The sequence below is a fragment of the Amaranthus tricolor genome, chromosome 8 (genome assembly GCF_026212465.1).
Source record: "Amaranthus tricolor cultivar Red isolate AtriRed21 chromosome 8, ASM2621246v1, whole genome shotgun sequence".
In the NCBI taxonomy this organism is placed as follows: Eukaryota; Viridiplantae; Streptophyta; class Magnoliopsida; order Caryophyllales; family Amaranthaceae; genus Amaranthus; species Amaranthus tricolor.
In genome coordinates, this window is record NC_080054.1 from 24,745,943 (window position 1) to 24,818,031 (window position 72,089).

The following is a 72,089-nucleotide window of genomic DNA, read 5'->3' on the forward strand; positions in this document are numbered from 1 at the left end:
TGATTTATTTGAGTTTAGTGGTTGATTTATATTGAGTTCAATGGTAATTTTTTATTTATGTTGAGTGGTTGATTTATGTTGAGTTCAATGGTAATTTTTGATTTATGTTGAGTGGTTGATTCATTGTGAAATTATATATATTATTAACATTAGTCTATAAATATCGCTTTATTACAATTTCAACACATTTAAAAATACAAAAAAAAAAGCAAAAATAAGTCAGACCCGTTTTGGACTCGGATTCGGTACTGGATCTGCAGTATCCACGGATTCGGATCTGAGTCTTGCAAAACTGGACTTGCAGATGCGGGTCTGAATTTGGATCCTATTCTTGAAAACGGATTTGGATCTGGGTCCACATGAACCCGATCCAGATCCGACCCGTTGCCATCCCTAGTGGTTATATTAATATTGACAAAATTATAAGAAACTACCTAATTTATACACTTTTAAAAAAAACTACCGTATCTAAAAGTTTTTGCAAAAAATTACCTTATATAATACAATTCTTTGCAAAACACTACTTTTAACGGTTTTTAGCCTTTGACCGTTAAGTTTAGCCTTTGATTATTGTTCTGTATATAATTGTGTCATTAATACATATTTAGTTTATTAGAGGGCATCGTTATTTTTTGTTATTTTTTTTATTATTTCACAAATCATTTTGCATTTTTTGCCCATGAATTTTATCTCTCTTTGAACATAAATTTTCTCAACTCATTTAATTAATTTTTTGATCTTATTATGCTTAAAATTTTAAATCTACAAAAACCAGTACAATAACAATAAATAAAAATCTTTGTTTTAGTAAAAGTTACTCTAGTTAAAATAAATTATAGGAGTTTACAGTAAAATTCTATTCAATTACTAAATTTAATTTTGATTAGTAGAATTCAATTTAATCACTAAAATTAAACTGATGTTGGCATTAACCTCTCTTCTCAAGAGATGAAAATCCTATTATTTTGTCTCATCTCAAAAATACCAAGAATGTTAAGGATGAAAATCCTATAAGTGCTTCTAAAATCATTCTTACTTCCAATTCCGTAACCTATTTACAACAATCAATCGAATAATAGAAAAAACAAATGACAAGTTAGTGTAAATATCGACTTTCATTGTTTGCAATGAACTTCTTACGAATCGATTCTCGTGAATTAAGAGAAAGGTTTGAAAATCATTCCTTCCGTTCCTGTAAGCAACGCTAAGGTTTCCACATAAGGACCCCCGGAAAGAAAACGAGTATTATTATTCATCCACATTTTTAACTTCCGGCTTGTAACTTCATAAAATTGTATGCTACCCCCACAATCCAATTATTAGAAATACATTAGTCTGCTCAACAAAGAAAACCTTAGCACCATATGGATTGTGCTGTCCCATTACATCAAAAACATTTTGAATCCAAGATTCTGAGCACCACACCCTCCATGTGTACTCTTCATCATGCTTTTCCATTACCCATATGCAGGACGATGATATAACAGCTAACAACTCACCAATGGTAAAAAGATTTAAACTCTTACATTCTTTTAGTGGCTCGGGTACTGCTACATTATTAAATTCTTCTGTATTAAAATCAAAAGAGTGGAATAATTCTTGGATAACCTTGAGGAAACCAGTAAACAATCCATCCGCAATAAACATATTTGTTACGAGAAAAAGGGGCCTTTAATGAAGCCCAAGCATCGACATTCATGGGATTGATTTTAATAGTCCAAATGTGATTTCTAAGTGAATAAACTGCCATTGCCGGCTCATACTCATCACATTTAAGCCGATAGACAAGCACCTTATAATCATTACAAGTGGGGGAAAACCCTAAAACATACTTAGTAGATTGAAAGGGAGTAGCAAATGGAGAATGTGGAAGAATCAGAGATTTTCTGAGAAAGGCGTTAAACAAATACATACCCTTTTGATCACCATATAATCACCATATAATCTGAGTGGAAATAACCCATTACATGTTCCATAAATCCATGGTATTAAAGAAAAATCAGCAGAATATGGAGGACGAACAGCAAGAGTGGTTAATTTCTGACCGTTAATAATAAGCTGTAGGCGGAATCGTCTTGAAGTTTCTCCAATGAGTAAATGGGAAGTTTTGGAATGTTCTTTATTGTAAAGATTTCGATGCTTGGAGATGAAAGAAGGGGAATCGATGTAAGCGCGCCAAGATGGGCACACACACCGACATTTTAGTAGGGTTTTGACAGGAAGCCTGGCCAAAATGTGGGTTTTCGTATGAAATGGAAGATCAGAGAAAGGGAAATAAACGGGAGTGCTGGTATTCATGATTTAATTTCTTGTTTGGCAAACCAGAAAACAAAGTGTCAGAGAGAGGAAGAAGACAAATGGGAAATAATAAAACTGAATTAAAGAATGGATTATCATTTGTCGTTAATTGTGTTCGGGGGCTTTCCGTTAGTTTGTTTCAAGTTCATCTTTCTAGTGTGATTGAACAAAGAAATAAAAGTAGTTTTTTTTTAACTTGTTAAAGTTTTCAATTGATTTGGGCCATTATTTAGTTTTTATTTTGTTGCTTCATGATTGCCGGAAATTTAAGTTAAATTAATGGGTAAATAAAATTTTAAATTTTGTATATTAAATTAAGTTAAAATAATGCGAAAGAATAATAAAGATTTGAACATGAGACCAATTGTCACTACAAAAAAAACTATTGAATTAGCGATGGTAAAATAGCGAGGGGAGGAGTTAGTCGCCCCTGGCGACGACAAAGCGAGAGAAGGATTAGTCACCAACGTAGAAAGTACATGGCGACGGGAAGGGTGGTTGCCAAAAGCATTTTTTTTATTGTAATATTCGACGACGGTTTTTGTGGTCGTTATTTCGTCGCCACTAAAGATAGTATTTTTTAATTTTTATTTTAATGCTTGGCGACGGGTATTGTTTGTCGCCATGTTGACGCTAGTTAGACCGGAATTTTTCTTTTTTAATTTTAACTGTTGGCGAGGACTACCTTAATCACCAATTCGTTGCTATTTTTTGTTTTATAATTTTTTTTAAATAAAGGCGACGGTACGGTTCAAAGCCCTTTGGTCGCCGTGTTTTTTGAATTTGAATTCAAAAGTGGCAATGGGTTTGTAATCGCCATGTTGTCGCCATGTTTTCTATAAATAAGACGCAGAATTGTTGTGCATCGTATATTTCGGAAACTAAAGAATTAGAAGAGGTTAGTGATTTTCTTATTCTATTATGTAGCTTGTTTTTTATCTTTATATGAGTTGTTTTATTTATTTTTATTATTTATATTTAATTTTTATTGTCATTAATTTTGTTTAATTTTATTATTTAATTAGTACATATTTTATTTCCTTTGTCATTTATTTGAGTTTTTTTTATATTTTTTATTATTTTATATTTTATTTTTATTGACATTAATTTGCTTTAATAATTTTTATTAGAATAATTATATTATTATCATATATTTTTATTTTCATTAACTTACTTTACTAATCAGTTGAATAATTATGTTATTATATTATATATAGGTGTTAAAAATGAATTTTTGGTAAGAAAAAAGTTGGCGACGAACAAATGGAAAATTTAGTTTAAGATTTATAAGAGGGTTAAAAGAGGTTTTAGATATTGCTCGTACAAAAAGAATGAGTTCTGAGATTAGATGTCCTTGTAAAAATTGTTGTTATAAGGAACCAGATGAAATAAGAGAATATCTAATGAGAAGGGGGTTTGTTGAAAATTACTATGGGTGGGAATCAAAATACAGAGATAGGAACAACATCTGATGTTGTAGCGATAGTGGGAGAGCAATCGTCAAACATTTCAAATCCATACTCACAGATGGTGCATAATGCGGTAGGTAGTGTATTTCCAGACACTTACCATCAATTTCTTCCCTCCCAGTATGAAGTAGTGTCAGTAGATAATGAACCACCAGTACACGTTGACGAATATCCAAATCTTCGGTGTCGAAAGTTCTATACTTGTTCAATTTTAATATATATATATATATATATATATATATATATATATATATATATATATGTATATATATATATATATATATGTATATATATATATATATATGTATATATATATATATATATGTATATATATATATATATATGTATATATATATATATATATGTATATATATATATATATATGTATATATATATATATATATGTATATATATATATATATATATATATATATATATATATATATATATATTAAATGGTCTCACTGGCGGCCATGAGATAGGGTTATTTAATTACTCTATTTGTTCAATTTTATCACTTTAAAATTGTAAGTGATCACATTAACATATTAAATATACTTGGGTATTTTATGAGAAATGGTCTCACCACGAGACCATTACATTTAAAAATGTGTGTAAATTAATAAATTGAAAACTGAACTTGAATCTGAACCATTTGTGGTCGCACAAATTCTTATACGAGTTCTGATTTTCTAATGGCTTAGTCCAAAATAAATTCTATATCAACGGGTTATCTGAATCTCATATCAAATTAGCCGGTGGAATTTGGCAACTTGATTATAATGTTAAGCTTTTATTCTTCCTCTAATTTTTTTAAGGTGTCTCATTTAGTTTTTGACACTATTCATCAATTAATTTTAATTTTTTATTTTTAATTTAGACGTTAAAATATAGTAAAATAAAATCTTGTTTGATTCGTTTTAATGTAAATTTTATCTATATCAAATATTTATAAATTTTAATTATGCACAATTAGAGATACTAGAATTGAATTAGTACATTGACAGTGTGTCAAAACTAAATTGGACAATTTAAAAGAATTGGAGAAAATATTTTACATGACTATAATTTGAAAAAATGTTAAGATTTTAATTTTAAAAAGCCAAACTTAGCAGCTGTTTTTTTAAAATATATAAGCATTATATGTAGGTTTCTTCTGTTGAAATTTAGAGCATGTTAAGAAAAATCACTCAAACTATACATATGGTGATATACATTTAGTAGTTGGTGCAGAAGCATATCAACTTACTATGCAGGATCTTAATTCTTTTGACACCAGAAATCAATTGGTGTTCAACAAAATGCAGGGTGTTCTTTTGACATCGAAATTCGATCTTAATAATTGTGCAATTTCAACCCGTTTCGTGATCGGTACTAAATAGTGGAAATGGTTATGCAAAGTCGGTGTAATTTTGAAAGGAGTATCTTTTGACAAATTTAATAATCATATTTATTCTCCTTCAGCAAATCTTATTTCTTCACAAAATTCATTCTAACGCTACAAACATTATTTTACTAAAACAATATTGATTTATTAGTCATACATCAAATGCTTAAAAAATCATTCTTACTTCCAATTCCATAAATTATATGCAACAACCAATCTATAAACAAAACAAAAAAGCCTAAGCAATCTAATGCAAACAAAACAAATGACAGATTAGTAAAACTGTGGACTTTCATTGTTCGCCATGAGTTCTTATGAATCAATTCTCGTTAATTAAGGCAAAGGTATGAATATCATCTCTTCTGTTCTCGTAAGTAACGCTAAGGTCTCCGCATAAGCACCCACGAAACAAAACTAGGATCTCCATTTCTCGATACTTCTAACTTGTGGCTTGTAACTTCATAAAATTGTATGCTACCAAAAAACCCAATTATTAGAAATGTATTGCTCTGCTCAACAAAGAAAACCTTAGCACCAAATGGATTAGGCTTTCCGATTACATTAGACAATTTTTGAATCCAAGATTCTGAACACCACACCCTCCATGTGTACTTTCCATCATGCTTTCCCATAACCCATATGCAGGACGATGATACAACAGCTAACAACTCGCCGATAGTTAAAAGAATTAAACTCACACATTCTTTTAGTGGCTCGGGTACTACCACATTATTGAATTCTTCTGTATTAAAATCAAAAGAGTAGATAATTCCGGGATCACCTTCAGTAAACCAGTAAACTACCTATCCACAATAAACATAATTGTCACAAGAAAAAGGGTCCCTTAATGAAGCCCAAGCATCGACATTCATGGGATTGATTTTAATAGTCCAAATGTGATTTCTAAGTGAATAAACTGCCATTGCCGCTTCATACTCATCACCATTAAAAATTGTACGAAGCCGATAGGCAAGCACCTTATAATCATCAGAAGAGGGGGAAAATCCTATAACATAATTAACATATTGAATGGGAGAAACAATTGGACAAGGTGGAAGAATCAAAGACTTTCTGAGAAAGGGATTCCACAAACATATATAATCTTGATGACCATGGAAGATCAGTAGAAATAACCCATTACAGCCTCCATAAATACATGGTATGATAAGATCAGCAGGAAAAGGATGAAGAAAAGCACGTGTGGTTAATTTCTGAGCGTTGGTAACACCCTGTAAGCAGAATCGTCCAGAAGTTACTGCAATGAGCAAATGGGAAGTTTTGGAATGTTCTTTATTGTAAAGATCGCGATGCTTAGAGATGAAATAAGGGGAATAGATGTAAGTGCACCACAATCTGCACACAGAACAGAATTTCAGTAGGTTTATGACAGGAAGTCTAGCGAAAATGTTGGACAATATATCAAATGGAAGATCATGGTATGGGAAATTATTGAAAGTGCTTCCTGTAGACATGATTTTCTTCTCAGGCCAACTAGAAAACAAATGACAGACAAAGAAAGAAAGAAAGAAAGGACGTATGGGAGTATTGTTATAACTGATGCAAGAAAGAAAGCGTAAAAATTGACAAAATCAAAACACAGAATTTACGTGGTTCACCGATAATGTGTCGACTACGTCCACAGGCAGGGGAGAGAAAAATTTTATTACTAGAGGAAACCCAGAATACAAATATTGGCTAGGCTACAGAAAATAGGAGTTTATAAATTACTCAAAAACAGAAAACCTTAGCCAAACAGATTTTTGGGATGATGCAAAACTAATGCCCAAGACTCCTTTTATAAGGAGAAGAATAACAAGCCTTTGTCATTCTTCTGATGTAGGATAATAAAAACATCAATCTTCCGATGTGAGATTTAAGGTATAATCTTACAAATCTCCACCTTGACTTGAATCCTCTCAGCAATAACAGATTACAGATGTACTATCCACAAGTACCATACACAAGTCCTCTGCCTCAGATTTTTTTTTTCTTCTTGCCCCAAGAGGACAATTAACAACTTCCTACATTTAACAAGTCCAAGCAATGTTAGAACTTGCTGTGCGGAACAGACTTGGTGAACTTATCAGCAGGATTATCAGCAGTACCCACTTTGTTCACCTTAATTCTCTTCTCATTCCTTAGGAAATGATATCTAACATCAATGTGTTTGGTTCTCTCATGATGGACTTGATCCTTAGTCAAACATATGGCACTAAGACTGTCGCAATACACGATAGCTTGATCATGATATAGACCCAGATCACTAACCAGTCCTTTCAACCAGATTCCCTCTTTTGCAGCTTCTGTCAAAGCCATGTACTCTGCTTCTGTAGTTGACAAAGTCACTGTTGGTTGCAAAGTAGCCTTCCAACTAACAACAGAACCACCAAGAGTGAACACATAACCAGTCATAGATCTCCCACTATCAACATCTCCAGTATAATCAGAGTCGGAGTAACCAGTAACCAAACAATGTATACCACCTCCATAAATGAGACCAACATCAGAAGTACCCTTGAGGTACCGAAATATCCTCTTCACAGCTTGTCAGTGCTCTTTTCCAGGTTGTGACATAAACCTACTGACAACACTAACAGAATGTGCAAGATCAGGTCTAGTGCAGAACATAGCATACATCAAGCTCCCCACTACACTAGCATAGGGAACTCGAGATATGTACTCCTTCTCTGCAGCAGATTTTGGTGTAAAAGAAACAGACAAATGAATATTTGTAGCAGATGGAGTATCTAAGGCTTTAGCATTAGACATATCAAACCTAGACAATATCTTCTGAATATACCCTTTTTGAGACACAAAAAGTTTATTCTGGCTTCTGGCTTCTTGGCCTAATAAGAAGGAAAAACCACGACCCCCCGGGATTTCAAAATTCTCACTATGTTTTAGGCAATCAATTACAATTACATAAAACAATTTGCTTCACTTGAAGCTTCTCTACTCTAGGCCTAATTCTCTTTCTCTTCTCTTTCTCCTTCTCTTTCTCTTCTCACGCTTCTATTGAAGCTTCTCTATTCCCCTAGACTTCCTTTAAGTCTAGTTACAACAAAACACACAAATATCCTTAGAAGGCCAAATTCTCAAGAGGATAAAAATTAAATAATTGCTTTAAGAAAAATATAATAAATTAATTGACATTTAAAAACTGAAAATATTTTTCTTAATTGATCTCCCTTAATGAACACTCTTGGATTATAGTGGGAACAGCCATCAGTTACTTTAGACACACCTACCACTATCCTCCACGTTCTCAAAAGAAAAAGATAGTAGTCTTGCCAAGAAATAAACGTCCGGTTGTTATTTTCTCAAAGAGGAAAACGGTTCCTCAAGCTAAAAATAGCATAGGAATTAAAACACAAGATCCTAAATAATAGGAGATCTCAATCTTAAAAAGAATAAGTCTTAGGCTATTTTTAGATAACCTAAAAATAGTTTTGCCAACCAATTTATTAATTAATTAAGCAATTAATTTAATTTTTAACCGTTACATCAACTTAAAAACAGAAAATAATTAATTCGCAATTTTCCAGCCGATGTTTTTCTCCAGACCTGCGACGTGGGAACAGTGTACTGTCTCCATCTACAACTTCAGTCAGATTGTCAACTTTGGGAACAGTAGACTGTCTGTCTACCTTTATCGTCCTAAGCACTTATCTAACTTCTTGGATATTCTAAGACACGTACAACTTCCACGAACCAAGTCATAGGCTTCATCAACGATTTCAACAAAATCGGATATTCACCTACAAAACAATCTCTAAAACATGTTTGTTTATTTAAAAGTGAAGTCATCATCAAAACCTAAGAGGCCAACAGAACCATTCTTCAACTTGCTGTGATATACACAACAATCATACGGACTCCTGTTGTAGCCAATCTCTATCATAAAACTATCAAATCTCTTGTACCACTGCCTAGGAGACTGCTTTAGTCCATACAATGACTTCTTCAACTTACATACATAGTCTTCTTTTCCAGGAACTTGGAACCCATCTGGCTGAGTCATGTGGATTTCTTCCTCCAACTCCCCATGTAGGAAAGCTGTCTTCACGTCTAGTTGTTCAAGCTCAAGATTCTGGTGTGCAACCATTGCTAGTAGCACTCTGATGGAAGTGTGTCTGACCACAGGTGAGAAAATCTCATTGTAGTCTACTCCCTCTCTCTGATGAAATCCCTTTGCAACAACTCGTGCTTTATACTTAATACCCTCAGTAGGTGACATTCCTTCCTTTTTCTTGAAGACCCATTTGCAAGTAATAATCTTCCTCCCTGTAGGTTGTTGTACAAGATCCCAAGTCTTATTCTTTTGAAGTGACTCCATCTCGTCTCCCATTGCTGCAAGCCATTGGGCAGACTCTGTACATGTAACTGCGTCTCTGTAGGTGGATGGCTCATAAGGATCCACTTCCTCAGCAACCTGGAGAGCATAGGCTACCATATCCTCGTACCCATACCTCTTTGGAGGCTTCCCAAAATTCGACCTTTTAGGTCGATCATAAGCCAAAGTTTTCTGAACTGGTGATGCTATCAAAGGATCTGGCTGAACAGTTTCTGAATGTAGTTGCTCAATTTTTTCTTCCTGTTGTGATTCATCACTCTCATCTTGAGTGACTTGCAGCTCCATCTGATTCTTAGCACTACCATTTTCTGATACAACTACAGACTTTACAATAGGGTTAAACATAGAATTTTCGTCAAAAACTACATTTCTACTTAGTATAACTTTGTTCTCAGGGGAAGACCAGATTCTATACCCTTTAACCCCTTCCCCATAGCCCATAAATACACCCCTCTTCGCTCTTGGTTCTAATTTATCCTCATTTACATGATAATAAACAGTACAGCCAAAAGCTCTTAAATTAGAGTAATCTGCGGGCTTACCAGACCACATCTCATAAGGAGTTTTCAGATGAATACCCGAGTGAGGTCCGCGGTTTATCAAAAAACATGACGTGCTAACTGCTTCCGCCCAAAACCTTCGAGGTAACCCAGCATTAGAGAGCATGCAACGAGCTCTCTCAAGAAGTGTCTGATTCATGCGTTCTGCTACACCATTCTGCTGCGGTGTATCTCTGACTGTACGATGCCGAGCAATGCCCTCATCCTTGCAAAACTCATTAAAATCAGCCCAACAAAACTCCAGACCATTATCAGTTCGCAACCTTTTGATCTTCTTCCCTGTTTGATTCTCCACTAATGCCTTCCACTGCTTGAAACATTTAAAGGCCTCACTAAGTTTCATCATAACCACCCAAGTCATTCTTGAGAAATCATCGATGAATGATACAAAGTATCTGTAGCCTCCAATAGCTTCAAATTGAGAAGGACCCCAGCAATCAGAATGGATGTAATCAAGAGTTCCTTTTGTTCTATAAACTGCTTTAAGAAACTTGGTGCGATGAAGTTTCCCAAACACACAATGCTCGCAGAATCCAAGATCCTTGACCTTGTGGCCACATAGAAGATCTCCTTTCGACAGGACTTGCATCCCTCTTTCACTCATATGACCAAGCCTCATATGCCACAGTTTAGTCATATTATCCTCGTGAACCTCTGACGATGCAACAACAGCTAGACCAGACAACTTAGAGCCTTGCAATAATTACAAAGTACCAGTTTTAACACTTTTCAGAACCACATTGGAACCTTTGCAGACAAGTAACGTTCCACCTTCACCCTTGAAATTGAAACCTTTGCTGTCTAAAAGACTAAGTGATATCAGATTCTTAGTCATTGATGGAACATGCCTAACATCGTTCAATGTACAGAATTTACCATTATGTGTCCGTTTTTTAATCAAGCCAATTCCAACCGCCTTGCAGATAGCATTGTTGGCCATAGAAACATTACCTCCATCTATCTGCTCATAGGTTGTAAACCATTCTCTGCGTGGACACATATGATAAGACGCCCTGAATCCAGAACCCACACATCAGGTTGACGTGTTTGTTCATCAGCGACCAGAACAAAATCATCTTCAGACTCGGTGTTTTCTTCTGCCAGGGCAACAGACCCAGATTTGTCTTGCTGCTTCTTTTTCTTAGGGCAGTCATTCTTCCAATGCCCCTTCTCCTTACAGTAATTACAGATGTCTGTAGGTTTAGGACCCTTGGGACCAGATTTATTAAATTTCTTTTTCTTTGAATTTCCCTGACCCTTACCCCCAGTTGCTACTAACCCAGCAGCCTGATTATCTGTAACACTACCAGTCGCCTTATGGCGCAACTCTCTAGTATGAAGAGATGATCTAACTTCTTCTAGAGTTATAATATCTTTACCAACAATAAAAGACTGAACAAAATTCTCATATGACAGTGGTAAAGAAACTAACAGAATTAAGGCTGCATCTTCATCCTCAATTTTAACATCAATATTACGCAATTCTAATAAAATTGTGTTTAATTGATCTAAATGTTCTCGAAGAGACATACCTTCTTGCATTTGCAGACCAAACAGACGTTGTTTCAAGAGCAACTTATTGGTCAAAGACTTCGTCATATATAGACTTTCAAGTTTCAACCACAGACCTGATGCTGTTTTCTCCTCGGCAACCTCGGTGATGATGTCGTCGGCGAGACACAGCATAATTGTCGAATGCGCCTTTTCCTCCATAATGGCCATCTCAGCGGATTCAGCATTAATTGTCTTCTTTGGCAATGGTGCCCACAAGCCTTGTTGCTTTAACAAAGCCCGCATCTTGGTCTGGCATAAACTTAACTATTCCTCCCCGTGAATTTGTCAATCTTCACATTCATCGCAGACATCTTTCTTACCAGAAAATATATCCGACTTTGATACCAGTTTGTTATAACTGATGCAAGAAAGAAAGCGTAAAAATTGACAAAATCAAAACACACAGAATTTACGTGGTTCACCGACAATGTGTCGACTACGTCCACAGGCAGGGGAGAGAAAAATTTTATTACTAGAGGAAACCCAGAATACAAATATTAGCTAGGTTACAGAAAATAGGAGTTTATAAATTACTCCAAAACAGAAAACCTTAGCCAAACAGATTTTTGGGATGATGCAAAACTAATGCCCAAGACTCCTTTTATAAGGAGAAGAATAACAAGCCTTTGTCATTCTTCCGATGTGAGATAACAAAAACATCAATCTTCCGATGTGGGATTCAAGGCATAACCTTACAAGTATTAGTAAAGCAAACAAACTTTTAGCCTTTTATATAAAGGGAGATGGAGGAGTATAATTAGAGAAACCCAAAATTAAACTATAATTCGATAAATTCTAAGTCAAATGTAAATTCTATATAAATTATAGACTATTTGAATGACATTATTTTATGAATTAAAATTAAGAAAAATTACCCTGAATAATATGAACTTTCACTGATTTTCCAACAATAATACAAACTTTCAATTAACCATGAATAATACGAACTTTAATACATATTTCCCGCTGGCATACCTGACCGGTTCTTTACCTGGAGAAACGGTAAATTCTCCATTTCTTCCTCATTTGCAACGTCATGTTAAGGGATATTTAGACAGCTTTTTTTTCATTTGCTCATCTTCCTCATTTGCTCACTCTCCTTTTCCAATTTAATTACTTCTTCCAACATCTAAGTTTTTTTTTTTTCCATTTTCATTTTAATCTCTAAAGTAATTTAATATTTAACATGTATTCTCCTTCATCCTCATCTCAATCTAGAACATCAATTGCAAAAGGAATTCCTTTATGTAAACATGGTGTTCATGCTAAATTACAAGTAGTCAAAAAAGGAACAAGGGTTGGTGAGAGGTTTTATGAATGTGCATTTTGGCCAGTAAGAAATCCTTATGTCTACTATAAAGCACAATGGAATAACCAATTTTCCTGCCAAAAAAATAAAAGTAAATTTTAGATTGAAGATTATAATTAGACAAACTGAAAACCGAACTTGAATCTAAACCGTTCATGGTAAACATTTTAATTGTAATTTTGAAAAGACTAAACTTAGCAGTTGTTTTTAAAAAATATATTAGTATTGTATGTACACTACAAAAAGAGGTGCATCCTCTTAAGTCTTAACTCTGGTGGAGTAGAGTTTCGCGAAAACTCGCTAAAAACTTTTTTTATTGTTGATTAATTTGGGTTTATAACCACAATTTTAAATATGGGTAACTTTAAACAAAAAATAATATATAATATTTGTCTTAGATTGTTAGGCAGGCTTTTCCTTACGCTTAATTATAAGTAAAGTTAATTATTTGCACACTAAATAAGTATAGCTAAATTTAAAATAAGTCAAACATCTTATCATATTTACACTTCACTAATTCTTAAGAGTGGATAATAAGTGTAGTGAGATGTAATTTTTTATTTTTTTTGGTGGGTTCCTTTTGTTGGAATTTAGAGCATGTTAGGAAAAATTTCTTGTAATAAATATTTAAAGATACAAAATAAGTATCAAATTTTTATGTTCAAGGCAAGAACAAATCGAACAAAGTATTTAAGCTCAAAACAAGTTGTTAGTCGTTTGAGCATTTTGACTTTCATTACGCAATTGAATTCTGTAAGTTTATTTCAGACAAATTTGTATTTTATAGAATTGATTAAACATATAAATGCGTCTATTATAAGTTATATATGGGTATTATTTTCATTGGTGGTTGAGTTATTGTCCACATCATAGGGGATTTTCCTCGAGACTTTAACATTATTTATACTTTTTTGGATCTTTCTCAAGCCGAGGGAATCTTTGATTACACTCTCCTTTATGGGTGTGAGTTACCACCTTCCTTCTCTTTCTAAATTGTGATCATAATTCATATAAACGGAATACACTGGGTATAATGATGATGATATACCTAATCAAAAGACGACATTATTATGAGTTTGCTATTTTGGATAGAAGGCATCACTGCTCCTCTTTCTCCCGTATGTGAAAAGTAGGGGTGTTCAAAAATATCCGTATCCGAAAACCCGCTTTCCGATTTTTAAAAGCGGATAAATTACCTGGTTTCCAAAATTCGTATAAACCGGGTCGGGTACCCTGTTTTAAAACCAGGTATTCGGGTCGGATACGGATCGCGAATTTTGGAAAACCGGGTACCCGGTATCCGGTTTGATTTTTTTTTTTTTTTTTTTATATAAAATGACAAAATTGAATGAAAACCCTAAATCAAATTCCTTCTACCTTGGGCATTAGGTGCTATTATATGCGGCAAGATAACAGATTATCTTGGTCGAAGACATGTAAGTGTTCATTCTTTTTCTGGCATTTCTGGCATTAGCTATACGTTCTTTATCTTTGTTTGACATTTGATAAGGCAGACGTTACAACTATTTGATATACTTTATCTTGCTGGCTGGTTTGCCACATCAATAAGCCAGGTTTGTTCGTTTGTTCTATCATTACTTTTGTAATTCAAGTTGTATTAAATTTGAAAGTTTTGGTTTAAGCTGTGATTTTAATAATCTGATTTTTGGATGAAAGGGTGCATGGATGCTTGACTTGGGTAGATTTTAATAGTTTATGACTAAGTTAGTTAAGTATTTTAATATTATTTGAATTAAAAATGTTAAAAGAAATTAAAAAAAAATATATATGTATATATATAAAACAAAATCGGGTACCCGGTTTCCGACCCGGTTTAAACCGGGTCAGAACCGGAACTCAATTTTGACTATCCGGAAAACCGGGTACCCGGTTTTTCGGAACCGGGTCGACCCGGTATCCGGTTTTGAACACCCCTAGTGAAAAGGTTAATGAAAAAAGAATTATATGTTAAGTTTACTAATAAAATAAATGTACTTACTATAAATAAGGTACAAAATAAAAAATTTGCACAGGGCCCTCAAATTTTTCAAAACGACTTTGTTGGAGATGGAGAAATGTAATTAGAGAAACCCAAAATTGAACTATAATTCAATAAATTCTTAAGTCAAACGTAAATTCTATATTTATTTGTTAAGTAAAATTTAGGCAAATCATAGACTATTTGGACGACATTATTTTATGAATTAAAAAACGTATTGAATATTTTAAATTGTTTCAAAAAAATGTTATAATTTGATCCCGTCCGAGGTTCAAGAATTCAAACAAAACAAAGTCAAAAGACCTAAAATTCGAGTATGAGACGGAGGTGGAGGTGAAAAAATTTAATTTTTAATTGTAGTAAAATTGGAATATACAAAATATAATCTGTGTCTAACCCATTGTCATCTCTATTCTTAATCACTAAAGCAAGTAAACTTATAAGGAGTCGGAGCCTAATAAGTATAGTGATTTTGAACGTGGAAGAAAAGCAAAGAGAATCAATCATATAAGTGGTGATAATCAGAATTCTATAAATGGTAACAAATTGATGTTGGGGTTTTCTGCTATTGGGGATGATATTTTATCCCCAATACTGAGGTGACTCCACCGTCATTGATAATCCAAACCAAACACACAATTAAAAGGTAATATGTATACGTGGCATAAAACAATCCTAGTCATATTAACATGATGAATGTTATCAGTTTTTTTGCTCATTTGGTTGATTCTAAATGCATGTATTTCAATAATATTTTTAATAGCTGAAAAATGGGTACTTCAATTTGGATAAGTCCAGATTTGTTTTGCACTTTTGCTAATGAAATGCTTGTTGAATGTTCGCACTAGAAGATAGATGGAGTCTTTGTCTGATGCTATATGTTGTTTCAATATGTTTTGTCTTCCATTTTTTTTCAAGCCTTTGCAGATCTTTTTCGACTCTCGGGCTTGAGGGGTTTTTGGGTCGCATATATTTATATAAGTATGATTTGTTGTTTTACATCTCTTTTTCAGATCTTTTCAGACCCTAATTATAATTTCAGCCTCTAATTAGATCCACTAGAAGATAGATGGAGTTTTTGTCCGATGTTATTGCGCAATATGTTTTTTTCTTGCATGTTTTGCTAGCCTTTGAAATTAAGTTTTTTTCAAGCCAAAAAATTCTTTGGTCACATCCTTTATAGGTATATTTTATCGTCTTTTATCACTTTTCATATTCTAGTTATAGTTTCTATGAGCAAGATACATGTATTAGTAAATATGTATTTATATTATTGAATAAGGCACGTGCCTTTTGATTTTTAATACTATTCATCAATTACTTTTGGTTTGTATTTTATTTTAGATAAGTTAAAACATAGTCAAGTGAAATATTGTTTGTTTCCGTCCTTTCAATGCATGTTTTATTAAAATCAACATTTGAAAATTTTTAGTCAAACGCAATTTGAAATATTTATTATTGATTATGTGCATTAACAAATGTGCAAAATCAAATGAGACAATGATACTGAATAGGATGTTTGATGATGATGTAATTATGGGGGTGTTTGGCAATTGGCTGTTGGGTGTTAGCTTTTTTAGTTGGATTGTTTGACCAACTGAAAATGTTGGCTTTTAAATTAGCTGAAAAATGTGAAGATATTTGGCAAATTTGAGTATTAGTTGTTGGCTGTTTTTTTAGAGAAACCAACAAGCCAAAAGCCGACCAAAAATTCTAGCTGGAGCAGCATTTTCATTTTGGCTTAAAAGCCAGCTTTTCAGCTGCTATAAACGCCATATGCCAAACACTATTTTTGGCTGTTTGACCAACCAACAAGCCAAAAGTCAACCGAAAAGCTAAGAACCAAAAACCCGCTATATTTGGTCTCACTCTCACCTCAACAACGCCTAAGAAAGGATGTTAACCTCGTAATTTGTTCAACACTTCATTACATTGAGAATGGTGAATAAATTTGTAAACAGGCTTATACACAACAAAATCCGAATAAGTGAATAGTTGGCCGCATATAAATTGGATGGGTTTAGTGATGGCCACGGAGCGGGTTACCCGGAATCGAACCGGTCTCGAACCGCTTGAAACCGTCCCGGAACCGGAACCGTTCACGACAGGTTTCGAACCGGCCTGAACCGCGAAACCGTGAAACCGCCGGAAAAAAAGTTGTCGGAACCGTAAAACTGCCGGAAAAAAACTGCTTGAACCGGACCTAAGAACCGCGGGTCGGAATCGGACCACAGGTTCCATGGAACCGGAACTGGAACCAGAACCGAAACCGGAACCGGAACCGGTCCGGGTGAACCGGCCCACAGGTTCTTTGGAACCGTTCGAAAAAGAGTCGTTAACTAGCCGTTGTGATTTTTACTATAAATATATATCACTTTCAATCATTTTCATTTACAACTCATCTCTTCTCCTACTCTCACTACTTACTCTATCTACTTAATTATGCAATTATTCTCTTAATTGCATAATTAGTCTTTTAATTATTTCTTAATTTAGTTAATTACATAATTAGTCTATTAATTATTTATTTATTTCTTAATTCTATTATTATTTCAATATTATCATGTCTTCTTTTTTGAAAAAAGCCTCTAAAAAAGTTACTAAAGTGGCAAAATTATTGGGAGGTTCTAGCTCCAAAAGAAAGGCCACTTCAACTCCGTCGATATCAACAACACCTTCCATTAGTAATTATAATTATGAACCAAATTATCCAGAAGGGTACGACCAAGAATTACACGATTATGCAGAAGAAATGGAAAGAGAAATACAAATTGATGAAGAAGAAGAACAAGAAGAGGAACCAACGACCCCTATTGGGATACATAGATCTCGACAGTCATCAACAAGATCACATGAAGAACAACTACAACAACAACAATAAAGACAATCTCGTGGTAAACGAGTCAATTTCCAAACTATCGGTTAGTTTTATAATTTTGTTCTTCAAATTGATTAAATTTAAAATTATTATTTATTTATATATTGTGGTATTTGAGTATGTCTTTATATTTAAATTTAGATGAAGATGAACCAGTAAAACAAATTTGTGAAAGTCAAGGAGTAAATCCCTTAGTTTCATACAATTTCACCAGAGGTAAATACTTTTTATGTTTTTTATACATACACAATATTCATATTTTATAAATCAAGAATGTATTAAAAATTCATTTATTGCGTTTTGTGAATACGTGTTAGGTGGTGGTACGGGATCTTTTAACAAACATTTGGCAAAGAAGCATGGAATTCAAAAGAAACTCATGCAGCAAGCGGCAGCGGGACCACAAGTGGAAGCCGATAGTGGGACATTCCCAGCACAGGTATGCCTTTTAAATATAATCGTAATGATATGATTGATGAATTTTCTAAATATGTAATTTGTGATGAATTGCCATTTAACCATGGTGAAAGTAGGGCATACGAGCATTACACTAGAAAAACTTTGCAACCACAATATAGAGCAATCCCTAGGAACACTCTTAAACGACATACGGGTGAAAACATAAAATACAGATTAGTAGAGATATGTAAAGAATGGAACTTATTAGATAAGATATTTTGTTGTTCTACCGATAATGCAACCGCTAACATTAAATGCATTGAACTTTTGTATAACGAACCTGCATTTAGTTTTATTCTTGGGGGTAGATTATTACACGTATGTTGTTGTGCTCATATAGTAAACTTATCTTGCCAAGCAGGTATAAAACAATTAAGTGATTTATTAGATCCCATTAGAGACATAGTAAAGTGGTTTAGAGTTGGACAGATAAAGAGACGATAGAAGCAATTATGTAACTAGTATCAACTAAAAAAAGTGTATTGGTCATTAGATACTCCTACACGTTGGGGCTCAACAAACGATTTATTAAGAAAAGCGATTGCTTATCGTCCAGTTATAACACAACTTTATAGTGTGTGTACAGATAGTTATATAAGTGATGACATATGGGAACTAGCTATAGGTGTACATAAAATATTAGAAGCGTATGACCACGCAACTAAGATTTTTTCATATGTTTACGAACCAAACGCTCACTTAGTAATAAGTGAGTGTATTACTATTTTTTATCATCTTCTTAAACATTCGCATGATGATACTAACCCATATTTAAAGCCGATTCTTGCAGATATGATGGATAAGTGGAAGACATATTTTACCGATTTTCCTTTTATTTATGGAATTGCAACCATTTTAGACCCATGTTTTAAGACAGAAGTCTTTACTAAAGTAATTGGATTTTACTACTAATCATTAGATCGCCCGCCTAGTGATGTACATAATTATGTTGGAACTTGTAAAAAACTTTTAGCAGAACTTTATGATTACTATGCTAGTGTATATAACTCAAAACGCAATACGTCTAGCCGTGCTAGCGTCTCGGCACGTCCCTCTTATTATAATTCCGTAATAGCTAATATAATGAGCCAAGATGATAGTTTTGTAGGATCATCTTCTTCTTCACCCTCCACTGCATATTTAGAAGTAGATGATTATCTTAAACATCACTTTGAAATTGACCAAGGTAGCTATAATATTTTAGAGTGGTGGAAAGAAAAATCTATAAATTTCCCATATTATTGAGAATTGCAAAGGATATCCTTGCAATTCCTGCTTCTACGATTGCGTCGGAGTCTGCTTTTAGTGCAGGTAGAAAAGTTTTAGACGAAAAGAGATCTCGTCTTGCTCCACATAGTATTCAAATATATGTTTGCAAGAAAGATTGGGATCAAGTGGAGATTCAAACACAAGGATTAAGGAATGATGATGATCAAGGCAATGATGATGATCCATGGATGATGATGGATACATCTGCATCATCGTCAGGAGGAGAGTCAGCGGAAGCATCTAACCAACCAGATGATGATGACGAAGACGAATAGGATCCATCGGACAACGATAAATCAACATTCAACAACTACAAATAAAAGGTATGACAAAGAACTACGTGGGCTTTGATTCCTTCGGGATACGTAGACAGCTTAGTATTCCTTTGGATACTAGGTTCAAGTCCATTTTCTTCCTCTTTTTTTATTAATCGCCTTTATCGACATTATCGTTGATTTTTCTTATTAATTTATTTTTTCATTCTTTTTAGTAAATATTTTAATAACGATTACAACTTGACAAGCAATGAATTTCGCTAATAATCAAGTAATCATCAAAGGTACGTCCGCAATATTATAGTATTTTTATATTATATAAATATTTAAAGGAAAAATAAAAATGGAACCGATGGTCCGACCCGCCCGTCCCGCGAGTTGGAACCGCCGAAACCGCCTCATGAACCGCCAAGGAACCGTTTGGAACCGGAACCGGAACCGGCCCAACCCGGACCGTGGCCATGCCTAGATGGGTTTCATGTGGATGACAATTCGAATTGATATAAATTAGTGATAAACAATTGAGTGATAGCTTGGCAGCAGCAATTTGCACTCTATTCAGCAGCATTTGCACACTAAACAATTGCATTTGTGTATATTACTCCCTGTACAAACTGATATGCAGCTATGCAGGAAGCAGGATCTTCTTCTGACACCATGATCGATCGGTGTTGGCAAAATGCAATGCAAACGAAATGTCAATAAAAAAAAGTTTTAAAAAATCATTTAAAATCAATAAAAATCAATTTGAATCACTAAAAATCAATATCAATTCATACAATCTCATTCTGTTAAAATTTTAAGTGAATAAAAATCAAGTACAATAAGTATAATTAAAATTCAATTACTAAAATACAATTTTGATTAGTAAAATTCAATTTAAATCATTAAAATTTAATTGATCTAATAAGGCACTAAAATTTAATTGGGAAAACTTGTTCATAAATCGATGATTTCATTTCGGGTTTATGCTTCGTTTTTTATTTGACATGATGGCTCTTGCCTGTAAAGACAGTAGACACATTATGATCATGATGCACAAAATGAATATTCAACCCTATTATTGTGTGTAATAAAATATGTAGTAATTTAATTCATTTTATGAGTTCTCGAATACTATGAAAAATATTAATTTATTAATCATACATCAAATGCTTCTAAAATCATTCTTACTTTTAATCTAATAACAGACAAAATAAATAACAGATTAGTGAAAATGTAGACTTTCATTGTTCGTCATGAGTTCTTCTGAATCAATTCTCATTAACTAAGGGAAGGGTATGAATATCATCTCTTCCCTTCATGTAAGTAATGCTAAGGTCTCCACATAAGCACCTATGAAAACAAAACGAGCATCTCCATTTCTCGATACTTCTAACTCGTGGCTTGTAACTTTATAAAATTGTATGCTACCTAAAAATCCAATGATTAGAAATGTATTGCTCTGACCAACAAAGAAAACCTTAGCACCAAATGGATTGAGCTTTTCGATTACATTAGAAACATTTTTAATCCAAGATTCTGAACACCACACCCTCCATGTGTACTCTCCATCATGCTCTTCCAAAACCAATATGCAGGGCAATGATATAACTGCTAACAACTCACCGATGGTGAAAAGAACTAAATTCTTGCTTTCTTTCAGTGGCTCAGGTACTGCAACATTATTGAATTCTTCTGTATTAAAATCAAAAGAGTGGATAATTTCAGGATCACCTTTAGTAAACCAACAAACTATCCATCTACGATAAACATATTGGTCACAAGATAAAGGGGCTGATGATAATTTACAATATATTTAACCTTTATAATACAAGCGGTAACATATATTATGAATTTGTAGTCAGAATATAAGGCACGAAAATGTATCAGCAACTTTTGGATTGTTTTGTTCCATGTTTATGATATTAGCTTTGGTAAGTTTGAGTCCGACCCGATTTTCTGAGTATCTGGATAAATCAGGTCGGGACACGGGCCAGTAAAAGAGGTACCCGACTAATCGGGTACCCGCCTTTCCGGATACCCGGTTATGAACACCCCTACATATAGGGTGTGTTTAGATGAAAGGAAATAGAGAGAAAAGAAGGAGAAGATTTGGAGGAAGGAAGAATTTCTTGTTTGGATAGCAAAGTGGAAGGGAATTGAAATGATTTAATGGATATATTTTATTAAGGTTCTAATCTCTCTAAAGTAGGAAAGATTTAAAGGGAAAACTCATATCTCCCGTTCTTTCCTTTACATTCCCTCCTATACAAGGAAGAGCTACTTTCTTTCCATTTCCCTTTCCTCCCTTTCTCTTCCCTTCCTTCCCTTTTTCCTTCTTTTTTTTATTTTTTGCTCTCTAAAATTGTCATCCAAATACAAAACAAGTATCAAAGCTAATGCCCAAAGCAAGAACAAAACAAATTAAGTAAGCTCAAAACGAGTTGTTGCTCATTCAAGCATTTCGGCTTCCATTACGCAGATTAATTATGTAGTGGCTTATATTACGCTGATGATTCTGCAAGTTTATTTCAAATAAATTTGTATTTTAGAGGATTAATTTAAAAATATAAATATGTCTATTTTGACTTTTACATGGGTGGTTTTTAATTAGGGGTGATATTCTATTGCCAATACTCAATACTCGACTGTCATTAATAATCCAAACGAAACACAAAATTAAAATGCAATATGTACACTGCATAAAACAATCCAAGTCATCATGAAACAAGATGCATGAAATGCATATAATTCATGATCACTTTTAATAGCTGAAAAAAATGGGTGCTACAATTTTGAATACGTCCTGATTTGTTTTGCACTTTTGCTAATGAACTGCTTGAAAAATGGAGTATATGTCTGATGTCATTGTTCCATATGTTTTGTCTTGCATATTTTTCCTTGGCTTTGTGGTTCTTTCTCGACCCTCAAGCTGGGAATTTTTAAATTGCATCCTCCTTTGTGAGTATAATTTGCTGTCTTTTAGCTCTTTTCAATTCTTTTTCAAACCCTAATCATAGTTTCAGACCCTACAGACCCACAAGAAAATAGATGGAGTCTTTCAATATGTTTTTTCATGGATTTTTTCCTTTTCTTCGCAAGTCTTTTTCGAGTGAAGTGATTCTTTGGTCATATCCTTTTTCGTAGGTATAATTTGTCGTCTTTTATCCCTTCTCAAACTCTGGTTATAGTTTTTATGAGCAAATTTAGTAAATATATATTTATATAATTAATCAAGGGTAATTAACTAATCATGTGATAGTGTAGGCTCTAGGGTTTGTATAACCTTATTAAATAAGCGCATTGGCAAACGTGTAAATACGTGACAATAATAGTGAATAGGAAGCAGTATAAACGCCAAAGTCGTAGCTTGCTTTATTTCAATTTCAAAGAGATGGCAAGAAAGGATGTTTCCTGGTAATTTGTTCAACACTTCCTTAATTAAGGAAACTACTAATATAAAGGCGGATAGCTAGGCAGCAGCATTTGCACTCTATTCAGCAACATTTGCACCCTAAACAATAGCATTTGTGTATATATTAGTCTGTACAAACTGATATGCAGCTATGCAGATATGCACCGGAAATCGATTGGTTTTGACAAAATGCAATGCAAGCAAAGGGTCTTCTTCTGATATTGGAAGTCGATCTACATTTCAACCCTAAGTTCAACAAGTGAAAATCTGAAATCAGACCTCCTGACCTGATCATTTCAACTTCCAAAGGGACCTTCTATGCAAGAGTGACTAATTCTATGAACAATACTTTTGATTAAAATCATTCTTACTTCCAATTCCATAACCTATTTACAACAAGCAATCTAATAACAGACAAAACAGAAAAAGCTTAACAATCTTCACACTCTCAAATTAGTGTAATTGTGTAAGTGTAGACTTTCATTGTTCTCCATGAGTTCTTACGAATAAATTCATCCTTAAGGGAAAGGTTCGAAAATCATCCCTTCGTTTCCAGTAAGCAACGCTAAAGTCTCCACATAAGCACCCCCGAAAAGAAAGTTACCATCTCCATTCCTCAACAATTCTAACTTCTTGCTTGAAATTTCATAAAATTGTATTTTACCCCAAAACCCAATGATTAAAAATGTACTGCTCTCCTCAACAAAGAAAACCTTAGGAGTAAATGAATAGTGCTCTTCCAATATATCAAAAACATTTTGAATCCAAGAGTCCGAACACCATTCCCTCCATGTGTACTCTCCATCATGCTCTTCCAAAACCAATATGCAGGGCAATGATATAACCGCTAACAACTCGCCGATGGTGAAAAGAATTAAATTCTTGCTTTCTTTCAATGGCTCAGGTACCGGCACATTTTTGAATTCTTCTGTATTAAAATCAAAAGCGTGGATAATTTCGGGATCAACTTTAGTAAACCAGTAAACTATCCCTCCACAATAAACATATAGGTCACAAGAAAAAGGGTCCCTTAATGAAGTCCAAGCATCGACATTCATGGGATTGATTTTAATAGTCCAAAGGTGATGTTTAAGTGAATAAACTGCCATTGTCGGCTCATACTCATAACCCTGAATGATGGTACGAATCCGAAAGGCAAGCACCTTATAATCATCACAAGAGGGGGAAAATCCTATAACATAATGAACAAATAGAAAGGGAGTAACAATTGGACAAGGTGGAAGAATCAAAGATTTTCTGAGAAAGGGATTCCACAAACATATACGCCGTTGATCAGCATGTACGCTTATTAGAAATAACCCATTACAGGCTTCCCAAATCAATGGTATGATAATATCAGGAGAAAAAGGAGGAAGAAAAGCAAGAGTGGTTAATGTCTGATCGTTGGTAACACGCTGTAGGCAGAGTTGTCTAGTACTTTCTGCAATAAGTAAATGGGAATTTTTGGAATGGTTTTTATTGTAAAGATTTCGATGCTTGGAGATGAAAGAAGGGGAATCAATGTAAGTGCGCCAGGATGTGCACACAACTCGGAATTCCAGTAGGGTATTGACAGGAAGCCTTGCCAAAATGTCGGACACTATATCAAATGGAAGATCGTAGTAAGAGAAATTCATGGAAGTGCTTGTATTCATGATTTTGTTCTTAGACAAACACGAAAACAAATATCAGAAATCGAAAGAAATAAAGAAAGAATGACGAATGGGAGTAAGATTATAACGGAATAACTCTCAACAAACAAACATTTGAGACTAAGTATAACGGAATAACTAATTTTCCCGCCAAAAAAATAAAACTGAATTTAGATGGAAGAGTAAAATTAGACAAACCGAAAACTAAACTTGAATCTAAACTATTCATGGTCGTCGGTTTTGATTTTCAAAGGTCACCTAAGATTAGTCAAAAGTAAATTCTAAATTAACGCTTGAAATCTGAGAATTTGATTATAATATCACACTTTTTTTATTTTTCAAGACTATAATCCAGAAAAAATGTTACAATTGGAATTTTAAAAAGCTTAAACTTGGCAGCTGTTTTAGAAAAATATATGAGACTAAATTATTTACCACGCTTAAACAAGTGTGCCAATAATTATATGGGAAAATATTGTAACAAAGAAAAATAAAATCAAACTCACCTCTAATTAGCCTTCACTGAATATGGCGAATTATAAAGATGTGCCAAAAGAAGTAATGTCTTCAACAATGGCTAACGAAAAGCCTTCATCGAACAAACTACACGCAATGAATATTGAAAATTATGGAGAAAACCATGGAGTAATTCACAATGGCAAATTAGGGTTAAAACAAACAAAAGTAAAATCACAATTGAAATTGGGGAATTAGAGAAAAAATCTTACTTGGAATTGGAATTTATTTGAAAATTATGTATGATTATGTGAAAATTGAGGAAGGTTAGGGTTAATTCATGGAATCATGGGTGAATGGAACGAAAAGGAGATGAATATAATACGGCGCATATCTCGTCTAAATCTTATTTTTATTGTTTTTGCAATACTATACATATAAAAAGACAAAATAAGTATCAAATCTTCATGTATAAGGCAAGAACAAAATGAACAAGTATATAAGCTCAAAACGAGTTGTTGCTTGTTCGAGCATTTGGCTTCTGTTACGTAGATTTATTTTGTAAGTTAACGTCAGACAAATTTGTATTTTATAGGATGGATTCAAAAAAATATAAATGTGTCTATTTTGAATAATACTCCTCTATAGGTTATTTTCATTGGTAGTTAAGTTATTGTCCACATCATAGAGGATTTTCCTCAAGACTTTAACATTAATTATACTTTGTTGTGGATATTTCTCAAGCTGAGGAAATCTTCAGCCGCACTCTCCTTTATGGGTGTGACGGGATACACTGGGTATGATGATGATTAATCTTCCTTCCCTAGACCATGATCATAGTTCGTATGAGCGGGATATACCGGGTATGATGATGATAATGTGCCTAGTCAAAAGACAACACTATTATGAATATGCTATTTTGGATAGAAGGCGTCATTGCACCTCAAGCCTTCTAATCAATCCTTAAATTCACTCTTGATTGTTGGAGCTTGAAATTTACAGAAGAATAGAGAAACAAGAAGAAGGAAAGAACAAAGAGAGAAAACAGAAGGTTTATATATTTCATCCTACCTCCTGAAATATCACATGCATTTGTTATATACATATGCAACAATTTTAGTTGTCCTCTATTTACCTATCCACATGTACTAACATATTACAAGATTTAGCCAGCTGTAAAACAGAATTCTCTCTGTTTATTTCCAACACCCCCCTCAAGCTGGGGGTGGAAACATTCCCAGCTTGAAAAGAAGAGTTTTGAATTGAGTTGGAGGAAGAATCTTTGTGAGCACATCAGCCAATTGATTTTGAGTAGGTAAATAAGTCAATTGAATAAGCCTTTTCATTAGCTTTTCTCTAGTGAAATGACAATCAAGTTCAATGTGTTTTGTCCTCTCATGGTATACTGGATTTTTGGCTATTTGCATTGCAAATTGATTGTCATAGTGTAGAGTAACTGGCTTTAAAGAAGTGACATTAAGTTCTTCAAGCAAATTGACAAGCCAAGTGATCTCTGATGTTGCTTGTTGCATAGCTCTATACTCTGCTTCAGAAGAAGATTTGGAGATGGTTGATTGTTTCTTACTTTTCCAACTAATTGGAGAGTTCCCCAAAAGAATTAAGTAACCAGTCACAGATCTTCTTGAGAAGGGGCAAGAAGCCCAATCTGAATCAGAGAAAGCCTGCAGAGTTAAAGTATCTTCTCCTTTCAATAGAATACCTTGACCAACAGTAGTGTTAGCATATTGAAGAACATGTAGCAAAGCATCAAAGTAAGATTGTTTTGGAGTTTGCATGAACTGACTTAGAAGCTGAGTTGCAAAAGCTAAATCAGGTCTTGTATGAGTCAAAAAATTCAACTTGCCTACTAATGTTCTGTACAGAGTTGGATCTGAAAAATCATGAGGATCTTCATTACTAAGCTTACAGGGTAGCTGGTCTGTGAGAAAAATGTTGTAGCTGCAATAATTCCTTGGTAAACTTATGTTGTGTGAGAATAATCCCTTCACTCACGTAAGAAGCTTCCATTCCAAGAAAGTAATGAAGGATACCAAGATCCTTAATGGTGAACTCATCATCAAGATGCCTTTTAATGCTGTCTATTTCAGTGGAATTGGAACCAGTTAACAAAATATCATCAACATATACAGCAAGGATTGTAATATCTGAAGCAGACTGCTTTAAAAACAAAGAAGGATCATTTTTTGATTGTTGATAATCCCTGGAGTTCAAGAAAGCAGCAAGCTTCTGAAACCATTGTCTAGAAGCTTGTTTTAAACCATAAAGGGATTTCTTGAGTTTACAAACTTTATTGTGAGGATTTGGTATTCCTAACAGAACTCTCATATAGACATCCTCTTGTAAATTCCCATGTAAAAAGGCATTGTTGACATCAAGCTGATAAATGTTCCATTTCCTTGTTGCTGCTAGAGCTATAATTGTTCTTATTGTAGTCATCTTGACTACAGGACTGAAGGTCTCTAAGTAATCTATCCCATATTTCTGATGATTACCTTGAATGACAAGCCTTGCTTTAAGTCTTTCTAAAGAGCCATCTTTATTGTGTTTTGCTTTATAAACCCATTTGGAACCAATTGCCTTTTTATACCTGGTGGAAGATCAGTATATTCCCATGTTTCATTCTTACGAAGAGCTGATATTTCTTTATCCATAGCTTCTTTCCAGCCAGGATCAAGAATGGCTTCATGATAGTTGTGTGGTTCAGTATAAGTAGCTTGTAATGTAATTGTTTGTTGTTGAGAGATGGGTAAGGAAGAAAAGGTTACAAGGTTGCAGAAATGAGGTTGTTGAGATAAATGAGATTGAGAAATAGGTTGGAAAATGTTATTATTTTTAATCATGTTTCCTTTAATGAATTTTGCTTTTGATATGTGTGAGTAGTTTTCTAATCTAGGGTTAGATGGAACCCTAGCCATGATGTTGATGATGAATTATTGAATCCCAATCCCTTTTTGTTATATGTAATCCTTGTTCATGCTTGGTTTCTTATGCTAGTTAACTCATATATTTTCAAGAGAATTTCTGGAAATTGTGGTTAACAATTCATTCAATCGCTAACGAAAGTTAGAGTTGAATGAATTGCCTTTTAGATCAAGGGCTTGATAATCTTCATGAAAATAGATAGATTTGATTGTTGGATCTTATAGAATACTATGCTCAATGTCATTACTATACTTGATTCCATGAAAATGGGTTTGATAGTATGGTAGTGAAGCTAATAGTCTTCGAAAGGAGTTATTAGTATCTTTAATGGTGTATTCATCCTATTGAACTTGGTTATGATTGTTGTAGGGGTAGTATGATCTCATTGTCATCATATAATGCTAGTGGGAAAATTTATCCCTAGATGTTTTAATATTATTGGTTTATCTTTCTAATTTAATTGTTTGTATTCTAGGCATTTAGTTAGTTTAGACATATATTCTCAAAAAAATCGTGTGTTACTTGGGATCAATTGGTAGCCGGAAAATAATCATTTACTACATTGTTCCCTGTGGATTCGACCCTAACTGCTGCTATACTAATTGCATATTAAAATTTGTTTGATAGTACATAAACGACCTATCAGAAAACATAATCCTGTAAATGACTTGGTGGTTTAGATTGTCTACTGGATCTTCTGAGAACAGTGGCATATATAGGAGGAGAAGTATGAAGACTAGAAATAGATTCTGTGTGATGATTAATATTGGAGATGAAGGATAATGAGAAGTAGAACAATGTATGTCTGAAATTGAGGAGATAGAAGAGTTTTGAGTAGGAGAAGAGGGGTAAGAGAAGAAAGTTGTGAAATCAGAAATAGAAGCAGGAAGGACAGATTGAGAGGTTTGAGAAGAAATGTGATGGAAAGGAAAAACATGCTCAAAAAAATTGAATGTTTTTAGTAACAAAAACCTTATTGGTTTGTAGATCAAGAATTTTGTAGCCTTTTTGAGTGGTAGAAAAACCCATAAAAATAGAAGGGTGAGATCTAGGAGCAAACTTATCTCTGTCCCTTTTAGAAGTGGCTACAAAACGGAGGCTTCCAAAACATTTCAAGGCATCATAATCAGGTAATTTGTTGTGAAGCAATTCATATGGGGTTTTGTAATGTAAAACTGATAAAGGAAGTCTGTTAATAAGAAAAGTAGCATGTAATAAACATTCACCCCAATATTTAAGAGGGATTTTTGATTGAAAAAATAAAGCTCTTGCTACTTCCAATAAATGCTTATGTTTCCTTTCAACTCTGCCATTTTGTTGGGGAGTACCAACAAGGCTAGTTTGATGAACAATTCCCATATTATTATAAAATTGGACAGCATTGTCATCACAAAATTCCATGCCATTGTCAGATCTAATTATTTTAACTGATGTATTAAATTGTTTCTGAAGTAATTTGATCAAATTTGCTAGAATAGAGAAGGCATTAGACTTGGTACTCAAAAGATAAGTCCAAGTAGCTCTAGAAAAATCATCAACAATGGTAAGAAAATATTTGTATCCATTGTATGTGGGAGTAGCATATGGGCCCCATAAATCTACATAAAGTAATTCAAAAAGTTTACAAGCTCTGCTATTGCTAATAGGAAAAGAATTATATTGTTGTCTAGCTTGAGGACATATATGACAAATGCAAACAACTGAAGGAAAAGAATTACAAGATTGAATTTGAAGATGTTTCATTTGCAGAAAAGGAAAATGTCCAAGTCTGCAGTGCCACAATTGAGTGAGATTGTGTCTAGAGTGTAAACTGGTAGATGTCAAGCATTCTGTTGAGAGAAGAGAAGTTGGAGTAGGACATTGATTTGATTTAAGAGAAGTGTCAACATGATACAGGCCATTGTGAGCATTACCAAGGACCTGAGCATGCTTCATCAAATGGTCCTGCAAAAAAGATGAAAAGGGAATAAGCAAGCAATTTGTGGGTGTAAAAAGAACAAAATTGTGAAGCTGAGTGATCAATTCATAGATTGAAATGAGATTAAATTGAAAATCAGGAACATGAAGCACATTATCAAGAATCAAATCATCTGATATTTGGACAGATCTATGTTCATGACCTTAGCTTGTTGACCATTGGGTTGAGTTATGAAGCATTGTGTATTAACAGGTTTATAGTGTAGAAAATGTGCCAAAGAAGGGCTAATATGATCTGTTGCACCACTATCAAGAATCCAATGATCATTCTTAGCAGATGACAGAAAACAAAGATTGTTACCTGCTAGAAGAGTTGATTTTGATGAAGAAGATGTATTAAGATCTTTATTTGGAGCAAATTGTTGTGCCAACATGTTGACAAACTGTTTGTATATTTCAGGTGTGATATTGTTGTCTGACTTGGTGTTTGAGCTGGTATTTTCTTCAATTTCTGATGTTAAATGCTGCCCTTCAGAAAACACTGCAACCCTTCTTGGCTTATTCCTCAATTCAGGATGAAGTTTAAAGCATCTATCTATATTGTGGCCTTGCATTTTACAATGGTCACAGAAATATTTGGTCCTTCTTTCTTGATTCTTCTGATATGTAGAACCATTACCAAAACCAGATTGATATGAAACAGACCCAGATCTCCCTTTAATGTAGTTTCCAGAATGATGACCAGTCATGTAGGGGAAAAAATTCCTATTTCCATTGGAATTAAACTGGTTTCTATTGACAGCAAAAGCATTATTTTCACTCACAGAAGCCAAATTATCAGAAAATTCTCTCTGGGTCTCATCTTGAATCAAGATACTATAAGCAGTCTTAACATCTGGTAATGGTTTAATCATAAGAATATTGCCTCTAACATTTTTATATGCTCCATTCAAACCCATTAAGAATTTGTACAGTCTTTGATTCTTAATCGACTCAACAATTGAACCATTAACATCACAAGTACAAAGACCACAAGAACATTTGGGAATTTTCACAAGACTGTCATATGAATCCCACAAACTCTTCAATTTGGTAAAATACTCAGCAATTGATAAATTTCCTTGTTCAAAAGAATTTAATTCTTTATCAATTCAATTTGTAGAATTTTAGGTCCATTAGTGTAACACCCCTGAATTTCAGACCCTTCAGGGGTGTCACTTGTGGAAATAAATAATTATTTAAATAGGAAAAAGAAAGATGACGTTTGAAAACCTCCAAACAAAGTCCTACGGAAATTTCGGCAGCATCTGCCTTGAAATTTGACGCGCCGAAGATTTAGACAAACGATAAATCATCATAATGAAGAGGCATCAATGGCCTCGTAACAGAATCACGGCGGAAAGGTCATCGCCAAAACCTCTGTCGACATGCTAAGCATGGATCGTGGTTCCCATGTAAACGCTTGGGTTTTCCAAGCAAAAAGATAATCCACTGTACAAGCCATTCAAGATACTATAACAAAATATAAAACGATATAAATCTTTGCAGCGGAACGAATTACATCAAAAGGAGGACTCATGCCTCAACCAAAACATATACACTTTCAATTCGAAATCACATGTAGCGTCAAAAATGGTTCGAACAGGGCACGCGTCAAGGTTCTCACTCGATTCCCCCCCCCCCCCCCCCCCCATATGCAATGCAAGGAAACTCCAAAACCTGCAAGACCTATCTACGACGTCCCTGCTGCTCAACGTAAAGTCGTAGACCAAACGTGTCATAGCAGGGCCATCAGAGACAAGCCGTCAACAAGGAAACAAGAAGTACACGTCAGTATCTAGCAACAAGTTATATATGCAACCAACAATCAATTCAACAAGATGAGAGAAGATAGACACTCCAATGTATAAAAATCTACTCCAACCATTCCTCACTTCTGTGCACTTCTCAATGCCTTCACCATTTTCTATTCCTTCCTTAATTCCACGTATCATCTTTTGTGACTAGAGGCCACCATATTGGGGTTTGCAAGACCCACATGGCAACACCTCAGCCAAGGGCGGTGACGGCCATGCCGGCGCCCAATGGCAAAGTATGATCATACCCCCGTACAGCGACCATATATAGATGATCCATGCCTCCGGGAACTAAACCAACTGGGGTACCAATCTAGTGGAGTCACAGTAACATCCAACTTAATATCTCATCAATAAGGGACTCATTCCCATTCCATCTCATATAATCCAACATTCTACTCTCGCGATATCAGAACTCAATCTCTACTATCTTTACAACTGATTTTCACTTGTAACACAAACTTAACCGTATTTAAATAGCAAATCATATTCAACCTAGTTCGTATAATATTATCACGCAAGGAAAATAGATTGAAGATGCATGCAAGAATCAGTTACTGCGTGTACTTACCTGCACTGCAAGACGACAGCCACAAAAATCGCTTCGAAGGGGTTCTTACGCCCCTCTTATGAACCGGGCACCTATACACGTTTAAAGTAAGACTAATAAGCCTACTTCACATCATTTACGAAGCACCGACTCCATACATCATTTACGAAGCACCGACTCCATACAACCGGCTGCTGCTTGCGTGGGGAAGGAGAAGCCGGCTGCTGCTGCTGGTTTGGAGGAAGAAGAGCGCAGCCCTTGCTGCTGCTTGCGAGTGAAGCTGTCGGTTGAGGGAAGTGGGAAAGAGGCGCACGGGAAGAGAGAGGAAGAAGGAGAAGGAGGAGAAGGAGAAAACGGCTTGTCTTCAATGTTTAGGGTTTCGTGGGTCTTTAACCGTTTTCTTTTTTTTTTTTTTTTTTTTTTTTTTTTTTTTTTTTTATCTCGGTTCATTTTGTTGCAAGATCCAACTAAGAGACTCACCTTCACGGCCTCATACATTTTAATAAAATAATCATTTTGATTCGAACCTCTTTATTTGAGAAGTCGTAACTATATTTTTAGTATATATATAAGTCGACATTTAAATCCATATGTGAAAGAAATTTATTAAAACTAATTCGGAAATAATTAAATAATAATTGTAAAATCTTTAAAAACTATTAAAATATTAAGTGATTACGTCATTAAAATGTCGGGGTGTTACAGGCTACCCCCCTTAAAAGGAGTTTCGTCCCCGAAACTAGCGCAACCAAGGTACTAATTGAGAAAATTTATATTTCTAATAACTCCAGAAGGTGTCTTACGATTTTAAGCCTAAGGAATTATCTCAAGGATCGTGACCTTATTGACACTATTATACTCACTCTTATCCAAATATTCATGCATATTTTGTTCCGAGCATTCATAGTCCTCTAAATTAACTCGACACCCAAACAAAGCATGTAAATGTCACACAATTAACTTAACATAATCAATCAAAAGCATGTAAAAATCGTACAATTGACTCGACACGATCAAACAAAAGCATGCAATTTTCTAATAGGTCGGTATCATAGAGGAGGAAATGCATGCAAACGCGCGAAGTTCTATCACATTCTACCCCCCTTAAAGACTTAGTTACGACCCCGTAACTTACTAACCTCAAGAAAAAGGTGCGGGTATTTCTCACGCATGGAATCCTCAGTTTCCCACGTTGCCTCCTGCGTGCGCTGGTTAGCCCATAGAACTTTCACCATTTTTATATCTTTTCTCCTCGTACTACGCACCTTAGAATCTAAGATCTTGATAGGCTTCTCTTCATAAGATAGATTCTCATCCAGATCTAAGGGTTCGGGATCTAGCACATGAGATTTATCGGGAACATATCTCTTCAACTGCGAAATGTGAAACACATCATGGACCTTACCCAACTCATTGGGTAATGCTAGTTTGTAAGCGACCTTTCCTACCTTCTCTGTGATCTCATAAGGTCCTATAAACTTTGGGCTCAACTTCCCCCTCTTGCCAAACCTCATGACTCCCTTCATGGGTGAAACTCTCAATAGCACATAATCCCCTACGGCGAACTCATCAGGTCTCCTCTTAAGATCTGCGTAGGACTTTTGTCGATCCTGGGCCGCCTTAAGTCTTTCTCGAATCATTTTTACCTGATCAGTCATCTCCTCTAACATAGCCGGTCCTAGAGTAACAGATTCACTGAAATCGTCCCAACATACAGGATTACGACAACGACGACCATACAGAGCCTCAAAAGGTGCCATCTGGATGCTTGCCTGGTAACTATTATTGTATGAAAACTCCACCATATCTAGGCACTCATCCCAAGATCCTTGCCTATCCAAGGCTACGGCTCTCAACATATCTTCAAGAGTCCGATTAGTGCGCTCGGTCTGTCCATCAGTGGCAGGGTGAAAAGATGTGCTTCTTAGAAGTTCTGTTCCCAGAGCTGCTTGAAAAGCCTCCCAAAATTTTGACACATACCTAGTATCACGGTCAGAAACTATAGATCTAGGGACACCATGGTATCGCACAACATTTTTAAGGTAAGCTCGAGCCAACTGATCCATACTCCATTGATTATTCATCGGAATGAATCTTGCACTCTTGGTGAGTCTATCAACGATCACCCATAACGTGTCATTTCCTGACCTAGTTCTCGGTAAACCCAAAACAAAGTCCATTGATATGTCATCCCATTTCCATACAGGAATATCCAAGGGTTGGAGTAAACCTGCAGGTCTCTTATGTTCACTTTTGACCTTTTGACATGTCAGACACCTGGAAACAAACTCAGCAATATCTCTTTTCATCCCAGACCACCAGAATGTTTGCTTCAGATCTCGATACATTTTATCTCCCCCCGGGTGGACGGAATACGTCGAACTATGAGCCTCTGATAAGATTTTATCCTTGAGCTCTGCACAAGAAAAGGGTACACACCATCTACCCTTGTATCGAATGCTACCATCCTCGAATATTGTGAATCCTTCAGCTTTTCCTTCTCTAACCTGCTCCCTCGTTTTTTCCAATAAGGAGTCACTCACTTGATGTGTTAAAATTTCTTCAAAAATTGAGGGTCGAATTGATAAGGCTGTTAATCTGGACCTCAGCTCCCCGTGCTGCACAATCTCGAGGTTCAACTTTTCCATGTCTCTTTGCAACTCTCTAGGAATAGTCAAGGTAGCTACGGAATGATTGGTCTTTCTACTTAGAGCATCGGCTACCATGTTCGCCCTACCCTCATGGTAATTAAACTCTACGTCATAGTCGTTAATCAACTCTAGCCATCTTCGCTGCCTCATGTTCAAATTTTGTTGCGTATACAAGTATCGCAAACTCTGATGATCAGTGTAGATCTTGCACTTCACTCCATACAAGTAATGTCTCCAAATTTTCAAAGCAAAGACAATGGCTGCTAGCTCCAGGTCGTGAGTTGGGTAATTGACTTCATGTGGTTTTAGTTGTCTGGATGCATACGCGACCACTTTCCGATTTTGCATCAATACACATCCCAACCCATACTTCGATGCATCACTATACACAAGGTACTTAAGGGTGCTATCTGGAAGAGTAAGCACGGGTGCGGTAGTCAACCTCTCCTTTAAGGTTTGGAAGGCCAACTCGCACTCTTTAGACCATTCGAATTTCTTGTCTTTCTTCATCAAGTTGGTCATAGGGCGGGCGATCTTTGAGAAATCCTTCACAAATCTCCTATAGTAACCAGCTAAACCCAAAAAGCTCCTTACTTCAGTCACATTCTTCGGTGCAGGCCAATCTCTCACCGCCTCAATTTTTGCAGGATCAACGGCAACTCCTTCTTTGGACACAAAATGCCCAAGGAACGAAACCTTCTCGAGCCAAAATTCACACTTTGAAAACTTCGCGTACAGCTTATTGTCCCGGAGTAATTGCAACACCTTCCTCAAGTGTTGTTCGTGTTCCACCCTATCTCTCGAATACACCAAGATGTCATCAATAAAGACCAGCACGAAATTGTCGAGGCACGAACTAAACACCTGGTTCATCATGCACATAAAAGCTGCAGGTGCATTAGTCAACCCAAAAGGCATCACTGTGAACTCGAAGTGCCCATATCGAGTCCTAAAGGCTGTTTTCGGAATATCGCGCTCCGCAATCCTCAGCTGATGATAGCCAGACCTCAAGTCAATTTTGGAAAATAACCCTGCTCCCTTAAGTTGGTCAAACAAATCATCGATTCTCGGAAGAGGGTATTTGTTCTTCACAGTTATCTTGTTCAGTTCTCGATAATCAATACATAACCTCATAGTCCCATCCTTCTTACGAACAAACAAGACAGGTGCTCCCCAAGGCGAAACACTCGGTCGAATGTATCCCTTCTCTAATAACTCCTCGACTTGCTTTTTAAGTTCCTCCATTTCAGCTGGTGCCAACCTATATGGTGCTTTTGATATAGGTCCCACCCCTGGTACCAGGTCTATGGTGAACTCAACAGCCCTAACAGGTGGCATCCCCGGTATCTCCTCTGGGAAGACGTCTAGGAACTCATTTACGATTGGCACTGATTCAGGAGTCAACTCCTCGTCTTCTATCTTACGTACATGACATAGGTAGCTTGGCAGTCCCTTCCTCAATAATGTTTTCATCTTCAGGGACGATACTATCTTCGTTTGCATACCTGAAGTAGCTTTGCAATACTTAACTTTCTTTCCCTTGGGCCCCACAAGCCTGACTTCTTGCCTCTCACATTCAACAATAGCTTTAAACCGACCCAACCAGTCCATCCCAAGAATAATGTCTAAGTCGCACATCTTTAACTCATATAGGTCACTAGGAAAAATGGTTCCCCCAATGGTCAAAGGAACACTCTTATAAACTCTAGTGCATTGATACAACTCTCCTGAAGGAACTGCTACGGCGTACGAAGAAGGTTCGGGATCCTTTAATCCTAACCTTTCAATTATTGATGCAGATACAAAAGAATTTGATGCTCCAGTATCAAATAACGCATTGACAGGCACGGAGTTCACAAGAAACGTACCTGTCACCACATCCTTTGCATCCTCTGCTTCCCTTGTGCTGATGGCGGTTAATTTTCCAGGTGTTGATTGAGTAGTTAGCGCACTGGTTCCCGCACTTCCATTACTTCGACCATTCGACTCTCCGGGTTTATAGTTGCTTGGACTAGGCCGATATCCGTTCCCGTTCTTCGACTGATGTAAGTTTTGACCACGGTAGTCACTCCCATTCCTCTGATTCCCAAAATTCCTCTGATAAAAATGCTGCTGTCCCCCATTCTGTTGATTCGGACGCCCATGCTTGGCATAACATTCGAAGCCACGATGACCCAACTTGCCACAAACATTACATTCTACTAAATTCCCATTACAATCCTTCCCTGGGTGGTTGTTTGGACACCTGCGGCAGAAATAAACTCTTTCCTTACTATTACTGTCTCCACTCTTCTTTTGATTGCTGAACCCCCTATGGTGCAACTTCCCATTTCTTTCGAGACTTGAAAAGCCCATGTGTTTCTTATTCTGCTGGGAATGGTGTTGCTGCTGGAAGCTCTCCTTTCTCTTATCCCCACTGTTGACACCTGCACTGCTAGTTTCAAGCTTCTTTCCCTTATCTTTGTATAGTAGACTTCCCACTTGAGCGGCTCTTTGGTACATCGCATCCAGAGTGGTGTACCGGTCACTATCAACGTGCACTTGAATTTCATTGCTCAGCCCCAATTCAAAACGCTGCATCTTCTGCTCCTCGGTAGGGACGTCATCAGGGCAATATTTCACATACTCCATGAACTTCTTATAGTATTCGTCAACCGTTAAATCCCCCATCTCGAGCTTCGAAAATTCATTGGACTTTTGCTTCCTGATATGAGGTGGGTAGTATTTTTCCCGAATCACCCTTTTGAACTCCTTCCATTGCAACGGCTCCTGAGGATCACTCATCAAGTTGTCTCTAGCATTGGACCACCAGTAATCAGCTTCTTCTTGTAGGTAGAAAGCGGCTTGGTCCACTCTCAGGTGCTCAGGGCATTGCACCACGTTGAAAATCTTGTCAAATTCCCGTAACCAGTTCTCTAAGATTGCGGGTTCTCCAGTTCCTGTAAACACAGGGGGTTTGTTCTGTGAGATGCTCTTGCTCACGGAGGCTGCCGTCTCAACTTCGGGCGCAGACCTAGATCTCCTTTCCTCGGCTAGCTCCATGACCAGTTCTCGTAAGGCCTTGTTCGAGCGTCTCTTCAAACGTTGACTAGACAACGGAGGCATTTCCCTGCAAACAAGAGTTTCACAAACGAGAGATGTTCACTATTCGATAAGATAACATGCTTCATCGCCAAATACACATTTTGCATGCAAATTCCAACCAGGCATACATTCTCATTTTGCGTGGAATTCGTCCTTATTTTGAAATATAACAACTTTACTAAGGAAAATGAACTAGTAAGCTTATCTAAATAATTTTAACATAAACTACTAACCAATGAAACATAAACACATAATCAACTAATATAAGGTTGCAGGTAAGTACGGCAACTCGTAGCTTAACTAGGACAGGCACATAAAAAAAAATGTAGCCTCTTACGCAACCCATAACTTGCAACATTTGCTCCTACAAACATAATTCATGCTTAAAATTTCAATTAATAAAACGTCATCTGTTAAGTTACCACAAATTCATTACAAAGATTCATTCCAATCATTGCAAGGATCGTAAGCCTAAGCGTGCAAATTCATGTGCAATAATACTCAAAATGCATGCATATATAAATGCACCTAACCCATGTCTACCCATACTCTCAAAGCAATTTAACTTCGAAAACAAAACAGGAATAAGTACTAGAGAAAACACAAAGCGTTTGGGAAAGATAGGAACCACTGGCTCTGATACCACCTGTAACACCCCTGAATTTCAGACCCTTCAGGGGTGTCACTTGTGGAAATAAATAATTATTTAAATAGGAAAAAGAAAGATGACGTTTGAAAACCTCCAAACAAAGTCCTACGGAAATTTCGGCAGCATCTGCCTTGAAATTTGACGCGCCGAAGATTTAGACAAACGATAAATCATCATAATGAAGAGGCATCAATGGCCTCGTAACAGAATCACGGCGGAAAGGTCATCGCCAAAACCTCTGTCGACATGCTAAGCATGGATCGTGGTTCCCATGTAAACGCTTGGGTTTTCCAAGCAAAAAGATAATCCACTGTACAAGCCATTCAAGATACTATAACAAAATATAAAACGATATAAATCTTTGCAGCGGAACGAATTACATCAAAAGGAGGACTCATGCCTCAACCAAAACATATACACTTTCAATTCGAAATCACATGTAGCGTCAAAAATGGTTCGAACAGGGCACGCGTCAAGGTTCTCACTCGATTCCCCCCCCCCCATATGCAATGCAAGGAAACTCCAAAACCTGCAAGACCTATCTACGACGTCCCTGCTGCTCAACGTAAAGTCGTAGACCAAACGTGTCATAGCAGGGCCATCAGAGACAAGCCGTCAACAAGGAAACAAGCAGTACACGTCAGTATCTAGCAACAAGTTATATATGCAACCAACAATCAATTCAACAAGATGAGAGAAGATAGACACTCCAATGTATAAAAATCTACTCCAACCATTCCTCACTTCTGTGCACTTCTCAATGCCTTCACCATTTTCTATTCCTTCCTTAATTCCACGTATCATCTTTTGTGACTAGAGGCCACCATATTGGGGTTTGCAAGACCCACATGGCAACACCTCAGCCAAGGGCGGTGACGGCCATGCCGGCGCCCAATGGCAAAGTATGATCATACCCCCGTACAGCGACCATATATAGATGATCCATGCCTCCGGGAACTAAACCAACTGGGGTACCAATCCAGTGGAGTCACAGTAACATCCAACTTAATATCTCATCAATAAGGGACTCATTCCCATTCCATCTCATATAATCCAACATTCTACTCTCGCGATATCAGAACTCAATCTCTACTATCTTTACAACTGATTTTCACTTGTAACACAAACTTAACCGTATTTAAATAGCAAATCATATTCAACCTAGTTCGTATAATATTATCACGCAAGGAAAATAGATTGAAGATGCATGCAAGAATCAGTTACTGCGTGTACTTACCTGCACTGCAAGACGACAGCCACAAAAATCGCTTCGAAGGGGTTCTTACGCCCCTCTTATGAACCGGGCACCTATACACGTTTAAAGTAAGACTAATAAGCCTACTTCACATCATTTACGAAGCACCGACTCCATACAAGCTACGCTATTAGCCAATTAAGTTTCGATTCAAGCTAATACGCATTCTACGCATACTCATGTAATAAATTCAACCCATGTTCATACATGAACTACGCCATCAATTCCAATCAAACCATAACATTAGATTCTAGTCAGGTTTATATCAAGATATGTTCAAGAACACGTAATACATGACGTTACACTTAATAACAATCATATCACCTATGATAGTAGTGGTTTATTATTTTTCCAAGGTTTTTAGAGTGAAACGATTAAGAATAAATTAGATTTGTAGCTTGGCGAATCAATAACGATTCGTATAATTTGGGTCAAAGTCACCCAACTTAGAAACCGAGCTCAAAACTAACCACCTCATCAACGACTATAACCACGATAATACTTTCATTAATGACAATCGCTACCTTAATCCGTCTCAGTAATTATTATTATCGTTTACTCTACAACAATGGATATTAACAATACTAGTCACCATTCATCCAAACCACAAAAATAGTATATACTACTTTTAATTCATCCACCCCTAACTTATTCAAGTTCAATTCACACTTTCAAATGCTTACCCACTTTAAATCCTATTAAGATATAACTTAATCCAAGCTAAGATTCATGAATTTACCCAAATTACTACCTTTAAATTCATCATAATATAAACCCTAATCATTTTATTTCAATGATAATTCTTTTAACTACTACCCATACTATAATTCAATGAGACTAATACAATATACAATCAACACACAACTCATGAACATGGTAGATTCTAATTAAAATTAGCAAATCAATCAATTGAAAAGTGAGATGCTTACAAAGATCAAAACTAGCAAGAATGGTAAAGAGGAGGATGAAGGTCGTGGTGGTGGTGCACGAAAGCCAAGAATGGCTGGAGAAGACTTTAAATCGATAGCAGCTGGCGGCTGCTGCTGGTTTGGCTGCCGGCTAGACACAGCGAGAGAGGAGGGGGTGTGCTGCGGTGGCTGCTACTTGCGTGGGGAAGGAGAAGCCGGCTGCTGCTGCTGGTTTGGAGGAAGAAGAGCGCAGCCCTTGCTGCTGCTTGCGAGTGAAGCTGTCGGTTGAGGGAAGTGGGAAAGAGGCGCACGGGAAGAGAGAGGAAGAAGGAGAAGGAGGAGAAGGAGAAAACGGCTTGTCTTCAATGTTTAGGGTTTCGTGGGTCTTTAACCGTTTTCTTTTTTTTTTTTTTTTTTTTTTTTTTTTTTTTATCTCGGTTCATTTTGTTGCAAGATCCAACTAAGAGACTCACCTTCGCGGCCTCATACATTTTAATAAAATAATCATTTTGATTCGAACCTCTTTATTTGAGAAGTCGTAACTATATTTTTAGTATATATATAAGTCGACATTTAAATCCATATGTGAAAGAAATTTATTAAAACTAATTCGGAAATAATTAAATAATAATTGTAAAATCTTTAAAAACTATTAAAATATTAAGTGATTACGTCATTAAAATGTCGGGGTGTTACAATTAGATTGAGAGAACCTATTCTTTAACTCTTTCTATATATCAGCAGCAGAATTACAGTAAAGAACACTGGAACTGATGTTTTCTTCACAAGAATGTAGAAGCCAAGAAATTACCATTTTATCGCATCTTTCCCATTGCTTTGCCATCTGAGGATCTGCTGGCTTTCTGCAAGAACCATTTACAAATCCTATCTTATTCTTCGCCACTAAAGAAATCTGGACTGAGCGTTCCCATTGTTCAAAGTTCAATCCATTCAGATGTTTGGTAGAAAGAGAATGGTTAGTATTGTCACCATGACCTAGAAACAATTCATGATTGTAATCAGGAACAAAATTTGGGGAAATTCCAGAATCCATTTCTTTCAAAAGAAGAAAAAAATGAGAAAAAGAAAAAAAAATGTAAGAATTAGCTACTTTTCTCAGCGAATCGTGGCTGTTGATACCATGAAATTTACAGAAGAATAGAGAAAGAAGAAGGAAAGAACAAAGAGAGAAAACAGAAGGTTTATTTATTTCATCCTACCTCCTGAAATATCACATGCATTTGTTATATATATATGCAACAATCTTAGCTGTCCTCTATTTACCTATCCACATGTACTAACCTATTACAAGATTTAGCCAGCTATAAAACAGAATTCTCTCTGTTTATTTCCAACAGAGCACTTTGGTATCTTAAGGAGCCTATATTCAACTTTCACTTAGCAATGTTAATCAAATGAAATTAGTAACAAATTGTTAATTTGTTGTTATTTCTAGTTAGCTGAAACATTTGTTAAATGCCCACATAGATGCATGGTTTTGTTTTCCAGTGTCAAAAATATGTCTCATGAATCACTTGTTGCTTCATGATGCGAGAGAGTGAATCCAACACACACATCTTAACAGAAAGTCTGAACGTTGGATAGTTGGAAATCATGCCTCAACCAGTGAAATCAGACCTCCTGACCTGATAATTGTTTAGTTATTTGGTACTGTTTAACTGTGGACTTAATGGCAGAAAGCACTGTCCGGGAAACCAACTTTTTTGGTTTTGAATTGAGTCAATTTCCAATTACTGACATGTTAAATGCGTGTGTACGGGCCTGCTCCAAAGTCCAAACTTCATTTTACTAGAACAAAATTGATTTATTAGTCATATCATACATCAAATGCTTCTAAAATCATTTTTACTTCTAATTCCATAACCTATAACAACAACCAATCTAATAACAGAAAAAATAGAGAAAGCTCAGCAAATCTTCACATACTCTCAAATTAGTGTAAATCTAGACTTACGCATCAATTCATCCTTACGGGACTTATAGGAAAGGTTTGAAAACCATCCCTTCCGTTCCTGTAAGCAACGCTAAGGTCTCCACATAATTGCTAACGGAAAGAAAATGACCAAATCTCTTTTCCAACATTCCTAACATCCGGCTTGTAACTTGAAAATGTATGCAACCAGTATACCTAAATATTAGAAATGTGTTTCTCTCCTCAACAAACAAAACCTTAACAATAAATGGATAGTACTCTTCAATTACATCAAAAACATTTTTAATCCAAGATTCTGAACACCACACCCTCCATGTGTACTCTCCATCATGCTTTTCCAAAATCCATATGTAGGACGATGATATAACAGCTAACAACTCGCCGATGGTGAAAAGAATTAAACTCGCACATTCTTTCAGTGGCTCGGGTAATGCCACATTATTGAATTCTTCTGTATTAAAATTAAAAGAGTGGATAATTCTTGGATCACCTTCAGTAAACCAGTATACTATCCATCCACAAAAAACGTATTTGTTATAAGAAAAAGGGACCCTTAATGAAGTCCAAGCATCGACATTCATTGGATTGATTTTAATAGTCCAAAGGTGATTTCTAAGTGAATAAACTGCCATGGCGGCCTCATACTCATTACCATTAATGATGGTACGAAGCTGATAGGCAAGCACCTTATAATCATCACAAGAGGTGGAAAATCCTATAACATAATTAGGAATTTGAAAGGGAGTAACAATTGGACAAGGTGGAAGAATAAAAAATTTTCTGAGGAAGGGATTCCACAAATATATACCCTTTTGACGATCACCATATAAGCTCAGTAAAAATAACCCATTGCAGACTGAATAAGTCCATGGTATTGTAAAATCAGCAGAAAAAGGAGCAAGAAGAGTAACTGTGATTGAATTCTGATCGTTGGTAACACGTCGTAGGTAGAATCGTCCAGAACGAATTGATGTAATCAGTAAATGGGAGTTTTTGGAATGGTGTTTATTGTAAAGATCGCGATGCTTGGAGATGAAATAAGGGGACTCGATGTAAGTGCGCCAGGATGTGCACACTGCCCGGAATTTCACTAGAGTTTTCACAGGAAACATAGCCAAAATGTGGGTTATTATATCAAATGGAAGATCAAAGGAAGTGCTTGTTTTCATGATTTTGTTGTTAGGCAAACAAGAAAACAAATATCAGAGAAAGAAAGAAAGAAAGAAAGTAGGACGAATGGGATCAAATAGGCAAAGAAATTAATGAAAGTGCTACTCATGATTTTATTATATACAACTTACAATACCAACAAACAATCTTGTAGCCTTGTATATAATGTATAACGGTAAAACCGTTTTTCCCGCCAAATATTAAAATTGCATTAGAGATGGATGAGTATAATTAGAGAAACCCAAAACCGAACTTGAACCTAAACCATTTATCCTCGTCAGTTTTAATCAGAGAAGATTTTAGTAAATAACGATTATCTGTGAGGTTAAAAAATCACTTTTACGTGTTAAGATTAAATAGGTGAGAATTTTGTTATTTTAATTTATCTTTTTTTATTTTGATTATTTTATTATTTTTTCTTTGCCTTTTTTTTGTGGATTGATTAACAATTTTTTATTTTAATGAGGTCACCTTGGATTAGTCAAAAGTAAATTGTAAGCAAACCGGTCATCTCCGATTAAACAATTGGAATCCGACAACTTAATTAAAATGTTACACCTTTTTGTTTGTACGACTATAATTCGAGAAATAATTTTATGCCTTAATTTTAAAAAGCCTAAACTTTACGACGAAAAATGCCAAAAATGCAGAATCACATTATAAAATCATGAAAATCACACTTCACATTTCACATTGTAACGAAAACGCTAAATTATATAAACCTAAATCACATTTCATCCCAAATTATTTGTACCAAACCTAAATCACAATTCAAATTATAAATTGACGAAAACCTGTAATCGAATTTAGCCTCAAATTGTTAATTGAAAACCAAAAAAAATCAAAATATAAAAAAATTACCTGCTCACAATAGTGAAATTCAGTTGAATGAAGAGTAATGACTTAGCTCTGTAGTGAAGATGATAATGGCGGATTTCGGTTGAATGAAATTGGAAACTGAGGAGAATTGAAATGTCGTTTATTTTGAGAGAATTTGAAATAGTGGTATATTTGGGACGATGAAGGAATTGTATAGCTGTATCAGAGGATTGCTTATTGAAATAGTATAATCACTGTTTTATGAAATATTACTCCTTAGTCGCTACATTCCTTAACAAAGTTTTCATAAAGAATATTCACACAAATTATAAAAAAAATTTTAGATACAAGATATATTATTTTATCAAATAATAAATTTAATGGAAAAAAGTGAATACTATAAATATTAAAAGAAAGTTAATAGAAAAAAATATGAAGATCACAACTATTTAAAAAATGCTCCCTTTATTCTTTTTTATTCATCTCGTTTACTTTTTACACAGTTTTTAAAGTAAATTTGAAAAAATTATAAAAAGATATCCCATCCGATTCATTTTAGCTGTTCTATTTAGTTTTGGCACACTATCCAATGCACTAATTCAATTCTAAATATCTTTAACTGTGCATAATTAAAATTATAAAAATTTGATATTAATAAAATTTATATTGAGACGAATCAAACAAAATTCCACATGATTATATTTTAATGTTTAGATTGAGAATAAAATACAAATTAAGAGTGATCAACGAATAGGGTCAAAAAACTAAATGGGACAACTGAAAAGAATCGGAGGGAGTATATAATAAAAATGCATACATTAGGAGTTAGGACGAATGTAACGAGATCTCTCATGGATAAATATTATCTTCTATCTATATATGTCTTAAAAATCTTAATTAAATTTCTTTCTCCAAATTAAAATATTTCAAATGGGAAAAATATTAAGAAACGAAGGGAGTTTTTTTTATAATGTTAGTGAAAAACATGTGGAGACCATAAAAAATATAAAAATGTTAAAATATAATGTTAGCGGAAAATATGTGGAGCCTATAAACATTGTCAAAATATTAAAAAGAGGATGCTTAAAGTTATTTTTATCCAAAATTTATGATATAAATAAATTTTTTTTTTATGGGGACAACAAATAAAACACCCAAAATAAAAAGTGTAAACTTTCTTTGAGGAAACGAAGGGGGTTAGTCAATAGGGGAAACATCTTTATTCTATTTTTTTTCTCCGCTCATTTTGTATGAGAATGTGTCATTATGAGATGAAGTCGTATAATTAGTTTTTTTCTTTAATTTATCACATTAAAATTATAAGTGATTAATTTAAAAACACTAAATATACATAATCCAACCCAATAGAAATAGTCTCACCATAAAATCGTTTTATTTAAGAATTTGTAATTCTTTATTTGTTGTGTGTATATTAATGTCAAGCTAGAAATTAAAAACAATGAGTTTATTATGTTATGTACAAAATATTTATTTTCTTAGTCCTTATTAAAAACAAGCATGCAACAGAATCCCCAGATTTGGTATTCCTGTTTTAGATTTGTTATTAGTGTTACGTAGGAGTACTAAATTTCTGTTTCCTACAAGTCGCAGTCTACTAAAGCTTGTTTTCTCCCACAAACAAACACCACCTTAATGGAAATCCCAAAACATTCCCAACTTTTGAGTAATTGTTCTTTTACAACTTATATTTTTATCCTCACTTCATACCATAATCTAAAAACAAAGAATTCATATTTTCACGTTGTAAATATGTAAAAAAAAACATTCACATTTTGCGCCGTATCAAAGGATAGTTATTGGTTTTACCCACATTTAGACATTACGATAAACGCATCATTCCTATTACCGCATCACCGTTTTGTTAGCGTAATCGCAACCATTACCATATTTTTACTCTATGCTTCAGACTTTAACTCCAATCTTCAACTTCAATCTTCAGATCAAGACTTACCTTAATTAAACCCTCTTAACTTAAGACTTAATTTAAGACTAGGGATATATAAAGAGACGCTATTGTCTAAAATGTACGTTTTCTGTCTCTTTTATTTAGCATCAATTTTATTTTTGATTATTATTTCTTTAATTTTAAATCTTTTTATTATAGGAAATATATACATTACTTTCTTTTAATCTCATTGTGATCTCATCCACACGTTCTAACTAGCTCTCATCTATATTTTCATTCACACAATTCAATCTCCCTTCATTTAATATTAAATATAGTTATATTATTTTTAATAATATCTAACTTTTTCTTTAATGTTAAATGAAGGGGAACTAGAAGTATTGCCCATGTAAATAAAAATTAAATACCAAGCAAGAAAGGACACAACAACTATAAGACTGAAGACATAAAAATATAGTTGAACCCATGCTTTAAGGGGTGTCATGAATTGTGATATAGTAGTACTTGTAGCCTTCTATGTCATACTACTTATTGTTTAATGTTAAATTATTTATAAATGGGCTTCCATATTTAAAATTCCAAGACCTAATTTTTGATCGTGTGTGGAATTGTGGAGTGATGTCCATATTGATGTAATTGACATTTATTAGAATTTTTTTAAGGGCATTACTATTTGTCGCCACCCTCTTTCTTATGAAATTACGAATTTGCCTCTGAATTTTAAAAATTTACAAATATGTCATTGAAGTTAATAACTTTTCATTTTCATTTTTTTTAATTTTTTATTATTATTTTTATTTATATTATTATTGTTATTATAATTATTATTTTTTTTGTTATTATTATTATTATTATTAAACCACAATAATAATAATAATAATAATAATAATAATAATAATAACAAAAATAATAATAATAATAATAACAATAATAATAAAAAAATTTAAAAAAACAAAAATAAAATTTTAAAAAAAAAACAGTCGCACAAAACGTGCGACTCGAGTCGCACGTTCTGTGCGACTGGTTTTTTTTTTTAATTTTTTTTTTTTGAATTTCGACTTATAAAATTTCTTTTGTTTAATTAATTTATTTTTTAAGTTATTATTATTATTATTATTATTATTATTATTATTATTATTATTATTATTGTGGTTGTTATTATTATTATTATTAAATTATTATTTTTGTTTTAATTATTATATTTAATTTATATTTTTAAATGTTATTATTATTATTATTATTATTATTATTATTATTATTATTGTGGTTTAATAATAATAATTATTATTATTATAATAATAACAATAATAATAAAAAAAATTTTAAAAAAATAAAAATTTAAATGAGGTGTATATTTCTAAATGAGGTGGAATAGTTGTCCACGTAGGACGGTGTGGTCGGCTTGAAGTCATCAATCTTACTGGGGCCGTAAACAATATTACCGCCATATTCATTTGGGTTAATAACATTTAAAAATATAAATTAAATATAATAATTAAAACAAAAATAATAATTTAATAATAATAATAATAATAATAATAATAATAATAATAATACCACAATAATAATAATAATAATAATAATAATAATAATAATAATAATAATAATAACAAAAATAATAATAATAACATTTAAAAATATAAATTAAATATAATAATTAAAACAAAAATAATAATTTAATAATAATGATAATAATAACAACCACATAATAATAATAATAATAATAATAATAATAATAATAATAATAATAATAATAATAATAATAATAATAATAATAACTTAAAAAATGAATTAATTAAACAAAAGAAATTTTATAAGTCAAAATTCAAAAAAAAAAAAAAACCAGTCGCACAGAATGTGCGACTCGACCGTCGAGTCGCACGTTTTGTGCGACTGTTATTTTTTTTTTTAATTTTATTTTTGTTTTTTATAAAATTATTATTATTATTGTTATTATAATTATTATTATTTTTGTTATTATAATTATTATTATTATTATTATTATTATTATTATTATTGTGGTTTAATAATAATAATAATAATAATAATAATAATAAGAAAAGGGTGGCGATAAATAAGAATCGGGTTTTTGTGTGGATTGTGGAAGCTCAGCTAGGAATTACATTATGTGATTATTCATTATTGAATGTGAGGTGACAATTAGCTTGATAGATAGATTTGACAGGCTTTTATATCAAATTTTATTTATTTCTTCTATTTTTATGGCATTGACATTATTTATTCTGCTTTTTTTTGTATTAACATTGGGGTCAATTTATTTTTTGTTTCTATTTTCAAAAAAAAATTATTTTTTATTTCTCATCTAGACTTTGCAAAATGGTAATATTGCCTCGCTCCTTCCATTCCACAATTATGCATGTTGTGGAAATATCAAGAAAATGGAGAAAAATTATATTTTATGAGAAATTAAGAAAAAAGGATGTATGAGATTAAAATAAACTAATAAAAGTACCCGAAATGAAATAATGTGTATGATTGTGTAGTTCTTAGTTTTTATTACCTTAGAAATTAAAATAAGAATAAGATCGAGTATTTACTAAATTAAATTTAAAATAGTAAAAATAATTACTAATTTAAATGTAACAGAGAATCAAGAAATTTAATGATGGTTGCGATTTAATTATAACGTATAATTATAATCATTAGAGATTGTATTTGATGTCATAATAGCTTTCCTTAATGCTATTTTTGCATATAATAATTTAATTTGAAAATTTAAAATTAACTCGAACTTGACCCATTTTATATTTTAATAGGTAAAGTCAAAAATTTTCAAGACCTATGTCATCCTCTAATACGAAAATGACATCATAATAATCATAAGGTTTAGTATATCACAACCAATGTTGGTATTAGGACAATATATCATGAATTACTATAACGCTACTAACATAATGATCTTTTATTTCTTATATTTCTTTGTACAATTATATACCATTTCTTTTTCTATTTGATATGTTCTATTTTTTATTTTAGGTAGTATTACTTGTTCTCCTAAAGAATTTAATTATTTATATCACGTTTTTCAGACATAAAGAGGGTGGTATTACGTGTTTTTAATGTAAGGGAAGAAAATTAGTATGGATAATGAAGGTTATAATTGAAAATAGAATAAAGCTACTAAGGGCATAAAAGTCAAAAAACTCATACCAAAAATAGAAATAGGACAATTAAGGTGACTTGACCATAAAAAATATGGCGAATTATAAAGATGTGCCAAGAGAACAAATGTCTTCAACAATGTCTAAGGAAAAGTCTTCACTAAACAAAATACACGCAATGAATATGGAAAATTATAGAGAAAACCATGGAGTAATTAATAATTAGCAAATTAGGGTTAAAACCAAAAAAAAAGTAAAATTAGAATTGAAATTGGGGAATTAGAAAAGAAATCTTGGCATCAGAAGTTATTGGAGAATTATATGATTATGTGAAAATGGAGGAAGGTTAGGGTTAATTTAGGGGTTAATTTAGGGTTAATGGGTACGAAAGTTAAATCTGGTATTCTGGTGGAGTAATGTTAACACAATTAATCACGCTTATAAATTATGGCAAATTAGGTTAAAGCAAAAAAAGTAAAATCAGAATTGAAATTGGGGAATTAGAGAAGAAACCTTACTTGAAACCGGAAGTTATTGGAGAAATATGTATGATTATGTGAAAATGGAGGAAGGTTGGGGTTAAATTGGGTATCAAATTTCAGTTTTCAAGTTGAATGGAAATTGGGACCAAAATACCACAAAAATACAAACATTTATTGAATACTCAATGATGATGAAGAAATAGCGTTCTGATGAATTAGAGAAGTATTTTCCTGAAGATTCCAGAGCCAACTCTTTTGTATGGAGTTTTGCTGAGAAGAGGAAGAAGGATAATAAATTTAGTGGGATTATTTGTAGGAAAAATTACACTAAACACTATAACCTTTTGTTAATTTCTCTACAATCATACTATTTATTGATTAACCATAAATAATATTAATTTAGGGGTATTTTCTTACAATAATACCAACTTTAATTTATTAACTAAATTAACAATTTTTTTGTCTTATAATCACATGTAGTTTAATTTTTAACATGTTAGGAATTTTCTAGGAAAACACTCCTTTACGTTGGTATTATTTATAGTTAATCAATATTCGGTATTATTATAGAAAAATTAACAAAAAATTGTATTATTCACTATAATTTTTTCTTATTTTTATTTTAATGAGGAAGAAGGATGGAGTAAGATTAACTTTTGAACTTTCATAGTTAATGGGTTTTTATTTTTGATTGAGAAATTAGTGGTGGTAACTCAGAAGTTTTTTCTTTTTATACGTGGTAGAATAAATTTTTTTTATTAATCTATGTGGTCATCTTAACATTTCAGTTTTTTTTTATGTAGTATATAAAAGGAATTTTTTTGTTAACTTTATGCTATTTTTACCAACATAATGATATTTTTTTCAAAAAATAAACGTCGTGATTACCTTAATTAACCATATATTTCGAAATCTAGTCGCAATAAGTACATAATTTAATTAAAAATTTAACATTTTATCTACCACATAGAAAAGTTGAAAGCTCAAAGTTACAACGCGAATTTTAAAAAAAAATTGCAGAAAAGCCAAAAATTCAAAATCACCAAAATAAAATTTCACTTTTGATTTTTACAAAAATTTGAACATGTAATCGATAAAGGAACAACGTTCCTGGGAATCAAATCTTAAAAGTCGGATTATTTAGGGTTGATTCAATGTTGGGATTAATCCTGAGAACTTGCTAAAATATTGGATTATTCTAAAAATTATTTTCCCTATTTTTTTTATAATTGATGCAATATTCTGTGCATGTTGTAGTGTGTGTTTCTTTATTTCAATTACATCACTTTGGCAAATACCCACGCTTATTTATAGCCACACTTATAAGTTATAGGTATGGGTAATTTTTAGCACAAAACTAATAATATTTGTCTTTGGCACATTTTTCCCGTACTTATAAGAGAGGTTAAATATCACTACACTTAATAAGCATGGCAAAATGTAACATAAGTCAAGTATCATCCCACACTAAATTAAGCGTGGGAAAATAAATGTATGTAGATATAAATTTTTTAGTGGGTTCTTTATGTTGGACTATAAACCACATGTTAGGGAAAAATCCCTTGTACTATACATATAGTGAGACAAAACAAGTATCAAATCTTAATGTCCAGGACAAGAACAAAACGAACAAAGTAAGCTCATAGCGAGTTGTTGCTCGTTCGAGCATTTTGACTTTTGTTATGCAGATTTATTCTATAATTTTATTTCGGAGAAATTTGTATTTATAGGAATGATTTAAACAAATAAGTGTGTTTATTTTGAAGATTATGTGGGTGTCTTTTATTGGTGGTTGAGTTATTGTCCACATCTTAGAGAATTTTCATTCAAACTTAAATTGTTTATACATTGTTGTGCTTGATCAAAAGACATCATTGTTATGCGTTTGCTATTTGTTACTTCCTCCATTTCATATTATTTGCTACATAACATGAAAATGCACTATTTATCCATCACCTTTAATTTGTAATTAGTTTCTAATTATAATTTATAAGTTAAAACATAGTGAAGTTAAATCTTTTTTGATTCGTTTCAATGCAAGGATTATTAATATAAAATTGTTATAATTTTTTTATTATACATAATTAAATATATTAAGAATTAAATTAGCGCAATGAACTGCATAAAAAGTCAAAACGTACAAGTATTTTAGAACGGAGAAAGTATTAAGTAAAATTTGATCAAATCATTGTATAATTGAGTTACTAAGTTGAATTGGTCAAACTATATTTATTTGTTAAGTTGAATTACTCAAACTATATTTATTTGTTAAATTTAGGCAAATTATAACCTATTTGAATGACATTATTTTATGAATTAAAACTATTGAATATTTTTAATTTTTCGAAAAATATATCATAATTTTACGTCTAGAAGGTTCGAGAATTCGAGTTGGAGGACGTAAAATCTAAGTATGAGCTGGAGGTGGAGGTGAAATTTTCCGACTTTTAATTGTAGCAAAATTAGAGTATGCATTAGTTGATCCGAGTTTGACCCATTGTCATCTCTACTCTTAACCACTAAACCACATTAACTTGTAAGGGGTCAGACCGTCGGAGCCTAATGACTAATGAGTACGGTGACTTATGTACGTTAAAGAGAAGAGAAGTAGAGAGAATTAATCCTTTTATAGGTATTTTATTGCCAATATATCAATACATCACGTGCCTCCACCTTCACTTGAAGCCAATACCGAGTGACTCCATCGTCATGAATAATCCAATCCAAACCAATTAAGCATGACTATGCGATGATGCACGAAAAAAACAATTAAATTGTGATATATTGAGAATTATATCAAAGGTAGTTTATGAGTTAGACGAAGTTGTATTCTAATGACACAAACAGAAAAGTCCAAAGGATAGTAAAAAATAAATGGTAGAAAATAAGCCACTTTTTCATCTCTTGTTTTACTCAACTATTTCACTGCTATATTTTCATAATATTAATATTTTTTACAATTTTAAATTGTATATTGTTACTAAATATAAACAATCCAATAAACGAAATGAATTGCATAAAAACGTGTTTGAGTGCAACTATCATTTTGCATATTAAGTGCACTTATATTCCACATATGTCAAGTAAGTGTTGATTAAATATCAGGCACAACATTTTGAAATCTAGCTGTTCTTACTTCCAATTCTATAACCTATTTACAACAACTAAACTAATAACAAGCAAACCAAATGATCTTACAGAATATTGTAAACGTGGACTTTCTTTATTCGCCATGAGTTCTTAAGAAGCAATTCTCATTAATTAATCAAGGAAAGGTTTGAAATGTCATCCCTTCTGTTCCTGTAAGCAACACTAAGGTCTCCACATAATCAATCACGGCAAGAAAATAACCAGCTCCATTTCTCAACATTCCTAACACCCCGCTTGTAACTTGATAAAAATCTACTCTACCATCAAACCCAATCATTAGAAATGTATTTGTCTCCTCAACAAACAAAACCTTGATAGTAGATAGATAGTCTTCTTTAAATATATCAAAAAAAGAATTAATCCATGATTCCGAACACCATTCCCTCCATGTGTACTCTCCATCATACTTTTCCAAAATCCATATGCAAGACGATGACATAACAGCTAACAACTCATCGATGGCAAAAAGAACTAACATCTTACATTCTTTTAGCGGCTCAGGTACTGCCAGGTTATTAAATTCTTCCATATTAAAATCAAAAGAGCGGATAATTCCGGGATCACTTTCAGTAAACCAGTAAATAATCCATCCACAATAAACATATTTGTGACGAGAAATAGGGCTCCTTAATGAAGTCCAAGCATCGGCATTCATGGGATTGATTTTGATAGTCCAGATGTGATTTCTAAGTGAATAAACTGCCATGGCGGGCTCATACACTTTACCATTATTGATGGTACGATGCCGATAGGCAAGCACCTTATAATCATCACAAGAGGTGGAAAATCCTATTACATAATTAACATAATGAGTAAATTGGAAGGGGGTAACAATTGGACAAGGTGGAAGAATCAAAGATTTTCTGAGAAAGGGATTCCACAAACATATATTATCTTGATGATCATGTAGAAATAACCCATTACAGCCTCCATAAATCCTTGGTATGAAAACATGAGCAGAAAAAGGAGGAAGAAAAGCAAGAGTGGTAAATCTCTGATCGTTGGTGACACGATGTAGGTCTAATCGTGTAGAATAACCTAAAATTAAATGGGAGTGTTTGGAATGTTGTTTATTGTAAAGATTGCGATGCTTGGAGATGAAAGAAGGGGATTCGATGTAAGCGCGCCAAGATGGGCACACAGCCCGGCATTTCGCTAGAGTTTCGACAGGAAGCATAGCAAAAATATGGGTCCATATATCAAATGGAAGATAAAGGGAAGTGTTATTCATGATTTTGTTCCTAAGCAAACTAGAAGACAAATATCAGAGAAAGAAAGAAAGAAAGATAGAAGGACGAATGGGATTAAATGGCCAAGAAAGAAACAAATATCATAATAAGGAAAATTCTGTATACAACTGATCATGATACAAACAAACAATTTTGTATATATAAAGTATTACGGAAAAATTGTTTTTCCCGCCAAAAAATGAAACTGAATAAGAGATGGAGGAGTATAAATAAATGTGGTCGTCTTGTATGAGACTGTCAAAAATTTTTTTTTTTTTTTAATTAAGCTCACTTCGTTTTTTTTCTATAATCAAGCTTTTTTTTAACCATCAAGAAAAAAGCTTAATTATCTAAACTTAGAATGTAATTGGGAATTGTACAACTTAGTTATAATTGGGAATTGTACATAGTAGTAAATTTAATAACCAAAGCAAAAAAAATTTATGAAAAAATATTTATAAATTTTAAAAATAAAAAATCAAAAATAATATAAAAGTAGAAAATAGAATATCCGAAAATATCTGGTTTTGCCAATATGTTGATCCGGATCCGATTTAAAAATCGGACACCCAGTTATCTGGTTTTTCAGATATTGCGGATCGAATAATTCGCATCAAATATTTTTGTACACCCCTAATCTCACAATAAGACCATCTTATTTAAGAATTTTGGTAAATCAATACTCTGAAAACTAAACTTAAACTAAACCATTCGTGCTCGTCAATTTTGATTTTCAAATGGGTTAGTCAAAAGTAAATTCTATATTAGTGGGTTATCTCAAGTCAAAATAGCCATTGAAATCTGGCAACATGATTACAATGTTAATTAAGCTTTTCTTTTTTTCTTTATTTTTTTCTTTTTTTTCTGTAATTAAGTAATTTTTAATGATGATGAAGACAGGATGCTCATAGATTCATAAGCGTGTGTAAATTTTAATGATGATGAAGAGGGGATCAAACACTGCAAGCTTATAAGCGCTGTTAATTTGTGTTTATAGCCACACTTATATAACTTATATTTGTGTTTAAAAATCCCTTGTACAATATATATATATATATATATATATATATATATATATATATATATATATATATATATATATATATATATATATATATATATATATATATATATATATATATATATATATATATATATATATATATATATATATATATATATATATATAGGGAGACAAAACAAATATCAAGTCTTAATTTCCAAGGCAAAAACAAAACGAACAAAGTAAGCTCAAAACAGGTTGTTGCTCGTATGAGAAAAATTTGTAACTATAAGATTGTTTTTAACAGATAAATGTTAGAATTAATATGCAGAAGTTAGTGGGTTATTGTTGCAAGTTAGGGGAGGAGTAAAGATGAGTTGGACAATATTTTGAATTGTAAGTGAATATAGCTTACATTACTTACATTTCCAAAGTACAAGAAGTGGCTATTTATAGCCTTGGTAAGTCAAGCTCCTAGTTTCTAGACTATTCTAGCTAAGCTTAGAGTGTTATACACTTTCTAGCATATTATATTCATATCTAGATAATTCTTGAGATTATTCTAGGTTGCTAATTCTAGATTTTTCCTAAGATTTTACTAACAATATTCTAGAAACATGTTCTACAAGTTTCTTGTTTAGATTTTTTACATAGATTTTTCTAGATTAACATCTAATACTCCCCCTTAATCTGAAAAATCTTGAATTCCAAGCTGTCTTCTAAATTCGATGAACTTTTCCGTTGGAAGTGCCTTGGTAAATATGTCTGCGAGTTGCTCCCCTGTCTTGCAGAATTGTAGCTCGATCTCTTGTTTCTCGACCAATTCTCGAATGAAGTGGTGTCGTATCTCAATATGCTTTGTGCAACTATGGAAGACTGGATTCTTTGTCATGGCTATTGCTGACATATTGTCACAATAGATGGTAGTTGCATCTTCTGTCTTTTGTTGTAGATCTTTTAGGATTCTTCTTAGCCATACTGCTTCACATGCCGCGCTTGTAGCTGATACGTATTCTGCTTCTGATGATGATAGTGCTACCGTAGCTTGTTTCTTTGATGACCATGAGATAGACTTGGACCCAGCTGGAACACGTATCCACTCGTACTTCTTCGATCGTCGATGCTTCCTGTCCAGTCACTATCCGTGTAGCCTATGAGCTTGTAGTCTGCTTCGGACTTGTACATTATCCCATAGCTTTTTGTTCCTTTAATATACCTGAGTATCCTCTTGGCTGCTGCTAAGTGAGCTTTGCTTGGCTCACTCATAAACCTTGAGATGATGCTGACTGCATGAACGATGTCTGGTCTTGTGTTTGTGAGATAGATGAGAGATCCGATCATGCTACGATAGAGCGATGCGTCTACTTTCTCCTTTCCATCATATTTGGAAAGTTTCTCATTCGTAGCCATTGGTGTCGTCATTGGCTTGCAATCGCTCATGTTGAAATTTTTGAGCATATCTTCAACATATTTCTCCTGTGAGAGAAAAATTCTTCCTGGACTTTGCTTAACTTGCATGCCAAGGAAGTATATCATAGCTCCAAGGTCGGTCATCTTATATTTCGACATCATTGCTTTCTTGAAATCTTCGATCATTTTTGAGTTAGTGCCCATATAAATGAGATCGTCTACATAAAGGCACAAGATGAGAAAATCATGTGGCTCTTGTGTCTTGATGTAAAGTGATGGCTTACTTGGGCTTTTTGTAAACCCATTTTGAATAAGATAGCCATCAATATTGCTATTCCATGCACGAGGAGCCTGCTTGAGCCCATAAAGGGCCTTTCGAAGGCGATACACCTTTTCTTCCTTGCCTTCGATTACATATCTTTGCGGTTGCTCAACATATACTTCTTCATTTAACTCGCCGTTAAGAAAAGCAGATTTGACATCTAATCGAAAAACTTGTAATTTAAGTTGAGCTGCGAGTGCAAGGACTGACCTGATTGTCTCCATTCGAACAACTGGAGCATATGTCTCGTTGAAATCAACTCCGGGTTGTTGTGAATAGCCTTTTGCAACTAGGCGAGCTTGTACTTTTGAATGGAGCCATCTTCATTGTATTTGATCTTATAGACCCATTTGAGGCCTATTATTTCTTTGTCTCGAGGCTTGTCAACAAGCTCCCATGTGCGGTTCTTCTCGATCATCTTGATTTCTTCATTCATGGCGTCAATCCATTCCTCTTCTTGTGCTGCCTGTTGGAAGCCTTGTGGTTCGTTGGCAATGAGAGCCATGATAGCATGATTACACTGATATTTATCCAAGTAGGCTGGAGGACGTCTGGGTCTTTGTGATCGTCGAACTTCTTGTGTTGGACTTGATTCTAGTGTTGGACTCGAGCTTGATGGTGATCTAGGGCTGCTTGGTGGTGATCTTGGGTTGTTTGGTGTTGATCTTAGCCTGCTTGTGCCTTCGCCTTGGTCTGGGCTTGGAGGTGGAATGACTGTCACTGGAACTTCTGGATTGTGAACTTCTGGATTGCTCTTGTTCCATTGCCACTGTGCTCCTTCATTGAATATGACATCTCTGGAGATGATCAACTCATTGGATTCGGGCTGATAGAGACGATATACATTTTTCTCCTTTTCCGTCTAGCTTATCCCGATTCTCCTTCGGGACGTGGGCATATGCAATGCACCCGAAAACTTTGAGGTGCTCAACCCTTGGCTTTCTTTTGTGCCAAGCTTCATACGACGTCATGCTTCTTACCGCTTTTGTGGGAGACCTGTTAAGTATGTAAATAGCTGTGTGGACAGCTTCTGCCCAAAAATGTTTAGGCAGATTTTTTCCTTGCATCATACTCCGAGCCATTTCAGCAATTGTCCTGTTTCTCCTTTCTGCAACACCATTTTTTTGTGGTGTGTGTCTGACTGTGAGCTCCTTTTTGATGCCGTGTTGTTTACAGAATTTGTTGAATTCATTGCTTGTGAATTCTCCCCCACGATCGGTTCTTAGAACCTTTATTGAATGCCCACTTTGTTTTTCTGTTAGGGCTTTAAATTGCATGAAGTGGGATAATGCTTCTGATTTTTTCTCCAAGAAATACACCCACATCATGCGTGAAAAATCATCCACAATCAACAGAAAGTATCTTTTTCCGCCAAGAGATGGATTCTTGGTAGGACCCCATATATCAGCATGGACAAGCTCTAATGGAGCTTTAGCCCTCCAAGATGAGATTGGGAATGGTGATCTATGCATTTTTCCATAGATACAACCCTCACAAATTTTCTTTTCATTAGTGATTGGTGGTAGCCCAATCACCATTTCTCTATTTTTTAACAGTTTTAAACTGTCAAAATTTAAATGTCCGAATTTCAAATGCCACAATTCGGATTCATTCACCATTGTACTTAGGGCAATATTAGACTCCAATTGCATTTTAAGTGGAAAAATTTTATTTGGAGCCATTTTAGTAGTAGCCCCTTTTTCTTTTCATATATATGGCATTGATTATTATCAAATTTTACCATATAGCCTTTTTGGACTAACTGACCCACACTTAACAAATTTTGTGCTAGTCCAGGGACATAAAAGACGTCGGGGATGAATTTAGAGGAGCCATTTTTTGTTTTAACAACAATTGTTCCCTTTCCGAAAACTTCCTGATTACTCCCATCACCAAGAGTTATTTGTGATTTTATATTTTCATCAAGAGTGATAAAGAAATTTTTATTTCCAGTCATGTGGTTGGAACAACCACTATCAATGTACCATGTGTCATTTTGCTCTTCTTGAGCATTTAAACAAGTATAAAATAATTGATCATTAGAGTTATTATTTTCTACAAATTTGGCCTCTTCTTTTTGCCGGAAATAACAATCTTTTTCAAAATGAGAATGTCGTGTACATCTTTTACATTTGTACCGACAGTCTCTTGTGTTATGGCCATTTTTCTTACACAATATGCAAAAAGAGTTATTATCTCGGCTCCCTTGGTTTTTATAATTTCCTCTTTCCCGACCACGGTTATTAAAATTTTTCTTTTTTGGTTGAAAATTATTTTCATGGCAATTTTTATTTTCTCCGTTAGAAAATTTTAATTTAGCCTGAAAGGCTTGTTCTACCGACTGCTCATCAAATCTACGCATTCTTTCTTCATGAGCCAATAGAGAGCCCATTAGCTCAGTCATATTGAGCAATCTTAAATCTTTATTAGACTCTTCTATAGCAGCCACTATGTGATCGAATTTTTTTGTAAGAGTTCGTAGTATTTTTCGGATTATTTTAACATCTTCAATTGTGTCTCCATTAGATCGAATTTGATTAACAATACTTGAGACTCGATCAACATAGGATTGAATTGATTCATTATCTGTCATTTGTAAGCTATCAAATTGACCCCGCAAAGATTGAAGTTTAAAGAGTATTACCTTTTTCGAGCCTCTATATTTTGTCTCCAGGATACTCTACGCCTCCTTTGCCGTTGTAGCGGCTATGATTGTAGGAAGTATTGTTTCATCTATCCCACGATAAATTATGGAAAGGGCATAATGATCCCTTCTTATGTTTTGTTTATATTGGCCTCTCTTTGAGGCATCCCAAGAAGCCTCTTCATTGGCATCTTTGGGTTTCTCGTAGCCATCTTCAATAATTTCCCAAATATCTTGGGTGATGAAGATTGATTTCATTTGCATACTCCATTGATCAAATTTCTCCCCTTTAAATATAGGTACCCAATTAACCTGGGGATTAAAAATGTTTGTGTTTGTGTTTGAGTTTGTAGAGAGGCCATTCTATATTTTTTTGTGTGGAGTTAATATAATGTTGATATGACGGTTAGAAGATGGATGATAAAAAATGGAGGCTTTGGATTAAATTGGCTCTTGATACCAAATGTTAGAATTAATATGCGGAAGTTAGTAGGTTATTGTTGCAAGTTAGGGGAGGAGTAAAGACGAGTTGGACAATATTTTGAATTGTAAGTGAATATAGCTTACATTACTTACATTTCCAAAGTACAAGAAGTGGCTATTTATAGCCTTGGTAAGTCAAGCTCCTAGTTTCTAGACTATTCTAGCTAAGCTTAGAGTGTTATACACTTTCTAGCATATTATATTCATATCTAGATAATTCTTGAGATTATTCTAGGTTGCTAATTCTAGATTTTTCCTAAGATTTTACTAACAATATTCTAAAAACATGTTCTACAAGTTTCTTGTTTAGATTTTTTACATAGATTTTTCTAGATTAACATCTAATAATAAATGTGTCTATTTTAACTATTACATGGGTGTTATGTCATTGGTTGTTGGGTTATTGTCCCATCAAAGAGGATTGTTTTAACAGATAAATGTGTCTTTTTTAACTATAGGATTGGTGGTTGGGTTATTGTCCCATCAAAGAGGATCTTCTTTGAGACTTAAATTGTTTATACATTGTTGTGCTTAATCAAAAGAAATCATCGTTATGAGTTTGATATTTGTTATGAATTAAGTAAAATTTTGGCAAATTATAGTCATTACGAAAAAAGTTGCGTATATCCACATTTTTCTCCCACCTTCTCTACTAAAATTTTTCTCCCAAATCAAAAATTTGCCTATCTGCCCTAAAAATGCCGTTTCACACCTTCTCTACTAAAATTCTTCATCATTTTTCACTTAGCTATCCAAAATCTCCCAAATCTTTCAATTCCAGGTAATTGTTCTTTAGATTAGTATTTTCATTTTTTAAAATATTCGTTTTCTTTGAATATTTGAGTGAATAGTATTTTTTGATTTTGACTGTAAGTTTTCTTTCAATAATATCTTCCCCTGCTAATTGTTTTAGTATCTTCATTGCTTAGTTATTATGTTTTCTCTGACTCCAATGGAGTATCTTGTCTTAAGAGGCCAACTAAACAAAACCATCAAAATGATTGATGTGGGTATTTCGCAAATACCAGTGCCTGTTTTAACTGTCATGTACATGATGCTCTTTGTGTCTCATTTATCTCAAGAAGCATAGCAGATGAGCCAATTTCAACGGTTGATCATCATGTTTGTGTTCGTGGTCTGTTTTATGCTCTTGGGAATTTAAGATGAAAGTTTATCGATTTTTTTTACATCCGTTTATCGATTTTTTTTGTATATTTTCTTTTTATTTAGGTCGTGAGAGAAATACATGGAAGAATAAAAGTTTATGCCGTGGAGAAAAATTCTAATGCAGTAGTTACTCTTTATGTAAGTATCATCAACTGTTTTAACCAATTGTTTGCAGCATTGTCTTATATTCTCGTCATAATATTCTCAAACATATAAAAATCACTAAATTTGTTTTATTGAAATCAAAAGCTGATCTGATGTGTTGATCTGCTGCTGTTAGAGCTGATCTAATACTAGTTGCTTAGTTACTACTTACTAATTACTAATTAGTTAATGCTTAGTTTAATGCTATATATATATATATATATATATATATATATATATATATATATATATATATATATATATATATATATATATATATATATATATATATATATATATATATATATATATATATATATATATATATATATATATATATATATATATATATATATATATATATATATATATATATATATACACTTTGTAACGAAACTTAAAAATTAAATTATTACTTTTTGTTTTAGGTGGCCATCAAGGAATGAATACGACAATCACAAGTACCAAATACAAGCATCCAAAAGTATAAAATTAGCTTTGTTAATTAATATAATAATAATTTATTTTTCTCTTATTTGTTTTAGGTGGCCATCAAGGAATGAATACAACAATCACAAGTACCAAAATCTTATATATATATTGAAATAAAATGCATCATTTATTTAGCTTTGTTAATTAATATAATAATTATTAACACTAATAATTTAAAAAGTATAAAATTAGTTATTAGCAATATAATAATTACTATAATAGAAAAACAATAATAAAAAAATAGTAGTATAAAATTTCTCCCTAAAATTAGTTTTAAAAGTAGTTATCATCTAAAATATCGTCACTTATAAGTGTGAAAAAACAATTTATAAATCAATAGGAATGTAATTAATTTTCCCACGCTTATAAGTGAGGATAATGTCTATGTTTATAAGTGAGGCTGAAAGTGCATTTCCCCTCAGAAATTTTCCCCACACTTACTTAAACGTGGGGAATTACTTTAGCCTCACATATAAGCGTGGACAGTAACATTTTTAAACGTGGGAGGAAGCAACTTTTTTGTAGTGAGTATATTTGATTTACTAAGTTGAATTGGTCAAACTATATTTTTGTTAAGTCGAATTTAGGCAATCATAACCAATTTGAATGACATTATTTTACGAAAGTAAACTTATTGACAAATTTAAATTTTTTTGAAAAATATATCCTAATTTGATCTCGTCGGAGGTTCGGGAATTTGAGTTAGAGGACATAAACTCCAAGTATGAGTTGGAGGTGGAGGTTAAAAAGTCCGACTTTTAATTGTAGCAAAATTAAAGTATGCATAATATGATTCGATTTTGACCTATTGTCATCTGATCTACTATTAACCATAAACCACCACATTAACTTGTGAGGGGTCGGAGCCTAGCGGTGACTTATGTACGTTGAAGAGAACGAGTAGAGAGAATTAATCTTGTTATATGTGGCAATATTCTATTGCCAATACATCAAGTGCCTCCACCTTCACTTGTAAGGAACTTGTATACAGATGACACAAACAACAAGACCAAAGGTGATAAGGAATAAAAACAACAAATACTTAAAATTAGATAATACAAAAATATGGCACGCAAATTTAAAAAATTTATAATTTTAAGTGAAAGAACTCTTTTACCATTATATTATTATCAACGACAAACAATTCAAGACTGTTTGAGAAGTCTCAAATACTTTCACAATTAATGAGAACACTCATTAATCTCATATACTCTATCTCAAATTTGGGGAAACACGAACAACCTTACATACGTATTTATAGGAGTACCAAAAACCCTAAATTCATAAGTTTATGAAAAAATATTACTAGAACACTTTAGAAAACTACATAATTAAGAAAACTATATTTTCCTAATTATATTTGATCTCCAGTTTCCTAATTATTATCAAATATAATAGGACAATCCTACCTTAAAGAGTCGCTTATGATTAACCAATATTGTTAATTTGTTGTTATTTCTAGTTAGCTGAAATATTTGTTAAATGCTCACATATTTTGTGTCACCACAAGAACGCCAAGGATGCACTGTCATGCATTTCAGTTTCGACAACACCATAAATTCATTGGCGTTAACAAAATAAAATGGCTACTTCTATTAACAATATTGATTTATTAGTCATACATCAAATTCTTCTAAAATCATTCTTACTTTCAATTCCATAGCCTATTTACAACAACCAATATAATGTCTAATAATTAATGGACAAAACAAAAGACAGATTAGTGAAAATATAGACTTTCATTGTAGCCTTGAGTTCTTATGAATCAATTCGTGTCAATTAAGGATAACGTGTGAACATCATCTCTTCCGTTCCTGTAATCAACGCTAAGATCTCCACATAAGCACCCCATAAACGAGAATTAGCATGTCTATTCGCCAACATTTCTAACTTTTGGCTTGGAACTTCATAAAATTTTATTCCACTCTAAAACCAAATGATTAAAAATGTATTGCTCTACTCAATAAAGTTTTTAATCCACGATTCTGAACACCATTCCCTCCATGTGTACTCCCCATCATGCTTTTTCATAACCGGCCAATATGCAAGATGATGATATAACAGCTAACAACTCACCGATGATAAAAAGAACTAAATTCTTACATTTTTTTCAGTGGCTCAGGTACTGCCAGGGTATTGAATTCTTCTGTATCAAAATCAAAAGAGTAGATAATTTCGGTATCACCTTCAGGAAACCAGTAAACTACACATCTACAACAAACATTTGTTAGAAGCTTCAGGGGCCCTTAATGAAGTCCAAGCATCGACATTCATGGGATTAATTTTGATAGTCCAAAGGTGATTTCTAAGTGAATAAACTGCCATTGCCTGCTCATACTCATCATGTTTAAGCCGATAGACAAGCACCTTATAATGTCATAAGTGGGGGAAAACCCTAAAACATAATGAGTAAAATTATAGGGAGTAAAATGGACAATGTGGAAGAACCAAAGATTTTCTGAGAAAGGGATTCCACAAACATCTATAATCTGAAGGACCATGGAAGATCATTAGAAATAACCCATTACAGCCTCCATAAATCCATGATATCAAATAATGAGTACGTAAAGGAGGAAGAAAAGCAAGAGTCGTCGTTCATTTCTGACCGTTGGTAACACGCTGTAGGCTGTATCGTCTAGGACTAGAAGTTTCTTCAATCAGTAAATGGGTATTTTTGGAATGTTTTTTATTGTAAAGATTTCCATGTTTGGAGATGAAATAAGGGGATCGATGTAAGCGCGCCAGGATGAGGACACAGTCCTGAAAATGGCAAGGTCTTGGACAGGAAGCAAAGCCAAACTGTGGATTATTATTTCAGATGGAAGATCAGGAAAAGAGAATTTAACGGAAGTGCTAGTCTTGATTTTCTTCATCGGCAAACCAGAAAACAAATAATCAATTTAATATTGTAAGTAGTGTTTTTAGCACGCTAGATGTACATGAGTCAGTCTAATAATCTCATTGAATTATTTTATTTTAAAAAAAGAGTAAATCAATAAATGGATCAATTGAACTTGAATGTAAACCATTCGTGGTTGTTGGTTTTGATTTTTCAAATGGGTTAGTCACAAGTAAATTATATTTCAAGAGGTTATCTCCGATTAAATTTATCACTAGAATCCGACAACTTTTCTTTTTTGAGTGATTATAATTTGGAAGAAAATATTACGATAGTACTTTTCTTTCTTTCTTTGATATTTGGAATGTGATAACTTAATTACAATGTTTAGCTTTTTTTATTTTTTTTATTTTGCATTACTATAATTCCGGAAGAAAATGTTACGATTGTAATTTTATTAGTGCTCTCACGTGCTAATGCGAGATCCATTTGGATCTACGGAGGTTTTTTTTTTGCAAAAAAATAAATTCATTAAATAGTAATCCTATAATTTTTTTTTCCATTTTTGTATTATTATCTTCTAATACCTTCTCCTGATTCTTCTTTCAATTCAACTCACACAAAGATGATGAGATGAGATGAGGTTTAGTTTTGCGAAAGCAATTAGAACTATCATACATGTATTCTTATGTTCAAGAATAGATGTACCATTTGTTGTTGATTGGGGGCTTTTCCTTAGTTTGTTTAAAGTTATCTTTCTAATATAACTACATAGATTTCCGTATAAAGTACAAATACTATAAATATTTCCTGATATAATTATATTAGTATTATTTTTTAATATTAATCATATAGAATATAAATTTAATTATTAAATATTTGTATTTTTTATAATAATATAATTATCAAAGTGAAGAAATAATTTGTTATACAATTATATTAAAACATATATGTGAAAAAATTGACAAAAAAATATTGTCAATCAATAAAAATTTATCCAACTAATTATCGTTGAGCTATATTGATGAAATCATAAAATCCAACTAAGTCAAGAAATTTCCGTCAATAGTTTTTATTAAATTCCAATTACTGCAATTCTAACATACAATAGAAGACTCAATTATTTTTTTATCATGATTCCATCATTGAAAGATTATAGATTTTTAATCAATATATTGTATTTTAAATTATTTGTACATTTTTAAGGTGTATGAATGATTATTAAAAAACTTTAAATGCATCATAAAATATATAAATTGAATATACATACTACTATAATATAATTGAACCAATTTTTAATTTTCTTTATGATTTAGGATAAAAAAAAATTCTAGATTTACATAAGAAAATAGTGTATCAATAGATCACATATATCTATTGTCAATCAACAAATATTGCATGTGTTAATTATTTCTTTAGATATGAAGTCATGTATAAAAAATTTTCATGTCAATGATAAAAAATAGGCGGGAAAATTTATAATGAGAGTGTGACATGTGTTCCAACTCGTTTCTTATCAATGTAATTTATAGATAGATTATAGATTATAGATGGATAGAACTAAGAAATAGGAGTGGTTTTTTAAAATATTCTTTAGATAATATTTTAATTAATTTTAGCGATTATTTAGTTTTCATTTAGTTGCTTCAAATATAGTGGCAAAACTTAAGTTAAAATTTAATGGGGAAAATAAAGTTTTGAATTTTGGCGAGAAAGAATACATGTTTGAACTTATGACAAAATTATAAGAAACCACCTAATCTATACCTTTTTAAAAAACTATATTATGTAAAAGTTATTGCAATTGAAATTTACACTATGAGATCAATAATTAATTGAATGAGTTGAGAGAGTTTATGTTGGATAAAATCCAAGGTTAAGAAAGGCAAAGTTGGGGGTGACGTAATAAAAAAGATAACAAAAATAAATAATGCCCTATATTAAATCTGTGATGACAAAAGTATATATCATAAAATAACAATTGATCACATGTTCAAATCTTTATTATTCTTTCGCATTATTTTAACTTAATTTAATATCTAAAATTTAAAATTTTATTCACCCATTAATTTAGCTTAAATTTCCGGCAATCATGAGGCAACTAAATAAAAACTGAATAATGGCCCAAAATCAATTGAAAACTTTCTGAACAAGTTAAAAAGAAAAAAGCACTTTTATTTCTTTGTTCTCCCGAACACAATTAACAATAAAAGATAATCTATTCTCTAATTCAGTTTTATTATTTCCCATTTGTCTTCTTCCTCTCTCTGACACTTTGTTTTCTGGTTTCCCAAAGAAGAAATTAAATCATGAATACCAGCACTTCCGTTTATTTCCCTTTCTCTGATCTTCCATTTCATATGAAAACCCATATTTTGGCCAGGCTTCCTGTCAAAACCCTACTAAAATGTCGGTCTGTGTGCCCATCTTGGCGCGCTTACATCGATTCCCCTTCTTTCATCTCCAAGAATCGAAATCTTTACAATAAAGAACATTCCAAAACTTCCCATTTACTTATTGGAGAAACTTCTAGACGATTCCGCCTACAGCGTATTACTAACGATCAGAAAGTAACCACTCTTGCTGTTCGTCCTCCATATTCTGCTGATTTTTCTTTAATACCATGGATTTATGGAACATGTAATGGGTTATTTCTACTCAGATTATATGGTGATCAAAAGGGTATGTATTTGTTTTACGCCTTTCTCAGAAAATCTCTGGTTCTTCCACCTTCTCCATTTGCTACTCCCTTTCAATCTACTAAGTATGTTTTAGGGTTTTCCCCCACTTGTAATGATTATAAGGTGCTTGTCTATCGGCTTAAATGTGATGAGTATGAGCCGGCAATGACAGTTTATTCACTTAGAAATCACATTTGGACTATTAAAATCAATCCCATGAATGTCGATGCTTGGGCTTCATTAAAGGCCCCTTTTTCCCGTAACAAATATGTTTATTGTGGATGGATTGTTTACTGGTTTCCTCAAGGTTATTCAAGAATTATTCACTCTTTTGATTTTAATAGAGAAGAATTTAATAATGTGGCAGCACCCGAGCCACTGAAAGAATGTAAGAGTTTAAATCTTTTTACCATTGGTGAGTTGTTAGCTGTTTTATCATCGTCCTGCATATGGGTAATGGAAAAGCATGATGAAGAGTACACATGGAGGGTATGGTGCTTAGAATCTTGGATTCAAAATGTTTTTGATGTAATGGGACAGCACAATCCATATGGTGCTAAGGTTTTCTTTGTTGGGCAGACCAATGTATTTCTAATAATTGGATTGTGAGGTAGCATACAATTTTATGAAGTTATAAGCCGAAAGTTAAAAATGTGAATGAATAATAATACTCGTTTTCTTTCCGGGGTTGCTTATGTGGAAACCTTAGCGTTGCTTACAGGAACGAAAGGAATGATTTTCGAACCTTTCTCTTAATTCACGAGAATAGATTCGTAAAAAGTTCATAGCGAACAATGAAAGTCGATATTTACACTAACTTGTCATTTGTTTTTTCTATTATCAGATTGATTGTTGTAAATAGGTTACGGAATCGGAAGTAAGAATGATTTTAGAAGCACAGATAGGATACATGACTAATAAAACAAATATTGTTCATAGAATTAGCATTCTTGCGTAGCCTTAATCCAATGAAAAAATAGAGTAGATAATAGTCAATGTTGTAGATAATAGGCAATAATGTGTCTATTGTCTATACAAGTAAGAGACATTGTCTTAAATCAGAAGATCGGTTTGTAATACAAGATCGGACTGCATCCTTAACATTCTTGGTATTTTTGAGATGAGACAAAATAATAGGATTTTCATCTCTTGAGAAGAGAGGTTAATGCCAACATTAGTTCAATTTTAATGATTAAAATTGAATTCTACTAATCAAAATTAAATTTTAGTAATTGAATTGAATTTTACTAAAACTCCTATAATTTATTTTAACTAGAGTAACTTTTACTAAAAAAAGAATTTTATTTATTGTTATTGTACTGGTTTTTATATATTTAAAATTTTAAAAGAATGACATTGTAATACTTGTAATTTTTAATATATTGAAATTTATTTTTATTTTTTTAATTTACATTAATTTACTCATATTCATGATATTATTAATTATTTTTAAAAAATAATAAGCTAAAAAAATTAATTAAATGAGTTGAGAAAATTTATGTTCAAAGAGTGATAAAATTCATGAGCAAAAAATGCAAAATGATTGGTGACATAATAAAAAAAATAATAAAAAATAACGATGCCCTCTAATAAACTAAATATGTACTAATGACACAATTATATACAGAATAATAATCGAAAAGTGGTAATTAGGGATGGCAATGGGTATTGGAGCCAACCCGAATCCGTAGATCTGTATCCATTTTCACGGATTTAGATCCTAAAAATATAGACTCGTCGGATCTGAGTCGGATCCGGATCTAAGAAAAATACCCAGACCCGGACCGCGGATCTGGAGGACCCGTTTTATTTATTTATTTATTTATTTTTATATCAAATATATTAATTAAATTGTTACTGCATTTGAAGTTGAATTTTTTTGTTTAATTAACTTTTCAGTTACTGCATTTGCTTCGTCAAGAGCTTTCATTGTTGCAACTTGGAACCTTCTGCTTCTTCCGGAATATTCTTTTTTCTTGATGAAATGTTATTGCTTCGTCAACAGTTTGATTAACTTTCTTTGATTAATTTTTGATTTAGGTTGAGTAGTTTTTTATTTATTTGATGTTAGTGGTAGATTTATGTTGATTTATTTGAGTTTAGTGGTTGATTTATGTTGAGTTTAATGGTAATTTTTGATTTATGTTGAGTGGTTGATTTATGTTGAGTGGTTGATTTATGTTGAGTTCAATGGTAATTTTTGATTTATGTTGAGTGGTTTGTGAAATTACATATATTATTAACATTAGTCTATAAATATCACTTTACGGAAGTGCTATTTGTTACTTCCTCCATTTCATATTATTTGCTACATAACATGAAAATGCACTATTTATCCATCACCTTTAATTTTTAATTAGTTTCTAATTATAATTTATAAGTTAAAACATAGTGAAGTTGGATCTTTTTTGATTCGTTTCAATGCAAGGATTATTAATATAAAATTGTTATAATGTTTTTATTATACATAATTAAAGATATTAAGAATTAAATTAGCACAATGAACTGCATAAAAAGTCTAAACGTACAAGTATTTTAGAACGGAGAAAGTATTAAGTAAAATTTGATCAAATCATTGTATAATTGAGTTACTAAGTTGAATTGGTCAAACTATATTTATTTGTTAAGTTGAATTACTCAAACTATATTTATTTGTTAAATTTAGGCAAATTATAACCTATTTGAATGACATTATTTTATGAATTAAAACTATTGAATATTTTTAATTTTTCGAAAAATATATCATAATTTGACGTCTAGAAGGTTCGAGAATTCGAGTTGGAGGACGTAAAATCTAAGTATGAGCTGGAGGTGGAGGTGAAATTTTCCGACTTTTAATTGTAGCAAAATTTAGAGTATGCATTAGTTGATCCGAGTTTGACCCATTGCCATCTCTACTCTTAACCACTAAACCACATTAACTTGTAAGGGGTCAGACCGTCGGAGCCTAATGACTAATGAGTACGGTGACTTATGTACGTTAAAGAGAAGAGAAGTAGAGAGAATTAATCCTTTTATAGGTATTTTATTGCCAATATATCAATACATCACGTGCCTCCACCTTCACTTGAAACCAATACTGAGTGACTCCATCGTCATGAATAATCCAATCCAAACCAATTAAGCATGACTATGCGATGATGCACGAAAAAAACAATTAAATTGTGATATATTGAGAATTATATCAAGGGTAGTTTATGAGTTAGACGAAGTTGTATTCTAATGACACAAACAGAAAAGTCCAAAGGATAGTAAAAAATAAATGGTAGAAAATAAGCCAATTTTTCATCTCTTGTTTTACTCAACTATCTCACTGCTATATTTTCATAATATTAATATTTTTACAATTTAAAATTGTATATTGTTACAAATATAAACAATCCAATAAACGAAATGAATTGCATAAAAACGTGTTTGAGTGCAACTATCATTTTGCATACTAAGTGCACTTATACTTCCACATATGTCAAGTAAGTGTTGATTAGATATCAGGCACAACATTTTGAAATCTAGCTGTTGTGTTTGAGTATAATGTGTATATTTATTTAAGGCAATGCAATAATGGAAAATTCTATGAACAATACTGATTTATTAGTACATTAAATGCTTTTAAAATCGTTCTTACTTCCAATTCTATAACCTATTTACATTAACCAATCTAATAACAAGCAAACCAAATGATCTTACAGACTATTGTAAACGTGGACTTTCTTTATTCGCCATGAGTTCTTAAGAATCAATTCTCATTAATTAATCAAGGAAAGGTTTGAAATGTCATCCCTTCTGTTCCTGTAAGAAAATGACGGCAAGAAAATGACCAGCTTCATTTCTCAACATTCCTAACACCCCGCTTGTAACTTGATAAAAATCTACTCTACCATCAAACCCAATCATTAGAAATGTATTTGTCTCCTCAACAAAC

General features: G+C 33.2%; 4 protein-coding genes and 1 long non-coding RNA gene across 5 annotated transcripts; 1 reads left to right on the plus strand and 4 right to left on the minus strand.

Annotated features, from left to right (window-relative positions):
- Positions 1-20,852: 20,852 nt before the first annotated feature.
- On the minus strand, positions 20,853-25,687 carry LOC130821441 (uncharacterized). Its single transcript, XR_009045368.1, has 3 exons — positions 25,589-25,687; positions 25,367-25,463; positions 20,853-21,488 (listed from the first exon to the last, which is right to left on the minus strand). It is a non-coding gene; the product is annotated as an uncharacterized LOC130821441 (long non-coding RNA).
- A 17,279-nt stretch (positions 25,688-42,966) lies between these two features.
- On the minus strand, positions 42,967-44,252 carry LOC130821687 (putative F-box/LRR-repeat/kelch-repeat protein At1g11620). Its single transcript, XM_057687474.1, has 3 exons — positions 43,892-44,252; positions 43,149-43,798; positions 42,967-43,014 (listed from the first exon to the last, which is right to left on the minus strand). Exons 1-3 carry the CDS (start codon positions 44,250-44,252, stop codon positions 42,967-42,969), a joined length of 1,059 nt encoding a protein of 352 aa, XP_057543457.1.
- A 9,616-nt stretch (positions 44,253-53,868) lies between these two features.
- LOC130821688 (F-box/LRR-repeat/kelch-repeat protein At2g27520-like) lies at positions 53,869-54,984 on the minus strand. The gene has a single exon (XM_057687476.1). It carries the CDS (start codon positions 54,982-54,984, stop codon positions 53,869-53,871), a length of 1,116 nt encoding a protein of 371 aa, XP_057543459.1.
- A 4,275-nt stretch (positions 54,985-59,259) lies between these two features.
- On the minus strand, positions 59,260-60,619 carry LOC130821689 (uncharacterized). The gene is made up of 4 exons (XM_057687477.1): positions 60,402-60,619; positions 60,056-60,317; positions 59,459-59,884; positions 59,260-59,280 (listed from the first exon to the last, which is right to left on the minus strand). The coding sequence occupies exons 1-4, from the start codon at positions 60,617-60,619 to the stop codon at positions 59,260-59,262; spliced, it is 927 nt and encodes a 308-aa protein (XP_057543460.1).
- A 7,176-nt stretch (positions 60,620-67,795) lies between these two features.
- Positions 67,796-70,181, plus strand: LOC130821690 (F-box/kelch-repeat protein At3g23880-like). The gene is made up of 3 exons (XM_057687478.1): positions 67,796-68,752; positions 69,795-69,862; positions 70,067-70,181. The coding sequence occupies exons 1-3, from the start codon at positions 67,796-67,798 to the stop codon at positions 70,179-70,181; spliced, it is 1,140 nt and encodes a 379-aa protein (XP_057543461.1).
- The last annotated feature ends 1,908 nt before the right edge of the window (positions 70,182-72,089 follow it).

Excerpts from the sequence above, each read along its gene's own strand:
- LOC130821690 (XM_057687478.1), top strand. The coding sequence starts at position 67,796 with ATGAATACCAGCACTTCCGTTTATTTCCCTTTCTCTGATCTTCCATTT. Across the intron at positions 68,753-69,794 it reads TCTTTGTTGGGCAGACCAAT|AATAATAATCGAAAAGTGGT; the intron begins GTATTTCTAATA and ends AATTATATACAG. Across the intron at positions 69,863-70,066 it reads CAACCCGAATCCGTAGATCT|TTACTGCATTTGCTTCGTCA; the intron begins GTATCCATTTTC and ends TTAACTTTTCAG.
- LOC130821688 (XM_057687476.1), bottom strand. The coding sequence starts at position 54,984 with ATGAATAACACTTCCCTTTATCTTCCATTTGATATATGGACCCATATT.
- LOC130821689 (XM_057687477.1), bottom strand. The coding sequence starts at position 60,619 with ATGAAATCAATCTTCATCACCCAAGATATTTGGGAAATTATTGAAGAT. Across the intron at positions 60,318-60,401 it reads GCTACAACGGCAAAGGAGGC|CTTACAAATGACAGATAATG; the intron begins GTAGAGTATCCT and ends TCAATTTGATAG. Across the intron at positions 59,885-60,055 it reads GTAGATTTGATGAGCAGTCG|AAAAATGGCCATAACACAAG; the intron begins GTAGAACAAGCC and ends ATATTGTGTAAG.
- LOC130821687 (XM_057687474.1), bottom strand. The coding sequence starts at position 44,252 with ATGAAAACAAGCACTTCCTTTGATCTTCCATTTGATATAATAACCCAC. Across the intron at positions 43,799-43,891 it reads ATATGGTGATCGTCAAAAGG|GATTTTCCACCTCTTGTGAT; the intron begins GTATATATTTGT and ends ATTATGTTATAG. Across the intron at positions 43,015-43,148 it reads TTACAGGAACGGAAGGGATG|GTTATGGAATTAGAAGTAAA; the intron begins GTTTTCAAACCT and ends TTGTTGTTATAG.